The 72,089-nt window shown below is 34.5% G+C and overlaps 4 protein-coding genes across 7 annotated transcripts; 3 read left to right on the top strand and 1 right to left on the bottom strand.

Moving 5' to 3' along the window:
* Positions 1-11,383: 11,383 nt before the first annotated feature.
* LOC142522862 (homeobox-leucine zipper protein HOX13-like) lies at positions 11,384-13,497 on the top strand. Its single transcript, XM_075626437.1, has 3 exons — positions 11,384-11,762; positions 12,341-12,702; positions 12,899-13,497. Exons 1-3 carry the CDS (start codon positions 11,636-11,638, stop codon positions 13,304-13,306), a joined length of 897 nt encoding a protein of 298 aa, XP_075482552.1. The 5' UTR covers positions 11,384-11,635; the 3' UTR covers positions 13,307-13,497.
* A 37,915-nt stretch (positions 13,498-51,412) lies between these two features.
* On the top strand, positions 51,413-60,189 carry LOC142522232 (putative AMP deaminase). 4 transcript variants are annotated; one of them, XM_075625450.1, is made up of 19 exons: positions 51,413-51,912; positions 52,225-52,394; positions 52,732-52,933; positions 53,028-53,203; positions 53,307-53,358; positions 53,463-53,590; positions 53,675-53,854; positions 53,961-54,028; positions 54,118-54,260; positions 55,135-55,196; positions 56,072-56,185; positions 56,995-57,135; positions 57,879-58,031; positions 58,183-58,236; positions 58,322-58,432; positions 58,836-59,009; positions 59,079-59,159; positions 59,480-59,578; positions 59,752-60,189. In XM_075625450.1, exons 1-19 carry the CDS (start codon positions 51,441-51,443, stop codon positions 59,818-59,820), a joined length of 2,649 nt encoding a protein of 882 aa, XP_075481565.1. In that variant the 5' UTR covers positions 51,413-51,440; the 3' UTR covers positions 59,821-60,189. The 4 variants fall into 4 exon arrangements, with proteins under 4 accessions (XP_075481565.1, XP_075481564.1, XP_075481566.1 ...); XM_075625449.1 differs by having other exon boundaries at positions 52,225-52,400; XM_075625451.1 differs by lacking the exon at positions 56,995-57,135 and having other exon boundaries at positions 52,225-52,400.
* A 2,121-nt stretch (positions 60,190-62,310) lies between these two features.
* Positions 62,311-66,076, top strand: LOC142522267 (uncharacterized). The gene is made up of 4 exons (XM_075625510.1): positions 62,311-63,154; positions 64,318-64,514; positions 65,306-65,380; positions 65,522-66,076. The coding sequence occupies exons 1-4, from the start codon at positions 62,476-62,478 to the stop codon at positions 65,963-65,965; spliced, it is 1,395 nt and encodes a 464-aa protein (XP_075481625.1). The 5' UTR covers positions 62,311-62,475; the 3' UTR covers positions 65,966-66,076.
* A 1,291-nt stretch (positions 66,077-67,367) lies between these two features.
* Positions 67,368-71,686, bottom strand: LOC142523084 (uncharacterized). Its single transcript, XM_075626730.1, has 2 exons — positions 70,930-71,686; positions 67,368-67,836 (listed from the first exon to the last, which is right to left on the bottom strand). Exons 1-2 carry the CDS (start codon positions 71,442-71,444, stop codon positions 67,389-67,391), a joined length of 963 nt encoding a protein of 320 aa, XP_075482845.1. The 5' UTR covers positions 71,445-71,686; the 3' UTR covers positions 67,368-67,388.
* Positions 71,687-72,089: the final 403 nt, after the last annotated feature.

Here is a 72,089-nt window from a genome sequence, read left to right as displayed (position 1 = left end):
ATTTGATTAGACAAACGATAATTGTGGTTAAAAACGACTGAATACGTAGCTTTCAATTTATTATTCACATTATTATTAAAAAAAATTGAAACTTTATTAAGTTATATTGAAAGAGTAGGTCTCTTGTGAGACGGTCTCAAGAATTTTATCTGTGATACGGGTCAACCCTATCGATATTCACAATAAAAAGTAATATTTTTAAAGTAAAAAGTAATATTTTTCATGAACGACCCAAATAGAAAATCGGTCTCATAAAATACGACCCATTAGACCGTCTCACAAGTTTTTGTCATATTGAAATTATGTTTAACATATGAGAGAATAAATAATATATAATATAACATGGACAAATATCATTTAGCCGCTCTGTTAAATTTTTTTTAAAAAAAAAACCCACACATTACTCCTTGTATTATTAAATAAATAATCTCTTAAAATTATGTGTTACAAATAATATAAATGTAATTTATTTTTGGGTAAATTGCTCATAAATCCCCAAACACAAACTCAACTTTACCCAAACTCCCTACACCTCAAAATCTTTCTTTAAACTCCCTAATACTTTAAAATGAACAAAAATACCCTTATTCCTATTTTAAGTTTAATTGATCATCGTGCTTCGAAATGGTATCAGAGCTTAAGGTTAATTTATTTCAAACACAAATTTTATTTTTAATAGTAACTAATTGTAAGAAAATGAGAATTTCGAAAAAATTATGAATCCGAACTTAGGTTCGAGAAAAATAATTTACCAGATTTATTCCAATATTCTGGAATATACACAAGTTAATCTAACTATTGTTAGATATCAGAAGCAGAAAGGGAAGCAACAACACCTTCAGGTAAACTCTCAGGTAAACTTATGATTCAATCAAATAAGTTTCTGGAGATAGTACCAGACTCCTCTAAGCTCTCTTTAGATCTTAGAGAAATCCAGAAAACAGTACAAAATTATGGCAACATGCTATACTTTGTACCCCAACGAGTTGAAGAAATCCTTAAAACCTAGGAATAAATTCTTGGAATATTAAAGGATATTCAAACAAGAATTCAGAAACTAGAACAACAACCAAGTTCTAGTAGAAGAACTTCAGGAGGTTGGTTACCACCATCATTTGGCACCGAACCTTTGTTACATCAACAAGGGAAGGCCAGAGTGGTGTTAAAATCATTAACTGAAGAAGAAAAGATGATCAATCTAATTAAATATGTCTCAGAAAAGAAATTTATCTGATGACAACTTTAGAAAGGATTGGTCTAGAGGATCTACAAGAGCTTGCGGAATCTTTCGCAAATCTCAAAGTGGTAGATCTAAAGATGAATACAGCAGGAGGATAAATACCTGCTATAACCTGGTCATCTTCTCAGGAACCACCGAGGGAAAGTGTGGGATCTCAGAATGTAAACATGAGAGAATCTCAATCTGATTTCCATACTGGTGGAGGTTCACACCCTGCGGGAACTAAGACAAGGAGAAATCAAATTCCCTTGCACCAAACACCCTACGGGAAGACTGTTTTAGATCTGATACATCTTTACAGGGTTATGCTTAATCTTGATGTATTAGATTTCAAAAACAGGGGAGATCTCATAGATGACTGGACATCTGCTATGAGTATCGCAGCAGGAACACTTGATCTCAACAAAAAAGGATTCATTAAACTTTTAGAAATGAGTCTAATGGGATCAGTAAAAATTGCTTGGGACATGACTTCATTAGAGATGAAAGAGTCAGTCCTGGCCGGAGAATCTCTAAGCGAGATAGCCGGAAAAATGGCTACCCTATTTAAAGCACAATTTATAGGTGTAGATTATTTTAACAGTCAAGATACAGAGAAGAGAAAGAAATATACTCAAGCCCTGTATAGTCTTGAATTACACGATATATGTTTGGTAGATGAATACATTATGTTATTCACTAAATATCGATGGAATTCAGGAGTCGAGGAAGATATAGCTATGCAGCTTTTCTTCGCAAAGATGCAAAGTCCCTGGAGAGAAATGCTCATAAGGGAATACGTACCTGGAAATCTAGATACGTTGGCAAGAAGAGCCTCTTTCCTTAAAGGAAAATTGGCAGAATGGTGTCACATGGCAGCATTACAAAAGAATTACAAACGCTTAAGGGGTATAAACCAAAGAACTCCTTTGTGTTGTAAGGAAAATGATCTTCCAAAAATTATTGGAAGTAAACCACAGAAGCATAAGAGGAAAAGTTTTAAGACTCATTCTTATGCTAGAAGCGGAAGAAGTTCTTGGAAGCCAAGAACTGTATGGTCTAGACAGATCTTATAAATTTGGACAAAGAAGCGGACCATCAAGGAGTAGGATATTATCCCAAGCATCGAGTACATCTCGAAGTACAGGAAGAACACCTACGAAGAAAACTTTCAGAAGAGCTCATACTCGAGCTAATGAAATTTTCAAGGATTGCAATTGCTGGACATGTGGAGCAAGAGGTCATATTTCGACCAACTGTCCAGAAAATGAAAAAAGAGGTATTAAATGCTTCGATCCTACCCCGGATATTGAAGAAGCAATTTATTATCAAGATCTAATTCATGTATACAGATTCGAGGACATTGCCTCGGATGAAAGTATATATGAAGAAGAAGAAGTCTTAAGTCAGGAAGAATCTGATGGAACATAATCGGAATCTGACTGAAGACGAGGTGTTTCGACACGAAACACATGAAGATTTGTCTGGGTTTTTCAGTCAGACAACAATCTCTCATAATATGGTCCAAAGGATCATGAGAGAAAATCCTAGCCTACAGAGATATCAAGGATTCTCTGCAGGACAGGTAGAAAAGTTGTTAGGAAGTCTTGGCCTAAGGAACAGAAAGCATCATCTAATCTATAAAGTTTCTAGAAGGGAAATGGCAATCCCGATCGAACTTACAGGAAATAGAATGGAGATGCAGTTAATTTCTTCCGAAGAAATTAAGGAGGAATTACAAAAACTCAAGATAGAAGTAGCAAGGACTATGTCCTAGATTCATATTGGAGCAATCCAAATTATGATAAAGGCTACTTTCAAAGAAGTGATAGATTCACCTATTGATATTGCTATATGCGATAAAAGAATGGGGAATCTACAAGATTCAGTACTGGGAACAATCTCAGGAAATCTCTGTGCAGGAAAGATTGTAGGAGTAATCTATCCAAGGATAGCCTACAACCTGGCAGATCGAGATTTCAGCCGAGCCTTGACATTGCATCAGAACTTCAAGGAAAAAAGGTTGATGAAAGAAGGTAATAGGCCATATTCTATTACCTATCAAATTTCATATGCTCTATCTAATACACATCATTCTGAATTGTTTATTAGAAATAAGTTTATTGAAATCCCTGAGATATTCAGAAAAGTTGCTCAGGCAATTTATCCAGAAAGTGTCGAGTTTCCTTTAATACAGGAAACAGATATCCAAATACAAGACAAACCGATTCTACAAAGGAATCAAAGTCTTAGATTGGAATCTAGAAGACTATCTTTTCAAGGAGATAGAATTACAGGTTACAGATGGGGAAAAACGCCTGTCATAGAAACCCAACAGGAGCCGAAAAATTTTTCTACAATGGGAAAACTTAGATGCCCAAAAGGGTGAAAGGAAGTCGAAATAGTATTTGATATTATTAAGCAAAGAAATCAATTTCCTTGTAATTTAATATACTATTTGGAACAACCTATGATAGGAACTTACCAAGGACTAATTAATATCGGAGAATTGGAAGTTCATATTCAAGGAATTCCAGGGAAAGAATCAAATCGACTGATTCTTGGACTAGAGTTTCTCGAGGAACATAAACCTTGGAAACGTCTAGAGTATGGAATGGAGTTTATGGCAGAGGATAAGATGTGGAAAATCCAATGACCACAAGTCCATTTTCCATATACATTCCAATAGGAATGTTGTATGAACAATATAAGGCAGAATACTTTGCTGCTTATATTGATTCAGGTGCTGGAATCTGTACAGTAAAAAGAGGTATTTTTCCAAATAATTGGGAAGAAGAATTACCAAAGATTGCTGGAAGAGATTTTTCCAGAAGAATCTTAATCTTAAATAAAGGGATTAAGATGACAGAAATCATGATTGGCGGTGCTGGACAAACACCTTGGTACAAGGTAAAGACACCACCAATTTATTTTCATGATACAGGAGCTGACATATTGTCCGAAAATAATTTCCTACAGATGTTCAAGTCCTATACTCAAGAAAATGAGACTAGAAGATTAGTGTTCACAACATCATGTGATCACAAAATCATAGTCCAGAGACTAAGAGAGGCATTTTACAGAAAATTGCCAATCCAGTTTCGCAGCAAGCGTGGTGATTCAGGACAACTTCTGAACCCAAAAATGAAGGATTCTAGACGGTTTGGAGAAACAATGCTCCAGTTAAGAGCAGATCAAGTACTCCAACCAGAAGATATAGAATGTCTTAAGATAACTCTACAAACAAATGAAGTAGAGTTTGAATCTAAGGTATCATTAGAAGATGTCGAGAAAATGATCAAAGAAAATTAAAACGAAGATCCCTTGGCATGGTGGGACAGAAATCAACTCAAAGCTTGCCTTAAGATTAAGGAAGGCAAAGAGTATGAATTTGTCCGTTGCAAGCCTATCTCAATGAATATCATTTATCAAAAGGATATGCAGATTATAATCAGGGAACATTTGAACTTTGGTTTAATCAAAGCAGGTATGTCACCATGTAGCAGTCCAGGTTTCCTGGTAAGAAATCATGGTGAGATAAAACGAGGAAAACCCAGATTGGTTATTAATTATCAAGAAATTAATAAAATTCTGGAGTTTGATGGATATTTTATACCAAGCAGAGAACATCTAATTAGTTGCATACGCAATGCAAAGATATTCTCTAACTTTGATTGTAAGTCCGGATTTTATCAGATTCGGATGGAGGAAGCAAGCAAGAAATTCACAGCTTTCTCCACACCTGAAGGACATTATATTTGGGAAGTGTTACCAATGGGATTGGCTAATTCACCCCAGATATTTCAAAGGAAAATGGATAATTTTTTTAAAGATTATTTTAAGTTTATGTTTGTTTACATTGATGATGTTTTAATAGCATCTAAAGATATGAATGAACATGTTAAGAATTTGGAGATTTTCTCTAATGTTTGCAAGAAAGAAGGACTGGTTTTATCTGAAAAGAAAGCAGTCATTGCTACAAGAAATATTGAATTCCTCGGAATTGAAATCGATGAGTCAGGAATAATTCTGCAAGATCACATAGTTGAAAAGGTGCAGAATTTTTCAGAAAGTCTCAAAGACAAGAAACAACTTCAAAGTTTTTTAGGAGTTAATTTTGCTGGGATGTTTATCAAAAACCTAGCAAAACACAGGAAGGTGTTCAGTCCATTATTGAAAAAAGATGCAAGATTTATATGTACAAAAGAACACACAGAAGGACTTATACATTTAAAGAAGGTTTGTAAAAATCTTCCAAAATGGTTATTCCTCAAGACGAAGATGATCTGGTATTGTATACCGATGCCAGTGATCATTGGTGGGCATCAGTTCTTACTAAGCTCACACCAGATGGAGAACAATCATGCAGATATTGCAGTGGGTTATTCTCAGATGCAGAAGCCATTAGATGGCATATCAACGAGAAGGAATTTTATGCAGTAAAAAGGGCTTTTGAAAAATGGCCATTATTTTTACTTGCTAAGAAATTTACTTTGAAAGCTGATAATACACAGGTGAAAGCTTTCTTAAGGAATAGAATTGAGTCTAAACCGGAGAAGGACTAGATTATTAAGATGGCAAGCACTATGTCAGAATTATATTTTTGATATTGTGATAATAAAGTCTCATGAAAATATTCTTGCAGATTTTTTAACAAGAGATGGACAACATTGAACTTGGGCGAATAATGATTATTTATCCAGATGAGATGTTTTGGAGCTATACTTTTTCAGTGCAGCACCAGAACCAGCAAGGAAAGGTTCTCACGAAGCCTTTCATTTCATTAATTTAAGGAGGCCGGATATAAATGTTCAAAAATTTATCAAGGACCCTCCGACAGAAGAAACACCCCTGGTTGCTTCAATTTCTGAAGACGATATGTCTACCAGAAGAGCTTGGGGTCTATGGGTCTGTCTCACTGAGATGGACAAAGTCAAGTTCTCGTTCAAATTTTATAATCATTCGGTGAACGGATCATTCCTGTTAAACACTATGACAGGAAAAACCACAAGTTTTACATAAGATTTATTCGAGAAAAAGAGAAATCTTTTGTGGAACAGCAAGCTGCCGGCTAGTAAAGAGACTCGCCGAAAATTCTGTAACATGGCACATATAGGAAGATGGTCAGAAAACATCTGCCTTAAATGCCAAAACCAGAAGGAACCTGAATTCGGTAAAGGATTCAAACCGAGATCTGATCAGAAACACTTTAACGACACAAGTACAAGTGGGGATGGACCACCTTCACGTTTTCCTCGAGGACAACGAAAACCAAAGATTCCTCGACAAAATTAAAGGTGTACATGTGATCAGCCCACTAGCAAAAATAAAACCCACTATGTGAGTGGAAGGACAAGGACCACCAATAATAGGTGGTAGATGACATGAAAACCACTAATAATGAGTGGTAAAAGACAAAAGAACATTGGATACTATATCTTTAAAAAGAGGAATCCAATGAATAAAAGCTAAACAACTGGTCCCGAAATTTTCATCTATAAATAAAGACAGATGGGAACCAGTAAACCACACCAGACTTAAACAATAACTGGAAACAAAAGGAAATGTATTTTTCATATCTCAAAGTTTCCAGAAGAAGGATTAAGGCAACAAGAAAAGAGCTGAAAAATTCCAAAGATTATTATAAACGGCTCAAAGAAACAAGAAGGGAGATACAAGCTGATCTGATCCAGATGCATATAAAATATTTATGCAGGCAGATAAACTTCAAGAAATGACTATTTCTAGATTAATGATCTATAAGAAGACAAATCAAGAAAGGTGGAGGGACCATCCCAATGGACCACTCAACCATCATCTCAATGGACCACTCAACCACTACATGGTCCATGTGCAAGCTGTAAAGGCTTATGAAGATTTGAAGTCCGAGTTTCAAATTCGAAGGAGCCTTCTATAAATAAAGAAGCAGAAGGAAGATGAAGGCATCGATCAACCTCTTCAGTTTTCTTCAAAACATTTGTAATAATTTTCTTTCAAGTATATGTGTGTAGTGAGTTCAGCTACTATTAGTAGCTAAACAAGTTTCTCCTCCTCTACAGGAGTTTACTATGTATTAATAAAATGTTGGTGTTTGAATAAAGAGATCTTTGCTCTTAGCCCCTCTCATGTATTATTTTCAAAATTTTATCTTCTACTGTACACTCTAAGGTAGGAAACGAATTAGAGTTGTGCCAAGTACTGTTGAAGGAATCTACGTCGGTAACCATCGGTTGCGATCGCGTGGTTGGGCTGTGAGGAGCAGTCTGTAAAATACGGTGGATATAACCCGGTGGTACTCCGGTCAAAGAGGTAAAAGATTTAATTTATTTTACGGAAGCATGATGGGCTATTATTTAAAAATGAAAAATCAATTATTCAAAAATAAAGATATAAAGGTAAATTTGGAAATTTGAAAGATATTGGGAGTTGAAACAAAATTTTAGTAGGTAAGGAGTAAAGAGAAAGTTGAGAATGAGAATAGGGATTTTTTGACAAGTTCTCCATTTTTGTTTTTTAAAATAAATGATTTAAAAACAATTTTATTTTATTTTATCTTGTATTTTTGGGAAAGGCATTTCAATTACCTAGGAGACATGCGTGCTGTGATTTTTTTTACCTAAAAAATCTGCAAACATCAGAGAATCAATTTTGCAGTAAGTTTCACATATATATCGAAAAGCAAAACAAAATTAATATTAGCCAATGAAATCACATCTTCACTGAAAATAAGACAGTTGGCATTGGGAAACATGTGTACCCAATTTTAGAAAGCACGACTTTGATTTTGTCAAAAATGTTGGGAGCTTCAACAATTAAAAATATCCGTCTGTTTTTTTTTCTTTCTATTATTGATTGACTCACGTCCCCTTATATGCATAGTGTAAATTCTCGAATTAATTTAATAGTTTTCGAATCACGTCACTTAAGTAAATTTTATTAACGAATTCCAAGAAATATCAGAGAGAAATCGAACTCATAATAATAGGTAAATCGTTCACCCACACCCCAAGTCGAACACCCGCTATTGAACTATATGATAAAAAATATATTTGTAAAAATACAACAATCATGAAATCGAATTTTTGAAAAATAGCAGGTATTTGATGTTATAGTAACTTTTTCCTATATAAACAGAGATACTCTTTACTTTTTAAACAAAAAGTAAGTTAAAAAAAGTACATAATGATAAATTAAAAGTAAAAAATTATATGTTTAACGTGTGTTAAATAATTAATTTAAAAATAATGAAAGTTGTCTGCAGCAGGATGCAAAAACTATAATTTAAAGAAAACAAATCATGCTACTGTTTATTTTTTTAATAGACTACAATATTTCCTTTTTGTATCTATTAATAAAGTGGTGGGACGTGGGTCCATAAATTGAGTATAGAAATATAAATTTTAAGTAAATAACACAAATTTCATGTAAATTTTGGTTACACGTTATTACGAATCAATTCGATGATACGCTCTTACGAGTCAATTTTATGAGACGGATCAATTCGATGATACGCTCTTACGAGTCAATTTTATGAGACGGATCTTCTATTTGATTCACTCATTAAAAAAATATTATTTTTTATGTCAAAAATATTATTTATTATTGTAAATATAGATATGATTAATCTATCTCATAGATAAAGATTCGTGATACTGTGTCGTAACAAGGGAAAAAAAATATTAAAAAAATATTGATATATTTATTTTTCGTGTAAGGTCGATGGCCCTATAATATATATCTATACATCCATTGAATTTTGATGCAATTTAAAATTGGAGAGACACCTAAGGATAGTGATTGATTGGAACGTTGTGTTTGTAGTTTTCGCACATCATCCTTCTCGTTTTTAATTCCTCCTACCTGTGAAGTTACTTAATGCTCCCTCAATTCATTATTTCTAGTTAGAATTAAGTTATCAATTAATAATTGTACGAAAATTTTTGATAGGTGAAAAAAGTAAAGGAGAGACCTAGAGTTGTCCCAAATTGTGTAGGTTTGCAAAATCGATTCGAAAAATATTTGATTTTTATTTGATTTTAAAAAAAAATTATTAAAAATTATCGAGCTCGATTCGAACTTGAAAATGTTTGAAATTTTTTAAGCTGAATTTGAGGTTGAATTATTTTGTATAGCAATGGACATGATATGGTCTAAGCTAGAAAAGCAAACATTCAAACTATAAAAAATCAAAGAGAAAGTTTCTTGTGAGACGGTCTCACGAATTTTTATCTGTGAGACGGGTCAACTATATCGATATTCACAATAAAAAGTAATATTTTTAGCATAAAAAGTAATATTTTTTCGTGGATGACCCAAATAAGAGATCTGTCTCACAAAATACGATCCGTGAGACCGTCTCACACAAGTTTTTGCCGAAATAAAAAATCAAAATGAACCATAATATGAAGTTCTTATTTTGGTTTTATAATCTAAAACCAAAATTATTATGGTTTGATTATGAGTTTTTATAACTTAAAATCGATCGAACTATTTAAATGATATTTTTAAAAATATATATATTTATATTTCGAATATTAGTAAGTTAATATAATTTTAATAATTCAAATATAAATTATTGTATTTATATTTATATTTTTTTCATTAAATTTATATAACTAATTATAATTTTACAAAAAATGGTTCAAAAATATTTATATATATTCAAAAATAGTTTAATTTATAACTTGCAGATTTAGCAAGTCCATGATAAAAAAGTTTAAATAATTTAACTTTACTAACAAAAAATTAAAATGAACAATATAATTTAATTGTTCGAAAATTATTGAAACTGAATCTAAATGATTATCTTACACGTTACATGATGAATTAATTGAATTTGTTTCTAAAATCATAAAATCAAATTGTAATTCTGTACAATTGAATCAGACCGTAATAAAAATTTTTGGTTAAGATTAGATATTTCAAAAATTGTTAACCAAAAAATCTAACCATAATTACATAAATATAAAAAATATAAATATTTTATTGACGCCTATCCTTTTTTTCACTCGTATTATTTTTATGTTGAGTTGAAAGAGTGATTTGTTACAATCATAACACGGGTCTGATATCTCTTTCCAAATTTTAGATATTAATGTCGTATTAGCTATAAAGGTAAAAACTTGTGTGAAACGATCTCATGGGTCGTATTTTGTAAGACGAATCTTTTATTTAGTTCATCTATAAAAAATATTACTTTTTTATACTAAGAGTATTACTTTTTATTGTGAATATCGGTAGGGTTAATCTGTCTCAAAGATAAAGATTCGTGAAACCGTCTCATAAAGGACTTACTCAGCTATAAATCGACAAAGTCTCTGTTATTTCCAACTCTAGGAAGGAATATAAGTGGAATTTCCAAACTAAAATTTGTTATGTATTCCATTTATCATCGATGCATAAAGTTGATATGATGTAATAATCCAAGGCCTGAAAACACGTGTTTTAATTTATGTAAGAGTAAATATCTTGTGAGACAGTCTAGCATATCTATATTCATGATACCGGTCGACCCAGTCCATATTTGCAGTTAAAAAAAATAATTTTGATATAAAAAATGATACATTTTTATAAGTTGAATTTGGTAGAAGATCTATATCACAAAATTGATATATAAAATGCTCTCGTGAATATTTTGTGTTAATGTAAATATTGGGAGATAATTAAAATCCAATGCCAAGTCAACTTCTTGATATATTTTTTTCTTTTGCTTAAAAATTCAATGTTTGGGGGTAAGTATAGAAAAATATGTGCTCCCATTGAAATTGTTGATTATATACTATTGATTTAGCTATCTCGTCCAAACTATTTTTCGATGGTATTGTTAAAAATATTCGATTTCAGATCACGTCAACAATTTTCTGCATCATCTCAGTAATATCTATCATCATATCAGTTATCCAATGAAGCGATGACCAAACTTATAAAATAAACACTATTAAAACTAAGAACAAAAATGGACTAAATAAAAACTCTAGACCAACTGCAGAATCAATTTTGTAATTTTCGTTTTAGTTTCAAGGTTAAAAAGGGATGGATCCTATGGCAATAGTAAACGAAAATCTCCCATAAGCATTTTCAAAAGAAAGGGTAAATGAGTAACTTCACCTGCATGATTGGAGAGAATCGACTTGTTATATTCTCCCTTGAAGCTCGTTCTTCTTCCCATACACCTCTCTCTCTCTCTCTCTCTCTGTGCATAGTTTTCTGTAAAATCAGCTCTGATTCTGGACGGTAATGGGTTCGAGCCCTCGTTACTCTTACTCTTCCTCTTCCCACGTCACCATTATCCTCAACAGCACTTTCTTTCGTCACGAGTCTTAAAAAAAAATTCGGAATTGGTACCTCCTTCTCCGAGCAAGAAATTCAGTGCTTGAAATTTTTTACAGCTGAAAAATTCCGTATTTTAAGAAAGATATGGAGAGTGGCAGGGTTTATGATGATTCCCGCGTGGCTAGTGTTTTGCTAAGGAATGAAATGATCCCTTGCACTTCTGATGTTCTTGATTCTCTCTGGGTTCAAAATTCTTCCCACCCTTTTCATGGTAATTTCATTTTTAGAAAAAAAAACTTGGATTTTTTTGTTCGTTTTTTAGTTGTTTTTCTGGGTTTCTCGCTTTGATTTTTTTTATGTCGTACAGATTTTTATTTTATTTTTTTGTTTCTGATGTTATGCTATGTGGTTTGCTCGCGTTTGCCACTATCAGCTAGTTGAATTACCTGGATCCAATGCTCGTCTAAAATGGAGTGAAAATGTTTGTTATTTGTGATATAAATTCAATTATTTAGACCTGATTTTCTTTGTGTATGAAGCTAATGTTTGATTTTCTTTTTTAACTCCATTTTTTAATCTTGTTTTTCTTGATGTTGAGTGCCACAAATATCAAATATCTTGGATGCTTTTGTGGTTTTCACTGCAGAAGAAAAAGGGGACCTTTTGAAAACCAGTCAGTCTCTTGCTTTATTTGATGCCTTTAATCCTTTGATTTTCTTGCGTTCGTGTTGTGGTAAAGTAGCTTTTGATTTGAAAATTTCCCCACAACGCTGCCTACTTAGAATCCAATGAAAAAATGTGTATTCTAAGAAAAATTATTGCAACAAGATTTTGGTTTGCCTGTTTTAGGATCTACAATGATGAACTTCGAAGAAATGAGAGCAGAAAACAGTATTGTCGATGATGGGAATCAAGATTTCGACGAATGCTTCCGCCAACCAGAGAAAAAGAGGCGGCTTTCGCCGGAACAAGTCCGGCTTCTCGAGCAAAGTTTCGAGGTTGAAAACAAGCTTGAGCCAGAGAGGAAGGTTCAGCTGGCTAAAGATCTTGGTCTGCAGCCAAGACAGGTCGCTATATGGTTCCAAAATCGACGAGCCCGGTGCAAAACTAAGCATCTCGAGAAGGAATACGACGTTTTGAAAGCAAGCTACGACAGATTGAAGGCAGACTGTGACACCCTTTACCAAGAAAACGAGAAATTAAGAAATGAGGTACTGGTACAACATTTAGGCACCATTTGGTACGAACGTCTTTTGATTATTTTATCGTCATATCATAGACTCTGTGTCATTACATCTAACGAACAAAGAGGTGCTTAATTGTAGTGACTAGGGGAATTTTATTTCGATCAGCCTAATGACAAGTTTTGCATCAATGGTTTCTCACAAGTATACCTTTTGACCACAGGTTCGTTTGCTAAGTGAGAAGCCTCGGAAGAAGCCCAAGAAAGAACCATATGATCCCATTGTTCCATCGGATGTCGAACCAGAGAAGCCAACTCTCACTCCAAATGCTGCTGCATTAAACGTAACCCCACCAGATGCCGCGAGCTCGGCGAAAAGCGACGTTTTCGATTCGGACAGCTCGGATGGAAACCATTCGGCAATGTTGGAGCCAGCTGATTCTTTGCCCGTCTTCTTCGAGTCAGAGCATTCTGATTTTTCTCAAGATGAAGATGACAGCCTAGGCAGAGGAATCCTGTCTTCTTCATGCTTCCCAAAACTTGAAACTGAATGGTGTGATGATTTGCAGCCAAATTCTTGCAATTTGGGGTTCCCTATTCAAGATCAAGGGACTTGGTTCTGGTCTTATTGAGCTCAAATTTGGTGCAATTTGAATGGAATTTAGGCAAAATGTGTTTAAGTTTGTGCTATGGAAGTTTTTGTAAAATATGTTAGAATCAATAATAAATATTTTAGGAACTCTCCAACACCATATGAATGGGTATTTGGAGCCTATAGAGCTTATGTTTTTTGCCCACTTTAATGGTTGAAATCATTGCCTTATTTAGTAGTGTTGGTAAAGATTTCTTCGGAACACCTTGTGCAACTTAAGGGTGACAACTTGAAGATAACAAGACTCTTAAAATTATGATGATAAATTTGAAGTCGAGTCAACATAGACTTATTTTTTAAAGACCGAAGTCGAGTCAACATAGACTTATTTTTTAAAGACCAATTTGTTTCTCACATGATGTTCACGTGATATGACAATCGTCTTTCAATATGTAACGATTTTCAACTTTTGATAACAGCATTATAAATCACAGTTTTCATAATAAAAAAAGGTATAAACTCCAGGCATCGTATTGGCGCTGGGCGGCCGGACCATCATGGCGGTGACCATTCCTTCACTGTCTGGAAAAACTCCAAGTAGTGTTCTGGCGCTGGGCGGCTGGACCGTCATGGCAGGACCCCCACGCACCGAGGGTTCGGGTTTGTCCCTCGGTGCTATTGTTTTTTCTAATTTTCCTTTCAATTCGTCGCTTAATAATTTAAGTTCATTAAGCATATAAATTTCAACAAATAGAACATGATGCATCGCAAATATCTTTTTTCCATTCAATTCGCATTTTTATATCGATGGATACGATTTTTGTGTAATTTTTTTTATATATAAGAAAATAATAAACATAAAACTAAATGGTAAAAACCGTATTTTTAATGTAGTTTGGTGTTTGTATGGTGCATTGTCTAAATATCGAACTTTTTTTTCCTAATTATCGAACATTGTCTAAATAACAAACTTTTTTTTTCTAGATATCGAACAAATCTACAGAGAAACATGGTGAAATCATACGATTATAGATTCTCTGGGGGACCCGGACGCTAATTCAATTCTTAATCATCATTAGGATCAATTTATTAATTCAAGTAATTTGGGTCATAAAAAAAATTTCTTTAATTGTGAAACGTAATGGAATCTAACTAATATACAGATTTGTATAAATAAAGTACAAGTCCTGTACAATTTACATTCAATAAAAACTAAGGTTTAACGACTAATTATCAAGTGTTCAACCCTATCTTTAATCCAAGTCCGTAGTCTGCACTCTAATCATGATCTCTCTCTCTTCTTGTCTTGACCCTGATCATGTCCCACCTGTTGTCATGCACACATACAAACAAGACAACAGCCGGATAACTCCGGTGAGAATTATATTCCCAGTATAAACCATGTATACATGCATTTCATATAAACAATATAAAAATATGAATTAAACATTCATAACATATATCAAAATCAGAACATGAATCAAATATTCATCACATGTATTATAATTCTAAACATGAATCAATATCAAGAATAAATTGTATTCTAAACATATACCATCATCAGGAACATAATTCCATATCAAGCAATGAATCACTCTCCGTGATTCTCAGACTCAGACTCGACTCAGTCCTAATCTAGGGATCCCGATCGGAATAAGAACATACACCCACCTACACTCCCGATCGGGGTGGTGGTATGTTCTTATTCACGGACTTTGGCTCTTTCCATATCGAACACCAGTAATAGAAGAAACTCCAATTCTATCCACTCTGATATAGCCAAACGTCCGGTGTCTTGACCTAACCGTCACAGACTTTGGCATTTTCACCAATATCTTATCCTGTGACAATATGCAATGTGCCGGTGACGATTCCATCACTATCCGGCACTATTGTCACAAGATTACTCATTCGAGTTGTGCAATCCCACATCAACATAAATTTAATACCTTTGTCTTCGCGGTCTGACGAAGTCGAAGTCAAATCTGTCCATATCAATCTGAAATACAATATCTCATAGGCATAATCTCAATATGCAACTCAATTCAAAATCTATTCTGATCAATACTCAAATCAAACATAATCTGATAAATATCGAATCAAGATACAATCTAATACATATCGACGATATCACGATATAATCGAAATCACTACTGAATCTGATCAATATCAATTTACTGATGTTTCGACGGTATAACAATGCAGTCTCGATAACCCCATCATTCTCAACATCACATAAATAATACCAGAATTCATAATCAATATCGGTACAACTTATAATCATTAACAATACCAGATCATAATCTCAATTCTGTACAATCTCAGTCATATCATTTCCGAAAATTATAACAATTACATAAATAGTCCGTTCTTCGATCTTACTTCAATTATATACTGAGCAGTATATCTAGAACACATAATATCAGTCAAATCACAATTTCCCCAATATCATAATTTCAAACGATATCAGAATTCAATAACACTTACGTTCTGTTGTAGCTGTCTTCGATAGGAACACAGTACTGTACTCGGATTACAATTCGGACGGACGGATTTTGCACGATCAAAATTTTCAGTACAAATAAGCTAAACTTTCCCCTGAAGCTCTCGTCTCTCTCCCTAATCCATCTGAAGGAACATAGGCTGGTATATATATATACACACGTTGCATGATTAAGGGGCAAGTGGCGATTTTTCATTCTGCATGACTCGCGCATATGCGCGCCCAAGCCCCGCGCATATGCGCCGAGAGTTCTGTCCGAATATTTATCAGCTCGCGCATATGCGCGTCCTCTACTCGCGCATATGCGCGAGACCTACTGTCTCGGCATTCTACCACTCGCGCATATGCGCAACTTCACCCCGCGCATGTGCGCCCAACTCTCTGCCTACCTCGCGCATGTGCGCGGCTCACGTCGCATGTGCGCGCAATGTTCTGTTATAGCTCCTTGACTACTGGACACCTCTTGCATATGCGCGCCCTCACGCCGCGCATATGCGCGGGGTCTTCTGCCAAACCCGCGCATGTGTGCGCACCAGATCGCGCATGGTGCGCGGATGGCATCTCCCTCGCACATATTTCGCGTCTTTTCTCGTATTTCCCGGTCTGATTCATTCCGTCTATAATCACATCAATTAATCACTAAATCATTTCAGATTAACAGGATAAATTTCTCGGGCCTTACATTCTCTCTCGATCTCATGTTACAATGTTGAACACTCAAAAATGTTCGTCTGGCAGCACTATTTATTTTCATTCACGTTGTTCTCCCGAAAATACATGAAGTTGTATTTGGAACGATAGATTTCAATTTTTATGGATTTCAAATATATTAGCGTAGTTTTAGATAAGCAAGAACATAAACTTCGAATACACTCCTTGGATGTTTGTATATGTTTAATTTAATTTGGAAGAATTCAAGTTTACCTAATAATGAAGGCATCTGTAATTCATTATAGTTTTTGTAACTTATAATGTGTAAATAAGTAACTTATTTATTTAAGATTTCATCTATTGTTTCATTATTAACAATAAAAATTATAATTGAATTAAATGGATTTCAAATCAATATCCCCAAAGGCCAAATGCACCCTAATTTTGCATTTGGATTGATGAATTTCAAATTCGTATATTTCAAATATATTTTTGTTGTTTAGATAAGTAAGATCATAAATTTCAAATTCACGCTTCACGTGTTTATATAATATTTCATGTTAATTAAGATATAGTTCAAGTTCATCCAATAATAGAGTCGTTTAAAATACATTCTATTTGTCCTACTAATGTTTAAATAAGTAATGTGTGAATTTAAAATTTGATCAATTGTTTCATTATAAACAATAAAACTATGATATAATTTCATGAATTTCAAATCTATCTCCCTAAGAACGACATAAATGAATTCGATAAAATGGGCATCTATGTACTTAAGAATATGATATCTATCTCAAAATCACGTTTTGTTCACCTTTGAACCAAATAAGTAAATCTAATATGTAACCAACATAATTTTTAGAAAAATATATATCGGATGAGGGTACATCTTAGTATTCATGAACACCAAAAATATTTTTATTATTCACAAAATTTTAAAATTATTATACGAAACTATGATTTGTTCTTGCAAATTCAATTCTATAAGAAATTGTAATTAAAACTATTCATATCATTTTTAAGACAACAAAAATATTCATGTTTTTATGTATTTGATAAGTGCATGTCTTGAATATAGATAATAATGTTGAACAAAATCGAATTGATTTATACACAATAGGATCAAAATCTAAGTGCGAATTATCATAAATAATAATAATAAAAAAATCTAAATATGAGTGGTGAGAGTTGAATTGAAGACATAATATATTTTTTAGAATGAAAATAAAATATAATTACACTCTATGATTGTTCCAATTTCAGATATCCTTGGAGAATTTGAACAAAAAAGTTATAACCTCATGACGTTATTATCAAATAATAATTATCTGATATTTATTTTTCGTTTTTCCAATAAATATTTATATTTATATTTATATTTAAGAATAATTTTTATTTTTTACTAGTATATATATCTCTATTATAATTTATATTATTTATTTTCAACAATTTTTTCTATACCATCAAGATATCCATCAAATAAAAATTTAAAAAAATTTATTTGTTATTGAAGAATATTTTGTTCTTTATTTAATTTTCGATTTTATATATATGAAAATATTATATATAGAGTTTTGCATTTCTGCACAAACAATAATTGTTTTTAATTTGATATTTATCCTTAGATATTTTATCATTAATTAAAATAAATTATTCATAATAAAACTCTTGTTTTCCATATATTGTAGAACTTTTTCATGGAATAAACCCAATGTCATATAGAACAACAAAGCGTAGCTGCTGTGTGGTTTTTAGTAGAAAAGAAAAATAACGAAGTGCTGAGCATTTTCGATCAAGAAGATTTTTTGTGATTAAAATTTTGCTTTGATGTGTTGCTGATTCGTGTTGAAGACACTAGAAGAACAACACCCGTGTGGAGTGTTGGTTGAAGAGATGTTGACGGTTTCTGTTTTAAGCAACACAATATTTGCATTTGTGATATTATTTGGTTTATTTTAGATGAAAATTATTTCCTTGGGTTTTCAAGGAATATAGTTTTTATATGTGTCATTAGTATTGGGTTTTGTAAACGATTTACAAGTTTTCTGTTGATTATTTTGTCATGGGACATTGTACAAGTATAAATACTTGTACATATTTTTAATCCGTTATATTCTTGTTATTAAAATTTACTGTGTGTGATAAATAATCCATTATGCCGCATGTTTTGAACGGTATTGACAACACCGACACATGACTCCAAAATCTGATACACACAAATTTACTGTTTTTGTATTTTTATGTTAAACAACTCTTACATCTATGATTGTTTTCTAATGATTACGTGATTAGTGTAAAAAAATTGAAGTTGAGTTATATATTTGAGACGGAATAATGTCAAATATCAACGATTATAATTAGGGTAAATTGGAGATAAATCTATAAACTCAAACTCAACTTTCTCCTAACTCTCTATACCTACAAAACTTTGTTTTCACTCCCTAAAACATTAAAAAAGACAAAATACCTTTATAATGTTAATGATTGATTTTCCTGGGATAAATGGTATCAAAGCTTATAAAAAAAACCCGATCCTCTGTCGTGTAATCTGACACGAAGCGCGACTCTCCGTAGGGTACAACCTAGGCTCTATTAAAGAGTTTGAGGTTATCATATGTAAAATTATTTCAAACATAAAATTTTATTATTATACAAGTAATTAAATTTTTGAGGAGGAGAATTTCTTAAATAATATGAATCTGAACTCATATTCGAGATTTATTATTTGCAGGATTTATTCAAAAAATTTGGAATATTTGAAACAGGAAGATCTAACCAAGGTTAGATATCAAGAAACGGGAAAACTTATCAAAATCTTAAGGTAAACTTATGATTCAAAATAACAGATTTTTAGAAATAGTCCCGAATTCTTATAAACTCTATGGAGATTTTAGAGAAATTCAAAAGATAGTACAAAATTATGAAAAATATATTGTATTATGCATATAAGACTCATTTCTAATAGTTTAATGAATCCTTCTTTGTTGATATCAAGTGTTCATGCTGCAATTTTAATAGTAGATATTCAATCATCTATGAGATCTTTTCTATTTTTGAAGTCTAATACATCAAGATTAAAAGATGACCAAGTTATGGTAGGTTGTTCACCCCCCCCCCCCCCCCCCCCCCCCCCCGCGGTTGTGTTCATCTTTAGATCTACTACCTTGAGATTTGCAAAAGATTCTGCAAGGTCTTGGAGATCCTCGAGATCAATCTTTTCTAATGTTGCCATCAGATTAATTACTTTTCTGATACTCTTTTAATTATATTGATCATTTTTTCTTTCTTCTTCGGTTAAAGGTTTTGGCATCACTTTGGTCTTCCCTTTTTGGTGTAATAAAAGTTTAGTACCAAAGGATTGTGGTAACCTTCCTTCTGAAGTTCTTTTACTAGAACTTGGTTGTTGTTCTAGGTTTTGAATTCTTGTTCGAATATCCTTTAAGATTCCAAGAATCTCTTCCTGGTTTTCAAGGATTTTCTCCCCATTTTTGTGATACCATAACTTGGTCATCTTTTAATCTTGATGTATTAGACTTCAAAAATAGAAAAGATCTCATAGATGATTGAATATCTACTATTAAAATTGCAGCATGAACACTTGATATCAACAAAGAAGGATTCATTAAACTATTAGAAATGAGTCTTATATGATCGGTAAAGATTGCTTGGGACATGACTTTGGTAGAAACCAAAGATTCAGTATTAGCCGGTAATCTCTAAGTGAGATAACCGGAAGAATGTCTACCCTATCTAAAGCACAATTTATAGAGATAGACTATTTTAATAATCAAGATACATAGAAGAAAAAAAAATATACTCAAGCTCTGTATAATCTTGAATTACACGATATATATATTTAGTAGATGAATATATTATGTTATTCGCTTAATATAGATGAAATTCAAGGGTCGAAAAAGATTTAGAAATACAAGTTTTCTTTACCAAGATGTCAAGTCCCTGGAGAGAAATGCTAATAAGGTAATATGTCCTTGGTAATCCAGATACATTGGCACGAAAAGCCTCTTTTCTCAAAGAAAAATTGACAGAATGATGTCATCTGGCAGCATTATAAAAGAATTACAAATGTTTAAGGGGTATTAACAAACATACTCCTTTGTGTTGTAAAGAAAATGATCTTTCACAATTATTGGAATAAACCACAAAGGCAAAAGAGGAAAATTTTTAGAACTCATCCTTATGCCATAAAAGTTCTTGGAAACCAAAAAGACTATCTTTCCAGGGAGATAGAATTACGAGCTACAGGTGGAGAAAAACACATGTTCAAGAAACCCAATAGGCACTAAAAAGATTTTCGACAATAGGAATGCTTGGATGTCCAGAAGGGTGGAAGGAAGTAGAAATAGTATTTGATATTACAAAACAAATGAATCAATTTCCTTGTAATACCATATACTATTTAGAACAACCTATGATAAGACTTATCAAGGAATGATCACATCGGCAAATTGGAAGTTCATATCAAAGGAACTCCTGGAAAAGAACCAGAACGATTGGTTGTTGGGCTTGAGTTTCTCGAGGAACATAAACCTTGGAAACGTCTAGAACACGGAATGCAGTTTATGGCTGAAGATAGGATGTGGAAAATCCAATGACCACAAGCTCATTCTCTATGTACATTCTAGTAGGGATGTTGTACGAACAATATAAAGCAAAATACTTCGCCGCTTATAGTGATTCATGCGCTGGAATCTGTACAGAAAAAAGGAATTTTTACAAATAATTTGGAAGAAAAATTACCAAAGATTGCTGGAAGATATTTCTGTAAGAGAATCTTAATCTTATGTAAAAAGATTAAGATGACAGAAATATTGATCAGAGACGCTAGACAAACACCATGTATAAGGTCAAAACACCATCGATTTATTTTCATGATATAAGAGCTGATATTTTGCTAGGAAACAATTTTCTACAAATTTCAAATCCTACAAGCAATAAAATGAGACTAGACGATTAGTGTTCACAACACCATATAATCACAAAATCAAAGTCCAGCGACTAAGAGATGCATTTTACAGAAAATTGTCAATTCAGTTTCGCAGCAAGCGTGGTGATGAAGGAAAACTTTTGAACCTAAAAATGAAGGATTCTAGACGGTTTTGATAAACAATGTTTCAATTAAGAATAGATAAACGGCTCCAACCTAAAGAAATATAATTAGTCAAGATAGCTCTACAACATAATGAGGTAGAGTTTGAATTAAAGGTTTCATTAGAAGATGTCAAGAAGAGGATCAAAGAAAAATTACAATGAAGATCCCTTGACATGGTGGGATAAAATCAACTCAAAGCTTGTCTTAAATGGATATGCATATTATAAGGAAGAAAAATAGTATGAATTTGTCCGATGCAAGTCTATCCTGATGAACATAGTTGATCAAAGGGATATGCATATTATAATCAAGGAACATCTGGACCTTAATTTAATCAAAGAACGAATTTCACCATACAGCAGTCCAGGATTTCTTGTAAGAAATCATGGTGAGATAAAAAGAACAAACTCAGACTAGTTATTAATTACCAAGAAATTAATAAGATTCTGGAGTTTGACGGGTATTTTATACCAAGAAGAGAACATCTAATTAGTTGCTACTAAATGCAAAGATATTCTCTAAATTTGATTGTAAGTCTGTATTTTATCAGATTCAGATACAAGAAAAAAGCAAGAAATTCACAGCTTTCTCCACACCACAAGGATACTATATTTGGGAAGTATTACCAATGAGATTGACTAATTTACCTCAGATATTTCAAAGAAAATGGAGGAACATATCAAGCATTTAGATTATCTATTTAAAGATTATTTTAAATTTATTTAAAGATTATTTCAAGAGATAATCTATTTAAAGATTATTTTAAATTTATGTTTGTCTATATTGACGATGTTTTAATCGCGTCTAAAAATATGGAGGAACATATCAAGCATTTAGAAATTTTCTCTAAGATTCGCAAAAAATAAGAACTAGTTTTATCTGAAAAGAAAGTAATCATTGGCACAAAAAATATTGAATTCGTCGGAATAGAGATCGATGAGTTTGGAATAATTTTGCAGGAACATATAGTAGAAAAAGTGCAAAATTTTCCAAACGAGCTAAAAGAAAAGAAACAACTTCAAAGTTTTATAGGAGTTGTTAATTTTGCTGGGATGTTTATTAAAAACATAGCAAAACACAGGAAAGTGTTCAGTCCATTATTAAAAAAGATGCAAAATTCATATGGACGGAAGAACACACACAGGGACTTAGTCAACTCAATGAGATTTGTAAAAATCTTTCGGAAATGACTATTCCTCGGGATGAAGATGATCTGGTATTATTTACATATGACAGTGATCATTGGTGGGTGGCAGTTTTAACTAAGCTCACACCAGAAAAAGAACAACCATGCAGATATTGTAGTGAACTTTTCTCAGATGCAGAAGCAATAAAATGATATATCAACGAAAATGAATTTTATGCAGTAAAAAGAGCTTTTGAAAAATGACAATTATTTTTACTGGCAAAGAAATTTACTTTGAAAGTTGATAACATACAAGTAAGAGCTTTCTTAAGAAATAGAATATAATCTAAACCTAAAAATGCTAGATTACTAAGATGACAAGCTCTATGTCAAAATTATATTTTTAATATTATAATTATTAAATCTCATGAAAGCATTCTTGCATATTTTTTAACAAAAGATGGACAACGTTGATATCGATGCAATCATAAAAATGAAGATGCATTTGAGGGAACACCTTGAAATTTTTCAAAACGAGTTCAACAAGCTTGCCCTAAATACAGAAGTTGTTGGTAGGCTACAACAAGCCGATAAGATAATTGTCTCTGATCGAATTATAGGATGTTTACAAGCTTATACTCAGCTATTGTATGTAAATGCAAAGGCCTATCCTCCAAGGCATTGAGAAGTGACTGGTTTTCCATATGGAGAGTTTTCAAGTACATGAATCTATACCTGGAGCAGGGGATTCAAATACCCCTAGCACAAGTGTTAAGTCGGGATCATCTCCAGATGAGTCGACTAAAATAAAAATTGAAACTCCAGATCCCTATCTCGAGTCTTCAAGTCAACCCTTCACCTCGAGGATTGAAGAATGAAAGATCAACCTTAGACTTAATACAGACAATGGTAAATATAAGGTTGATACTAATGAAGCTACAATTTCTTCATTTCAGGTTTATCAACAAATTTGGGAGAAATTAAAAACAAAAGTATGCATTAACCCCGCCACAATCAGGGTTGATATTTCAGAAAAATAACTTAGGGTATGGATGAAACCAAATTCATATCCAAAGGAAGTAAAAGCCTGGTATGAATTCATGGCTTTTGCCTCAGTTTATACTACATCACCCAACTTCACAAAAATTTCAGAACTACCTAAATGGATTCAGGAAGCGGTTCACGAAACATGGTTAAATAACACTTATATGTCCAGAGGAGACATTCTGGAGCTATACTTTTTCAGTACAGCCCCAGAACCAGCAGAAAAAGAGTCTCATGAAGCCTTTCATTTTATCAAGTTAAGGAAGCCAGATATAAATGTTCAGAAAATTATCAAGAATCCTCCGACAGAAGAAACACCCCTTATTGCTTCAATAACTGAAGATGACCTTTCAACCAGAAGAGCATGTGATCTATAGGTCTGTCTAACCGAGACGGACAAAGTCAAGTTTCCGTTTAAGTTTTATCAATAATTCGGTAAACGGATCATTCCTGTTAAATACTATGACAGAAAAATCAAGTTTTGCAGTAGATTTATTTGAAAAAAAAAGAAATCTTTTGTGGACTAGCAAGCTGTCGGAGAGTAGAAACTTGTCGGAAATTCTGCAACATAGCTCATGTGGGAAGATGATCATAACAGATCTGCCCAAAATGCCCAAATCAAAAGGAGCCAGAATTTGGCAAGGGCTTCTGACCTCGGTCAGACAAGAAGCATCTTGCATAAACATGACCAAGTGGTGAGGGACCACAATCACGTTTTCCTCGGGGACACAAAAAGTTTAAGACTCCCCGACAAAAATAAGTGAACATGTGACCACAATCACTTTTCCTTGAGGATAACAAAATATAAAGATTCTCCGACAAAAGCAAGTAGACATGTAATTTGCACACTAACAAAAAGACTTGGACCCAAATACAAATCTTGAGTAAATGGGAACAAGAAAATCACACAAGAATTAAAACGAAGTTTGAACCAAAGAAAATGTATTCTATATATTTTAATATTTTCAAAAGACGGATTAAGGCAATAAGAAAGCAGCTGGTGATTTTCAAAGATCTATATAAACAGTTAAAAGAAGCAGTGAATGAGATCTTAGCTGATATGATCCAAACACATATCTATTGGTTATGATAGGAGATAAAGATGAAAGAACAAGTTATTTCTAGATTAATGATCTAGAAAAAGACAATTCAAGAAAAAGTGGAGGGATCATTCAACCACCCACTCAACCCACTCAAGAGATAGTGACAAATACAGCTGGAAGGCATTAAAAAAAACTAAGACAAATTTTTGAAGTCCGGAATTCAAATCCATAAAGGATTTCTATAAATACCAAGACAGAAGGAAGATGAAGACATCATTCAACATCTTCATTTTTTTTCAAAAACATTGTCATATTTTCTAGTTCATGTGTGTTTTAACTTCGGCTATTATTAGTAGTTAAACAAGTTTCTCCTCCTCTACAGGAAGTTACTTTGTAATAATAATTTGTTATGTTTGAATAAAAATACCAAGGCTTTTGCCCCTATCATATATTAGTTTGAAATTGAGTTTTTTACTATACACCCTGCGATAGAAAACGAAACAGGGTCGTGCTAGGTGTTGTTGAAGGAATCTGTGTGAGGAACCATCTGTTGCGACTGCGTGGTTAGGCTGTGAGGAACAGTCTGTAAAACTCAGTGAATATAACTCGACGGCACTCCGGTCAAAGAGGTAAAATGTTCAATTTATTATACGGAAGCATGATGAGCCATTTATATATATAAAAAAATCGATCATATGAACATGGTATAAGGCTGAAAACATTGCGTAGCTGTATGTCTTGAGGCCATATACCTTTAAGAACATGCTTGATAGATATAACAATGTCACGTACCATAAGGATATTTTTGAAAATTTTTAAAAAATTGGAGAGTTAAAACAAAGATTTGAGGGGATGGATAGTAAAGAAAAAATTAAGAATGGAGATAGGGAATGATTGCCAAGTTGCCCCAAAGAATTTACTCATTAGATCGGTATGCAAAACTTGCTACTTCGATGCTTCTAGAAGGATTAAAAAAACGTGGTGGATAATATACAATAACTATAATAAATAAATAATAAAAATACAATGACGTGGCACAATTCAGAATCTTGAAAAAATTAATTTAATAAATATAGGGGGAGGGTGGAGATTACTTGCCAAATTAATTTTTTTTAATTGATTATGACTTCTCCTCCTCCGTCATTAATATATTTTGTCTTAGGAAACACGATATTCTTTTTTGATATATCAAAATAATATTTTTTTAATCTACATTTAAGTTGGGCAAATAGCTGTTAGTAGTACTCTCGTGTGATCATCCAATTTGTGTTTTTTTAAATCAACCGTAAAACCCATGTAAATGTGGGAAATATACCTGATTTTTTTAATACAATTTTGATATGTTTATCACATCTGATAAGTGAGTGTTATCTCAGCGATCGACATGGTGAGTTAACAACATATCAAAATTTGAAGTAATAACCTAGAACGAAAGTATTACGTCGACGAAATTAGAAGTACCTGGACTATATCATGAGTTGAAGTAGAGCAGCAGGAGGCAGAGACAAGAAGAGAAATAAAAGTAATATGCGAGTGTTAAAGAGGTTTGAAGGACTCGGGACTACCACTATATATAGACACTTGGGTTCCATATAGACAGTCATAGGCTGGCCATCCTAAAGACCAAAGGTTGTTCAGCTAGAGCACCAACAGTCAGACAGGTAGAAGGTCACATCCAGAAGGACCTGAAATGAATTTTCGAAAAAACAATTCATGAAAATAGCGAAATCTAGGTGAACCCCTTTGTGGATAGTTTTGCCTTGATCGGTTCAGCATTTGATACACCCATGTCATGCTCATAGACTTGCACAAAAGTAAAGTTTTTTTTAGTGCAAATCAGGCCCTTGATTTGCATCCGTGCCATACGCAAGCGCGTGCTAGAGAGCTTTTTAACCAATCATTTCTTATACTTTCACAAATTGTAATTCAATAGAAGCTCACTCATGTTAAGATTATTATTTTATGGGTGACACTTTTCATTCAATATTTAATCATTCATTTAACAAGTTCTAAAACCTTGTTTTCTTGCTCAGTCGCAGAAAATACATCAGTTTGTTCTATGTAAATTTCATCTTCTAAATCTCTATTTAAAAAAAAAATTACATTCATTTGGTGTACTTCAAGATTTTGCAACGAGGCAATCGCAAGTATCTCACGAATAGAGGTTATTCTCGTTACATGAGAATAAATGTCAAAATAATCAAACCTTTCACGTTGATGGTAATCTTTAGTTACTAATATGTCTTTATACTTATCTATGGCTCCATCTGATTTCATTTTTCGTTTGAAATCCATTTGCACCCTAGTTGTTTACTTTCCCGAGGAAGATCCACTAATTCTCATGTATGATTTTGTAAAATTGATCACATTTCAGAATTGATAACATTTTTCATTGAGGCCCCTTAGATGAATTTATTGCTTCTTTGAAATTTTGAGGTTCACTTCTCATCATGAAAATGAAAAAACCGGACCAAATAATCTTTGTCTTAGACTACATCTAGGTTCAACCTTATGGTAACCACTTGTTTTTTTCCAGTTGTCTCAAGTGATCTTTTGGATGGACTTGGTTATTAAGTAGATTTGCAAGAAACACATCTTCAAAGAACTAACCATTTCTTGATTCCATTATCATATTCTTGTGAATATCAGGTATTTGAGATTCATGTACAAAGAAACGATTAGCGCTATTGTTTTGTGCATATCCAATTAAATGCAATCAATAGTTTTTGGTCTTATCTTTACTTTCTTTGAAGTATGTACTACTACCTTGGCAATACACTCTCACACTCTCAAGTATTGGTAAGAAAGAGTTCTTTTTTTTTATCTATTACTCGTATGGAATTTTATATTAATTCTTTCAGAGCACCTTATTTAAAATGAAATTTGCTATGTGGTAAACCAGAACCTAATAATAGTGCATTCATCGTTTTTTCAAGGAGAAATTTTTTCTCCATGCAATGTCATTTTGTTGAGGAGAATAATGTATTGTTTTTTCGTGTCTGATACCATGTTGAGCACAAAATCAGCAAATAGTGATTCATATTCACCTCCATGATTAGCACCTTAATTTTCTTGTTAAGTTGATTTTCAACTTCATTTTTGTAGTGAACAAAATTTTCAATTATTTCATATTTACTTTTAAAAAGATATACATAACAAAATTTTGTGTTATTGTCAACAAAAATAATGGAATATTTATTTCCACAACATATTTATATTCCTGTTAAATCACATATATCACTATGAATTAGATCAAGAGATTCACTATTTATCTCAATTATTCAAAAATATAATATTTTTAGTTTTGTCTCGATACAAGTTTTGCATTTTTGTTGTTTATCAATTTGGAATGTAGGAATGTTTTTAATGTTAACTAGTCTACGAATTGTATCTTAATTAACGTGTTCAAGTCTACCATGCCACAAACAAGAAAGCTCAAGCAAATAAACAAAAGTATTAGCTTTATTAATCACATACTTAATAGTCATCACATTGAGTTTGAATATATCATTACTTACATAGTATTTGCCAACAAACATTCCACTTTTAGACAAAACAATCTTATTTGACTCAAAGACAATGTGGAAACCATGCTTGTCAAGAGGAGACCCGGACACCAAATTATTATGGATGTCTGGAACATACAACACATTATTCAGAGTCAGTTCTTTTCCAGATATCATATTTAATGCAACTTTTCATTGACATTTGATTTCAGAAGTGTCTGAATTTCTCATGATAGTTTTTTTCTCTATTATCAGATTCCTCAAGTTTTGCAAACATTTCATTGACCAATAATTCTTACACCATCACAAAGTGTAACTCAATATAAGCTCACTCATGTTAAAATTATTTTCCTATAAATCATCTACTTAACAAGCTCATATTTTCCAATTTCTATTCAAAAATAGAAAAAACCCAATAGTCCATAAAGTCCAACAAAAATATATGAATGAATACATTGTACATATTTTTTTTTGAAATCCTAATCTATGAGATAAGAAACTCGAACTCGAGTCATACATGAGAAAGTAGGGTGATACCATGAGAACTAATACACCGTCTCACGTGGTACATCATCTTGGAATCTGACATTCAACAAAATAATTAGCATACATGTTTCAACGTTAAAATTTTTCAATTGGAAGTATGAGAAGCTAGGAAGCTTTGTCATATAAAATTTTAAAATGACCAAATAATATATCTATATTTGCTTACTATATTAATAATGGCATCAGGCATGATATAATATTTGGAGTACCAAAAATTGCTCTCTCAAATCATCAAATAAATTCATTTTTATTTAATTAGATTACCATAAATATATATATTTGAGTAAATTTGTAAATAATCTAAAGTTACCCTATTTGATCAACTTTACAAAAAAATTAAAACTATTAAAATATTTATTTATCTTTATAATAACTTTTGAATTTTTAAATAATTATATGACTTCTACATAAAAAAAATTACTATAAAAATTCATAAATTTGAAAATAACAAAAAATTAATTAAGAAAATAAATTTTTACACAAAACTCATATAAAATTGTCTCACAAATCAATTTTGTGATACAGATCTCATATTCGACCCGACACATGAAAAATATTATTTTTATGTCAGCAGTATTAATTTTCACTCCATGTACATACTAAGTCGACCTATCTCACGAAAATAAATCCGTGAGCTCGTCTCACAAAAAATCTGGTCAAACTTTCAGTGTACATAATTAAGCTGAAAAGTGATTTATAAAAATACCGAACAATTGTTATATGACACTTGGCAAATTTGAAAAAGAAAGAAATGGTTTCCTTATTTTTCAAATACATTACCCTACATTTGAACTTCTTTGCTCTTATTAAAGACAGTGACATGAATAAAAAGAAATATCGAAATAACAATATAAGAAAATATTATATATATATATATATATATATATATATATCTGTGTGTGTGTGTGGTTACTCTAAAAGAGTTAAGATCACAATTCATAGGCATACTAACAATTCATCCGTGCAAAGTTCGCAAATCAGTAACGAATAATGAGAAGTATAGCAATTTTTTGATGTCAGTCACTTGATATGGGACTGAGAAGTTCTGCTCGACTCGATTCGAGTGCGAAATACATACATGTCCATCCGTTTTTATTTATGAAATGAATAAAAAATTATTATTTATATAAAAACACTATTATATATATATATATATGTATATATATATATATATCACTACAAATTATAATATAATATGGTATATAGGCACGTGAAAAAATAAAGGAAAGAGCAATGGAATAGCTTTCCGTCCATCATCAAATGAGTCAGTGACACCAAATAAATTTCCTTTAAAACGTTGAACGACATAAAAAGTTCAAATATGTGAAGAAGTTCGATCTCCGCCACGTGTCACACATGAAACATGGCACAGCATCCACCGTACACGTGTCGGTTAGGCCAAATATCGCACGCAACTCGGCAGAAGCTTACACCTCTTCTCTTGGGCCCACGTTGGGCCCGTGGACACTGACTGGGCCTTCAACGTGTCTGGTATCCTAAGGATTCTAGAATACAATGGGCCGGACCCACCAGTCGCTGTCCGTGTCAGAGATAAGAACATTTTGAACTCTATTTTCGTCAGGGCCCAAATGTAATTGGGCCTATTTTGGAAGCGACCCCACTCTATTTGTCGCACTGCTTAGTTTTATTATCCACCATCAAACGCGGATAACGAAACAGTGAAACTTGAATTTAATACAATTTTTTAGAATTTTAATTTTTGGGTGAAAATTGTTTTTCTATAAGAACGATCGATTTATAACTTTATTATACAATTTAAAATATTCGACTTGCACAGTAATCAGTAGTTATATATATCGTGTTTTCGATTTCTATGTATTGGAAATGACGCAATTAATAGAAAAAAAGACTGACGTAGTACCATAATTGATCATCTTATGAAAACGATGAACACATTATATTTGATACGTTGTATTGTTTAAATATTTGAGTGATATTATTATTACTAATTGTAACTTTGGGTAAAACGAAAAGTATCCGATCATACAAAAATTTGTATTTAATATAACATTCAGGCATGAATAGATTTATGTGTATTATCTTGATTTCAAATTGTATAAATTTGCACGTGGTAATGACATAATATTCCATAAAAATAACTTTTGAATTTGAAATAATACTAGGTTATAAAATACGTAGTTTTTAAAAACAATATGGACATGGAACTGGTCAAAGCCATGAGTCATTGGGTCAATGGTTCAATTCTTCTATAAAATTAGATACTCTTTTGTATAAGAAAATAGTCATGATAATTAATACATATGGGGATTTTAAAAAAAAAAACGTAAACCATATATTCTAAATAGTATATCATTTGAGTATCATTGATATTATATTTATAGTAAAAATTTGTGTGAGACGATCTCACGGGTCGTATTTTGTAAGACAGATCTCTTATTTGAGTCATCCATGAAAAAATATTGCTTCTTATTGTGAATATCAGTAGGGTTGACCCGTCTCACATATAAAAATTTGTGAGACCGTCTCACAAGAGACCTACTCTATATTTATTATTTATTAAAGACAAAAACTTGTGTGAAACGTTCTCACGGGTTGTATTTTGTGATACAAATATCTTATTTGGGTTATCCATGAAAAAATATTATTTTTTATGCTAAGAGTATTACTTTTTATTGTGAATATCGATAGGATTGACCCATCTCACAGATAAAGATTTGTGAGACTATCTCACAAGAGACATCCTCTTTATTAAATATGCATTCAAAGAATAAAATAAAACATTGTTATTTTAATTTATCTAAGTATAATAACAATGATGGTGTAGGGATGAATGTATGATCAAGTTTGTCTATCTACAAAAATATATATCTAGTTTCAACGGTGTAACTCAAATATTTTAAATGATACAACTGCGTAATAACTAGGAATCGAATATTTTCTCCTCTCAGTTACAATTATTGCGTCCAAAAATTAATTCTCGTAATCAGATATCATCATAAATAAGAGTGGGTGACACGAACAAACATTATTTTTTGTGGATACGAAGTTTTTACATGTGTGCAATGGCCATCAAGCCCACGTGGTATGATTGAACATATTGGGGCACCGACCAATGGTGGATAAAAGCCAGCAATTTCGTATATTTCAAAGGAAACTATGGTGTTTACGTGTTAGTTGTTACGATCACAAATTGTATCGGGTTTTATTACTATCGTTTGGATAAAATGACATAAATATATTTTGTTTAAGATTAAAACATGAGTTCGAACCTAATCAAATCCCGATCAAACGGAAAAAAATCTGTTCAAAAGCGCACAAACTAGTCGAGAATTTATGAAACCAAGGTATATCAACTCAGTGTATTAAAAAAATAATTTTTTCACAAATTGTATCGGGTTTTATTACTACCGTTTGGATGAAATGACATAAACATATTTTGTTTAAGAGAAAAACATGAGTTCGAACCTAATCAAATCCCGATCAAACGGGAAAAATCCGTCCAAAAGCACACAAACTAGTCGAGAAGTTATTAAACCACAGTATATCAACTCAGCGTATTAAAAAATAATTTTTAACGAAATTTGAATTTCTAGAATTCAAATATAATACAATTAATGTTATGTTTACTTCATTTATAAAATTTATAATAAAACTTTATGTATGCTAGTACATCGAAGCATGTTCATTATTTTTTAAATAATTCATATGTTCTTCAACTTCAAATCTTTTGATAACTCTAATATGGCCCATCGAAGTGGTCTTTGTGTTTGGGTTACAGGATTAGCCCAATTCATTTTGTATAATTAAAAGTAGCATAAGTAATTAGAGCTGTCAAAATAAATCAAATTCGTCGAGCTATCTCATAAAATTATGAAAATGATTTATGTAAGATTAATAACTTTTCAAAGATTTTTTTTATTTATACTGGTTTATCATATTTGGTGAAATTTGAAATATTTATATTACTCATAATGGTTGATGAATTTTTGACAAAATACGTTATTTATAATGATTTATGTATGATTATGGGTTGATGAATTAAAAGATTTATATTATTTATAATAATTTATATTTTTTTAATAAATTTGGTCGGTTGACGGTTTAGGTTGGAATTTTCCCAACCCATCGAGATGACGAGCCAACCCGTCCGATCCCATTTTCAGGCAAGGTGGGCCGACCTATTTGACAACACTATAAATAATCAAAAAATAGCAATAAAAATACAAACGTTGTACATGCAAAAACTAATGATAATTCAAAGTATAGAGATTTGAGCAATAATTATTTTTTATTTGAGTGTGAAATTGAAAAGATGTGTAATAATTTTATTTTGATGAAAATTGAATAAGAAGTGGGAGAATATGTAAAGATCGATATTAGAAATTTAGAGGAGGTGAATAAATTTTCTTTAAAATGTTTCGATGGTGTTAACAATGACGAAGCTTTCTTTTTGTCATTAGAGTTTTTCAGCAAGTCAATCAGTATGAACTATGTGGAAGTAGGTTTACTGAAACTAGTTTGAACAAATGACTATTCAGTTGGGTGGTTAAAAGAAATAAACTAAATGATAAATGAAAGCAAGAATATTTTTGGATGTTCGAAAACCTCAATACTTCCATATCACCCCTTCTTCCTCGATGAAGGTTTGTACTAAAAGACTTTGATAATTATAAGTGATTTGAAATTACCCAGTTCAATAGGACTTAACACTGGCTAACTGAAACTTTTAGTGAAGCTGAAACTGAAAAACTTGGAGCCGTAGAGTTCTTTGCTCACAGTTTATGTGAACTAAACAAAAGAATTTTGTGCACGAATATGATCATATAAATAACGATCCATGTATGCATCTTCTTTAATCTGACTTCTTGTAATATTTTTGCAAAGAGATTTGGCTTTGTTTTCATCGAGGATTTTTCTACCTGCTTGGTTCAACCGATCCTATATATAGTCTCAATCTTCAACGGTAACTTGTACAAAAAAAATATGTTCATGATTGCAAATGTACTTCGTGCCAATTCATCATATTTTCTGGTATCAGTTGACTTTTGACACAGACTGTCACTCTGATCCATAACACTGATCGATAAGAACAAAAAAACTGTATTACTTTAGGTTCTAATATTTAATCACCGATCGGTAAAGTCTTTGTAATGATCTTGTTTAAAGTGATAGATTGTCGTTTTGAATTAAATCAGAAGTCCCTTAATCAGTTTGGAATGTTGATTTTTACGTTGGATATTAGTTTGGGTTTGCGATCAGTTAGATTACTGATTTCAGTTTCTTCCTCGAATTTAGTTGGGATCTGGGATTTTTTTACCAAACACCAAAACTAAATGTTCCAACAAATTTCCTCTTTTTGGTGGTTGACAAAATTATGTCACAAACAAATAGATGAAATATTGAATTCTATTAGCATGAACTTGAAAACTGACTACCAAACTGTCTCGAAAAAAAACTGACTAAAGTGAACAATCACAAATCATCTTCTAAACTGATTGGAGCTAGTTGACTTCTTCTCTTTCTCTTCCATTTTTTGTCAATAGCCGAAGACATGAGATGAGTGAGAACAGAGTCTGTTGAGAGCTAATTACGTAAAGCTTAGAGTTGAAATTTGCTTAAACTTCCTCTATCTTGGTGCAAAGTTGAAAGTTGTTGGCTTGAAATTTCCCATCAAGATGAGTAGCAGTTTCTGCTTGTGTGTATTTTTTTTAATCTAATCCAGCTGACTGAACATATCAATTAAGCTTTTGGAGAGATTTGACACATCTTTAAGTGTATTATCTTTAAAGGGCTCCAGATCTTCTTTAGTGTTGAGATTGCAGCATTTAAGAGCTCTAATAGAATAGGAAATAACAGTCAAGCTAGAGTTGATGTGATCTAATGTTGTTTCATCAGTAAGGTCAAGATTAGGAAATGATGGATTGATCAGAGACAGTTCTTTTGAAGACGGACCAGCTAATTCAAGAGCCTTGCTAGTAGAGGGTCTTGCCTGATCAACCATGGCAACTGTCAGATCAGCCGATTCTGACTTCATGTGCTCAGCCATTACTATCTCAACTATGTCTCGAGTGATCTCTCTGATAAAGGCAATTTCAGCAGACTCTAGCAACAAAATATCCTTTGTGATGTGATGTCCTCAACATAAACAATTATATCAAGCTGCTTTGAGGTAGAAACAGAAAGAAGTGAGCTGAGATGAATGACATCGTCTGTATTGTCAATTTGTTTTTGTGCAATCGGTTGCACAACTACTTCTACATTGGATAGAGAGATGGTCCTTATGGATGGAGATGAGAGATTAACTGATGGTTCGATCGGAGGAAGCTATTTGAAATATGATTCAGTTGGATTTCAGGAGCTGACTGACCTTAGGAGCTGCCTGATTTCTGACTCTTAGAAGTCACTGGTTCAAACAACTTATTATCATTCTCCCATAATTTGACTTTCATTTGTAAGAAGATCATATCCATGTTAGAGAGATGGTCCTTATGGATGGAGATGAGAGATTAACTGATGGTTCGATCGGAGGAAGCTATTTGAAATATGATTCAGTTGGATTTCAGGAGCTGACTGACCTTAGGAGCTGCCTGATTTCTGACTCTTAGAAGTCACTGGTTCAAACAACTTATTATCATTCTCCCATAATTTGACTTTCATCTGTAAGAAGATCATATCCATGTCCAGTTGATTGATTACTGATATATTTTCAAATGCAGTTGGGCAGTGAAGATTATAGTTGGATATATGTTCAACAATAACTTAGGAAAGCTTTTGAATTTTCAGCAAATCAAGAAGATACCCGCTTCGTTGAAGTGCTTCTGTGACAATAATCATCTTGACCTGATTGAGAACATCATTTTCAAGATCTATGAATCGTTTCAACACATCTTTCTTTTTCAATTTGGATGCAAATGTGACTGTTCGAAAGTACACACATTCATAAAAGAATTAATTTTTTCCACATCAAATTCATCGACATCATCTATTAGTAGGTCTATTTGTGTCTGAACAGCCAAATGAGGTATTGAGACAATAAATTCAGTTTTCTTGGCTTTTCCTTTATCAGTAGCTGAGTAGTAGGAGGAAAGTAACCCAGATCGAGTTGACTGAATTGTATCTCAGATGACTATCTCTTTAGCTGGTCTAGGCTAAGGGAGAGCTGTTGGCATGTTTATGTTCCTGGGGGAAGCCGCCACAACTACGAGCTTCAACTTTTCAGCTGACTGGTTTGCAGTAGTCGTTTCAGTAGATGGAGTCATTGGCAGCTGAGAAATTGGCTTCGCCTGAATTGGTGTAGGTGCTGGTCTAGCATTGGTAGTCCTGGCTTTCTTGTGTAGAGCGGAAGGAGTAGTTGCTTCAGAATCACTGTATTGCAGAATCAGTTTCCTCTTGAGAGTAGGCCCAATAATCTTGCTACCTTCTTTTCAGTGAGCTTCTTTCCAATAGGCAGCTCTTTAGCTTTCTCCTTCTTGGTGACTGTAACTCCAGTTGAAAAAACATTCGGTGCTTGACCCTTAGGTCTGAGAGAGAGAATGTTGGATGATGATAGAGCTTTGTATGTGTGCAATGTGGCTGAGTTACTCAGTAGGGCTCCTTATTCTTCGGACATAATACGGAGTGGGATTGCGAAGCCAATTGAATGTTTATCAGTTTGAATTATAACTTTCAAAATTTGGAACATGATAATTGACCTGTTAATTTTCATCCTGAGGTGATTACTGTCATCACCCAAAATTTCTCAGTAGTGTACGCATCAAATGGTCCTACCTTCACCAGGATTGGCTTAGATACGACATCAATCAGGAGTTGATATTCCAATTTTAGCTTTTTCTTCTTCCCAGAAGTTTTGATGGTTTCACCAGTCACGGAGAATTGAAGTTTCATGTTGTCAACCACTTCTTGAGGGACCAGGGAAAAGTCAGTTAACCTCTTAGTAGGTAGTTGAAAGAACGCTAAAAAATAATTATGTCCAATAAGCAGGTTGTCATTACCTAGTGGCAAGAGAATTTTCCCATTATTGGAGATGATTCCTCGACCATAGAAATTCTTGAGCTCTTCGACATAGATATCAAGTGACGAGCTGTGAAAAGTCTTGAGTCCAGATAACTCAACAGCCTTGAAGATCTTTGTTATGTCCACATCTTCCATAGAATAAATGGAATCAAAATCGACTACAAGAGTGTTCATGATGAATGAAGGAGTTGCAGGAGCAACCATTTCTGAGATAAGAACTTTAGAAGAGATTAGATATTTGTGAAATGAGAATTTGAAAGCAAGAAATACTTTGAGCAAGAGAAAGCAAAGATAAAACCGATGAATTTGGGGATTTTGAAATATATCATGTGAGATTTGATCTAATAACCATCAGAACACGTGTCACGATATTAATGAAATTTGAAAATTTGAATAAATATTAAGTGCAAGACAAAATCATTAGGTCATTTAATGGCGCAATAAAAAAATCAAATAATTTGTAAAGACGCTATTAAATGAGGAAGTTAGTTATGCTAAATGAATTTTAAGAATAAGTTAACAAGCCCAACTGATTTCGACATTCAGAGAGTAATTGATTGACAACTATCAGTAAGGTACTATGAATCAATGACGTACTATGAATCGGTATTTCCTCTGAATACATGCATTATGATAAATCAATAAGTCCTAAGATATTTATGGAAAAAAGAAAACTTATTCTCGGAGAATGGTTTGGTGAAGATGTTCGCTGATTGTTCTTCAATCGAGATGTATTCCAATCTGATATCCTTCTTCATTACATGATCTTGAATAAATGATGATGAATGCCAATATGATTAGTCCGAGAGTGAATAAATGAATTATATGCGATGACTATTGCACTTGAATTATCACAGAAAATGAGCGACTCCTTGGTCTCAATTCCATACTCTTTCAGTTGTTGTTGAATCCACATCATTTGGACACAACAACTTCCCGCAGCTAGATATTCAGCTTCTGCAGTTGAGGTGGCAATAGAATTTTGTATGAGATTAGTCTATCTCCGAGAAACTGATAAGATCCACTTGTGCTTTTCCTGTCAAGCTTACATCCTGCATAATCTGCATCAGAATATCCAACTAGATTGAAGGATGAGTCATTTGCATACCATAATCTCACTGTCACGCCCCGGGACGAGGGATGGTTGAGACCGGCGTTGCTCTCTTAACTCGAATTGTGGGGCCCTTAGCTCCTAATCGTTATTACAATGCAATCTGATTAGGGTTAACTAATTACAGCGGAAAACGAGTTTAAATTTTCTTTACAATGAGCCCAAATCATTTTATTTGAATACTAAAAATAGTATTTAATCTCACGTCATAAACATGCCCACACAAAATCAAAATCAATCATATACAAACAACTCATATTCTCGGGACATGCCCCGGTATATAGATACATATACATATATACTGGGAACAAGACAAAAACATAAAACCTCAGCCCAAGCTGTGGCTCCCTCCAGAAGTACCATCTCCGGTCTCCTGATATCCTGGAGTACCTGCCATTGTCCACACACAAAGACAACAACAACCCCCCTTGGGAGTGAGCAAAGCTCCGTATGGAACAACCAATCATATATACCACAGATATCTAAACAATGATATATGGTATGCAATGCATGTATGTCGTGGAGGTATCAGGTCAAATGCCCATCCACTGAGCACATGTCAGAATCAATCGAATCGCTATCAAATCAATGCTCGAGCTGGCACACCGGCCAATATGGGATACTCGTATGATAGCGTCGGCAAAGCGCCATCAAATCCCAAATCTCATATCCAATCATATGAGGCCACAATTGTCTATGCTTTACGGGTCATATAATACCGGCATAGCGATTGTGTTCACAAACCCCGGAATCCAATCCAATCATATCAAGGTATCCAAGGATCATAGTTCAACGTGCATGTCATGTATCGATGTATGCATAAAATGATGTGTGTTAACAAAACATTTATTTTATACATCGATATCTCAATCTCAATGTCATGTATGCCACATCAATCAACAAATAAGGCATATAGACACATAATCTCATTCCAATCAATCAAATCAATCCAACATATATCATATAATAAAGATACCTGTCGTATGTTACCCGGTCGCAACATACCTCAATTCTTCGTTTCCAGTTGATGTAGCCTGAAGATATTGATATTATACTCTATCTACATCAATAACATACTCATTCCAATCAATAACATACTCCAAAATCATTAATATGAGTTTCAAATATCATTTGAAACTTCAAAAATTCATATCAAATCAAATTCATATCATAATTCAATTCCGACTTCGAATACAAGTTTCTTGTCGGTTATTCTACTACATATCACAAATTCAACTTCAAATACATGCTATTCCAGCACTTTGATATTTTGAGCTGCTGGAACTAGAAGAAAATTACCTCAGTCAGAAGCCCTCGACGCGAAGATCACAAATATATAATTTGTTTCGCGTTTAGACAGCGTTTCGAAGTCGATTTGGAAGAAAGAATTTCGAAATCTCTCGAATTCCCTCGAAGTTATCGTATAAGAAATGAAGAAAAAAAGAACAAAATTCTCATTCTTATCCTCATCTCTCTCGCGCTCGGGCGGTAGAATTCTTGCGCCCGAGCGCGAGACATTCTGCCCCCGGCTTTCACTAGTACCGCGCTCGGGCGGTCACAAACTACCGCTCGGGCGCGGCATGTTCTGCCCGCATACTCATTTAACATACCCTGGCGCTCGGGCGGTCATTTTCTACCGCCCGGGCGCCACACATTCTGTACAAATATTTATTTTTGTACTATATTGGCGTCCGGCCTCTCCACTCGAGCTCTTACAACGTCAATTATATTCAATATTCATTTTCTCAATTTCATTGTCATAATATACATCAAATGTATAATCACATATCAAATTCCTGAATTATCGATAATCACATAAGATGTACGATAATACAATACACGGTCCTTACACGAATTTTTTAAGTGATACTCAATATTTGTGTAACACCAATTCAGAGATTTGAGGGTGTTATTTATAGGCAAATTTCTGACTGTTAGCCTCCCAAATAAATGGTCATAATCTGTCATTATGTGCCATTACAACCTTTAATCCATGATAAATGCTTTAGTTACAAGTCATAAGCAAAATCAGTAGTTATCTGCTGGAATTTCGCTACTGAACTCTTCTGCTGCTGGATTCTGTCTACTGAAAAATGCATGTCTGCTGGAAAAATACCAGCTTCTGAAGTATTAATATCTGCTGGAATTTTGTTAGCTTCTGCTAAAATTCTTGCATTGCTGTTGAATATTGCTAGCTGCTGCAAAATGCTAATTGCTGGAATTTCGGTTATGTCACCCCCCGAGCCCGGGCCCGCGGTTGCGTGACTGCACAATGGGCCTCTATAGCAACTACTTCGTATTCGTCCTCGCTTTACGAAAATGATTAATCCAAGTTGCTATAGAAGTCCATTGTAATCCATTATAAACTCATTTTAAATCTTTCATTTTTAAGATGTGGGACAAGGGTATCACAAACATCCCTCCCTCCTTATGAGAAGTTTCGTCCTCGAAACTTGGCTATACCTGATCCTCAAAAAGGTAAGGGTATTGATCTCGCATCTTTTCTTCCAACTCCCTAGTAGCTTCTCTTTCGGTGTGGTTGGACTATTGTACTTTGACATATGGAATAGTTCGTCGCCTTAGTACTTGGTCTTTATTATCCACAATTCAAATCGGAATTTCTTCATACTTCAGTTCTTCATTTAGATTTTCCTCAACCAGAAGTGGTCCAGCTTCCAGAATATGACTTGGATCGGAAATATATATTCTTAGCTGGGAAACGTGGAATACATTGTGAATTCTTGACATTTCGAGTGGAAGTGCTAATCTATAAGCAAGTGTTCCCACTTTCTCAAGAATTTCAAAGGGTCCAACGTATCTAGGATTTAATTTCCCAGCCTTCTTGAATCGAATTACACCTTTCATGGGTGACACTTTCACATACGCTTTTTCTCCAATTTCGAATTCCACAGGTCTTCTTTTCAGGTCAGCCCAGCTTTTCTGTCGATCTTGTGCAGCTTTTAATCTCTCCTTGATCAAAACGACTTTATCCACTGTTTCTTGGATCATTTCGGGTCCAACAATGGCTTTTTCCCCCACCTCATCCCAATACAGTGGTGATCGACACTTTCGTCCATACAGAGCATCGTATGGTGCCATTTCAATACTGCTGTGATAACTATTATTGTACGCGAACTCAATTAAAGACAGATGTTCGCTCCAATTACCATTGAAGTCTAGAGCACATGCTCTCAGCATATCTTCTAGAGTTTGTATTGTCCTATCAGTTTGACCATCAGTTTGAGGGTGATACGCCGTACTAAGAGTAACTTTTATCCCCATAGCTTGTTGAAAGCTCTTCCAAAATCGGGATGTAAACCTTGGATCTCTGTCTGATAGTATGCTATCTGGAACTCCATGTAGTCGTACGATCTCATTCATGTACAATTTGGCTAGCTTGTCCAAATTATAGTTCATGCGGACAGGTAAGAACTGCGCAGATTTCGTGAGTCTATCTACGATTACCCAGATGCCATCATGACCTTGTCTCGACTTGGGTAAACCAATTACAAAATCCATAGAAATATGTTCCCATTTCCATTCTGAGATTTCTAATGGTTGAAGAAGTCCACCAGGTCTCTGGTGTTCTGCTTTGACTTGTTGGCACACGTGACACTTAGAAACAAACATTGCCACGTCCTTCTTCATTCCACTCCACCAGAAATTTTTTTTCAAATCTCTGTACATCTTGGTACTGCCAGGATGAACTGAAAATTTCGACTTATGTGCCTCAGAACATTACTTCTTGTCGAAGGTTATCGATGTCTGGTACGCACAATCGTCCTTCCATCCACAAGATTCCTTTGTTTTCCATCTCGAAATCTAGTGATTTTCCTTCTTTAGCTTGCTCTTTTAGTTTCACCAAAGCGGAATCTCTATCCTGACCTATCTTGATTGTCTCTCGAAGACATGATTGTGCTGAAAGTGATGTCAGGATCACCTTACTCATATTCTTTCGACTTAAAGCATCTGCTACCTTGTTGGCTTTGCCTGGGTGGTAGCTTATCGTCAAGTCGTAATCCTTCATGAGTTCGATCCATCGTCTTTGTCTCATATTTAGTTCCTTTTGAGTGAAAAAATATTTGAGACTTTGGTGATCAGTGAAAATCTAACACTTGGCTCCATAAAGATAATGCATCCAAATTTTTAGTGCGAACACCACTGCTGCTAGTTCGAGATCATGTATTGGGTAATTCTGTTCATACGGCTTCACCTGTCTCAACGCGTATGCAATCACCCTTCCCTCTTGCATGAGTACACATCCTAAACCTTCTTTAGATGCATCACTATAGATAGTGAAGTCTTTGCCTTCAGTTGGCAATACCAACACTGGCGTGGAGGTAAGCTTCTTCTTCAAAGTCTCGAAGCTCTTCTCACAATTTTCATTCCATTGAAATTTAGAGTTCTTCTGTGTGAGTTTGGTGAGAGGTATTGCCATTGAAGAGAATCCTTCAACAAACTTTCGGTAATAGCCTGCTAATCCCAAGAAGCTTCGAATTTCTGTCACAGTCTTTGGTCTAGGCCAATCGGAGATTGCTTCAACTTTCTTAGGGTCCACAGATACTCCTGCTGCTGATATTATGTGTCCCAAGAATGCTACGCTCTCTAGCCAGAATTTGCATTTCTTGAACTTGACGTACAGTTACTTTTCTCTCAGCTTCTGGAGGGTGAGACGAAGATGTTCTTTGTGGTCTTCCTCACTTAAAGAATATATCAGAATATCGTCGATGAATACCACAACAAACTTGTCAAGAAATGGTTTGAACACCCTGTTCATGAGATCCATGAATACTGCTGGAGCGTTGGTTAACCCGAATGGCATTACCATGAACTCATAATGTCCATATCTTGTTCTGAAGGCTGTCTTCGGAATATCGTCTGTCTTGACCTTGAGTTGGTGGTAGCCTGACCTTAAGTAGAGCTTGGAAAAGACTGAAGCTCCTTTGAGTTGGTCAAACAGGTCATCTATCCTTGGAAGCGGATACTTGTTTTTGATTGTGATCTTATTCAGTTCTATGTAATCAATACACATTCTCATGCTTCCGTCCTTCTTCTTTACAAATAGGACATGAGCTCCAGATGCGCTTGGTCGGATTTGCTTCTTATCCAACAATTCTTGAAGTTGCTCTTTGAATTCTTTCAACTCTGCCGGAGCCATTCGGTATGGTGCTTTTGAGATTGGTGTAGAATTTGGTACTAAATTAATCTCAAATTCCACTTTACAGTCGGGAAGTTCGCCAGGGAGTTCTTCAGGAAATACATTCCCGAAAACTCTTGTACCACCAGAATCTCTTCTAGCGTAAGTGTGGTTTCTTTCTTTACCTCGCTTAACATAGCTAGGTAAACTTCTTCTCCACTTTTCATGGCTTTCCAAGTTTGAGAAGCGGAAAGAAGAGTCTTTCGTTCTTTTGTCTTACCATGAAATAAAAGTTTCTCTTGGTGTGGAGCTTGGATGGTTACCGTCTTTCCATGACAGTCTACTAAAGCATGATTCTTGGCTAACCAATCCATTCCAGGAATTACATCGAATTCCACCATATTCAGTTGGATTAGGTTTGCTTTGAAGCTCTGATTTTCTATGAATACATTAATATCCCGATATAGAGTGCGAGTTTCTAAAATTCGATTTGCAGGAGTTGCTACTCTATATGGTTCTTCTAAGTTATCAGTCTTAGCTCCTAAGACATGAATGAATGCGTAGCACCACAATCAAATAACACATAAGCAGGTATATTATTGATTAGAGTGGTACCAGCTACGACATCATTTGAGTTGTCAGCCTCTTTTTGAGTGATAGTATAGACTCGAACATTTGGCTTGTTCTCCTTAGGCTTGTTTGGAGTTGTTCCTCCTGCTGGACCATCCCTTGGATCCGGAAAAGGGCATTGAGGAATGCGGTCGCCCATCTTTCCACAACGGAAACAAGCTCCAAAATTCTTACGGAATTCACCAGTGCGAGTGAATCCACAATTTTGGCATTTGACTCCTTCTTTGCTTGATGGAGAAGAAGTGGTTCCTTTGGATGGAGCACTGGTAAATTGGTTGCTTGAAAACCTAGGCTTCTTGAATTATTGGCCCGATTGTTCTCACCTTTACGCCTCTTGATGTCATTCTCAGCTCTGATGGCGGCTCCCATCAATTCATCAAAACTATTGGGCTCGATAACAGTAAGGGCAGATTGAATATGGCTGTTCAATCCCTTCTTGAAGCGATGCATCTTTAAGGCCTCGTCTCTCATGATGGTTGGGGAGTAAGTTCCCAATGAGTGGAACTTGGACGAATATTCCACCACTGTCATGTTTGGTTCTTGAACCAAGATTTCAAATTCTGACAGCTTCTGCACTCGAACTGCTGTCAGGGAAGTACTGCTTCAGAAATGCCTCTCGGAACCTTTGCCAAGTGATAGGTCTCGTCCTTACCATAGCTGGTGAGACTCATTCCCACAATTTGGCTGCTTTATCCACAAGAAAATGTGTAATCACATCTACCTTGATCCCTTGTGGAACCTCAAGTAGTCGAAGATGGTTCTCCACCTCCTTCATCCAATTCTGTCCGACCTCAGATCGGAGCTTCCATCGAAGTTTGGGACTCTTGCTCTTCGGAGAGCCTCATAGTGCTGTTTTGTCCCATTCTGAGCTGGAGTTGGTGGCGGTGGCTGATTAGCATTAGGGTTCACTAATCCTTGTAGCGTGGTTGCCACAATCGTGGCTATAGCCATCAAGTCCACCTGACTGAGGCCAACTGCTGGTGGTGGTTGTGGTGGTTATTGTGCATCTTCATCATTGCGGTTATTGTAACGAGGATTGCGATTGTTTCTAACTGGTCTTCCGTTCATTTCCTACAATTATGAAAGTTCTAAGGTTGATGGCAAAATAGAGACTAAACAAAGGAAGCAAAATGATTGAGTAATTGCTCAAAATTAAATATGAAACCAATGGATAGAAATAAATTTTTATTGATTTCCCAAGAAAGTGCAATTACAAATAACCTTTGAAAATGCTAACGAAATGCCAATAGAACAAGTGTTATTACAAAAAGCTACTACTGAAATGTCTAATATATCACTTCTCCTAGTCCCAAGTCCATAGGATCCTCTTCGACTTCTTCATCTTCTTCGGGATCCTCCTCAGGTTCGTCTTCATGGTTGGCTATCACTGTTTCCAGATCTTCAATATGACCATGCAGAACTGCATTCTGGTCGCTAAGAACTTCAACAGTGTCTTGCAGCTCTTGAATCTGAGCATCAGTCTATTCACTATACTGATTATGCTGGTGCACGAGTTGGTGATTTTGATCCTTAAGTATTTGGATTTTCTCAACTAATGTATCACGTAACTCGATGAACTCTGCAACAGTCTCTTGGGAGGTTTCGAACTCTTCTTGTGTGGGGACCCGGACGCTAATTCATGTCTTAATCATTATTAATGTCAAATATAACAATTAAGAAAAGTGGGACTAATTTCTTTCTAAATATAAATGCGGAAACGAAATAATAATCTATCTGATATACATGTCAAAATCAAAGTACAATCATGTACTACATGTCTCTATCTCAACTAGGTTCAATGACTATATATCCAAGTGCTGAATCCTATTCTGCTTCTGGGCCCGGATCTCCACGCTAACTAAAATCTCTCATCCTTTTCCTGATCCTGATCCCGTCCCACCTGTTGTCATGCACACATACAAACAAGACAACAGCCGGATAACTCCGGTGAGAATTACATTCCCAGTATAAATCATGTATACATGCATTTAATATAAACAAATATAACAGCATAAAACAGATATTCATAACATGTATCAAAATCAGAAACATGAATCAATATAAACTCTGAATCACACTCAGTGATTCACAGACTCTGACTCGACTCATCCTAATCTAGGGATCCCGATTTGAATAAGAACGCAACGTTCTCCCATCTACTTTACCCCAGAAAGATGATGGTACGTTCTTAGTCCCAGACTTTGGCTGTCAATATTGAAGATCTGCAATAGGAGTCGGTCTTCTCATCAGTCTATCGATATATATCCAAAAGTCCAGTGACTTGGCGGTTCTGCCATGGCGGTTCTGCCATGGCGGTTCAGCCAAAGACTCGGCGGATCTGTCCGACTCTAACTCATGCTTTGCTATAGACCAATAGACTAAGCATAATCAATATTAAGCATTGCAAATATCAAATGCAATAATCATTCAGTATGTGATTTTGGGAAACTCAAGTCAAATCTAACTCGAGTTGTGCAATCCCGCATCAACATTAACTTATACCTTTCGTTTCGTTCTATCGCTCTGACTCTATCGAAGTTTCGAACTCATTGTCTGTCAAATCAATCTGGCAATAACAATATCGAATACACTGTATCAATGTATAACTCAATTCAAGACATGTTATGATCAATACTCAAATCAACATAATATGATCCATATCAATGATATCATGATACAATCTTAATCAATACTGAATCTGATCAATATCAATCTACTGATGTTTCGACGGCATAACAATACAATCTCAATAACCCCGTCAATCTCAACATCACAGATATAATAACATGGATCATAATCAATATCAGTACAACTCATAATCTCAACAATAAATAACAGATCATAATCTCAAATCTGTACAAGCTCGTAATACCGGCAATACAATATCAGTATATACAATTCAGCAACTCATCTGATCCAAATCTGAATAATATCACTATACCCAGCGATACAGTATAAATCAGATATCAATTCCAACACTTCATAATCGATAACAACATAATTCTGATATCACATCGGTCTAATCACAATCAAATTAACTCTGAAAATTCATAACAATTTCATACGGTATCTGTTCTTCGATCCGATTTCGATTATACGATGTCTAACATATCAGAAACACCATATATGAATCATATCTGATTCCTTCAACATCATATTTTCAAATCCTATCAGAACATAAGAAAACTTACGTCCAATTGAAGCCTACGTCGATAGGAACTCAGTACTGAAGTCGGATTCAAAATCAGACGGGCGGATCGAAATCTAAAGGCGTAAGGATTTTCACAAGCCTTCCTCGTTCCTTTTCTTTGTTTTCCCGTATTTCTGAATGCAAGAACTCATATATATATCCTACTTTGCATGTCAAAGCAACGTGTCTACTTTTCCATATTTTGCAAGCGGCGCTCGGGCGGTTGCAAATTACCGCTCGGGCGCGGCATGTTCTGCCCGAGATACTCAGCTGATCATCTCCTGGCACTCGGGCGGTAATATTCTACCGCTCGGGCGCCAAAAATTCTGTCCAAGAAGTAAACTCATGGTACATTGGACGCTCGGGCGGTTCTTTTCTACCGCTCGGGCGCCAGATGTTCGGTCCAACATCTTGGCTTATAATGTAACGATGCCCTGCTTCTTCATTTGAGTTCTATAACCTCAATTCTGTCAATTAATCAACATCTGATTACAGTAATTAAATCTCGGGCATTACATCTTGAGTTATCCTATTCTTCTCTTCTACCTCATGCAGATAATGAGCATAACGTTGAACATCACTTCTTAGGTGTTCTGTTCTACGCTGTAGCTCATCTTTGTCTAATTCCAAGCAGTAGTTATGTTACTTGAGTTTCTCTAGCTTCCTCTCTAAGCTCTTAATGTAATTACTCTGGTCAGTCATATCCTACATCCAAAACATGGAAGAGAATGTTCAGAAATGATCTCAAAAATACAGGTCAAGTTATAGACGAATACTGGAATGAACAAAATCAGTACTGTCTATGCATTTAATAGAAGAAATAGCTCAAAATTTTTCGGTCTTAGGATTGCGTGAAAAATTTACTAAAAATCCTTCACATCAAGAACATGAAGTGTACCAAGTTTGGTGCAAAAATGCTAAGCCGTTTGGAGATGAAAATTTCTCAAAGTTTCGAAAAATTGGAAAATTTTACGGAAATGATGATATCCCTATCTAAACGAAGGATTTTAGGGTTCGTCGGCGGTGCTAGACCGAAAGTTTGGTTCTAGGTTAGGTTATCCTCGTCGAAAGATTTTCAACGCATACTTTTAATAGTAAAAATTCCTCCTGGATCAAAAGTTATGGCCGTTTGAAAGTTTGCGCGAAAAACACCTCAACTTCCATGCCATTTGCAAGGTCTACTGCATGCGCCTACTGGAATTTACTTCATACTGAAATTTTGATGCTACTGTAGTCAAGTCTGTTGCTTTCCAGCATTGTTAAAACCAGTCTTCTGCATTTAGATCTACTGATTTCTATCTGCTGGTTCGGGTTCCAGACTACTGGTTTTGATGCTACTGTTTTTCTGTTATCTGCTGGTTCCGGTCTACTGGTTCCGGTCTACTGATTTTGGCCTACTGAATTTTTTTTTCTACTTATTTCAGTAGTCTATTACAGTAGTTTATTTTCAGTAGTCTATTACAGTAGTTTATTTCAGTAGTCTATATCAGTAACTTTCAGGACTTATTTTCAGAAGTCTATCAGAACTTATTATTTCTAGTTCCTACTCCCCAGATTATGAAACCTGGTTTGCTCTGATATCACTTCAATGTCACGCCCCGGGACGGGGGTTGGTTGACACCGGCGTTGCTCTCTTAACTCGAATTTTTTAAGTGATACTCAAGATTTGTGTAACATCAATTCAGAGATTTGAGGGTGTTATTTATAGGCAAATTTCTGACTGTTAGCCTCCCAAATAAATGGCCATAATCTGTCATTATGTGCCATTACAGCCTTTAATCCATGATAAATGCTTCAGTTACAAGTCATAAGCAAAATCAGTAGTTATCTGCTGGAATCTCGCTACTGAACTCTTCTGCTGCTGGATTCTGTCTGCTGAAAAATGCATGTCTGCTGGAAAAATACCAGCATTCTTAAGTATTAATAGCTGCTGGAATTTTGTTAGCTTCTGCTGAAATTCTTGCATTGTTGCGGAATATTGCTAGCTGCTGCAAAATGCTAACTGCTGAAATTTCGGGTTCTCACACTCACAGTTTGCATCCCTCTAAGATATTTAAGAATTCTTTTGGCAATAGAGTAATGAGATTGTTTTGGATTAGTCAGAAAACATGCACACATACAAACTGCAAATAAAATATCTGGTCTACTGGCAGTTAAGTAGAATAATGAACCTATCAAACTTCGATACATTTGTACATCTATTGATATTCCCCCTTCATTTTTATCAAGCTTAACCGACGAACTCATGGGTGGTGTTGCAGTTGAATATGACTCTATTCCAAAATTTTGAGTAGTTCTTTGGTGTAATTTGCCTAATTGACAAAGATTCTAGTATCCAACTGCTTGACTTGAAGTCTTAAAAGAAGTTTAGTTAACCCATACGCTCATTTCGAATTTTTCCTGCATTAGTTTGGCAAACCTCTTGCACATATCGTGGCTAGTTGATCCAAAAATAATGTCATCAACATATATTTGTACTAATAGTGTATGATCTCCTTTGATAAATTTAAACAGATTTTTATAAATAGTGCTTGTAACGAAGTTATGATTAACTAGAAATTCAGTCAATGTTTCATACCAAGCTCTTGGAGCTTGTTTGAAACAATACAAAACCTTGTTTAGTCGATAGACATGATCAGGTAATAAATGATTGATAAAACATGGTGGTTGTTCAACATAGACTTCTTCTTGCAATAATCCATTCAAGAATAAACTCTTCACATCTATTTGATATACTTCGAAATTTTTGTAAGAGAAATAGGCAAGAATCATCCTGATTGCTTCCAGTCTTGCTATTGAAGCATACATTTCATCATAATCAATTCCTTCTTCTTGTCTAAATCCTTGAGTCACTAGTCTTTATTTCTTACTACGGTTACATCTTCATTCCGCTTGTTCCTGGAGACCCATCTTGTACTTATAACTGATTGATGAGAATGTCTTGGAACTAAGTTACAAACAAGATTTCTAGTAAACTGATTGAACTCTTCTTGCATAACATTAATCCAGCTACTGTCAGTTAAAACTTCATCAATCTTTTTGGGTTCGATATTATAAATAAAGACAACGCGTAGAAATTAATTAATCATCTGACATCTTGTTCTTATGGGAATAAATGAGTTGTTTATTACTGAGCCGGAGGGTGATTCTTGTTCCACCTATAGTATGGTTCATTCGAAGTGTCTTGTGGAACTGAATCAATTGAGTTGACATTAGTTTGGTAGACATCAGTATGGATTTCATCGTCTCTTTGTGTGTCAACTAATCGGCAGGGTCAGTTAATTTTTTGACACCCATACTTTAATCAATGATGGTTTTCAGAATTTTGAAAAAAAATAAAAAACTTTACTAATACATCATAAGTTAGTTATTCTATTAAATTTAACTTTGATTAATAGGATAGATAATATTTCTTTTCTTAAAAAAAAACGAAAAAGAAAAATCTACTAAATATTTAACACCCCATTTTCTACGAAAATAAATGACTATTTTTTATGGTCCAATTTTTATCATCCACACTTCACTTTTACTCTAATAATGATAATGATTTTTCATAAAATCTGTTGTATACAATATAAAACGAAGTAGAATTTAAATAAATAATTCAATTGTTGCCCACTTCATATGCTCAATGGATCAACGATTCAATTAACACCAGTGATTAAACATCTCTTACGATCAATTAATCATTTTATTATCAATATTGAACAATTGATTACTTAAAAATTTATTTAACCAGTTATAAAAATTACTACGGTAAGGAAAAAAATTAATAGAAATTTATATTTTGGATCATCAATGCTATTATCATGTCAAAAGTTATTGTGGCTTATGATGCAACTTTTGACTCTTATATTACGACCGGTGGACATGAGAGGAACTTGGATCCGATAGATAAGATTGTTAGGACACATGAGTTCGAAGATGAGTGTACATTGCTACTGATACTGTCTCAAATTATACCGTCCAATTTTAACTTTAATTGCTGTTGATTATGTCTCCACAGTAGATATCAATATTATTCATTAAGATTTTATGTCTCTATACAACTTCTTTTGCAGCTCGCACAACCAACCATATCTTACGAAAACATCGGCAGTTTGACACAACTTACTACGGTCATTTGATACTTTTCTTCGTGAAATCAACTAATCTGACAATTATCTTAATAAAAAATCTAATTAATAAATCCAAGACAACTTTATAAAATAAAACTATAATTGAAGCAATTATTTAACCACTAAGGTAATTATAATCACATGAATATATATCCTACATTTATATTATTGCATTTTATTTTATTTATTAAATACGAGATCCTAAGGGTAGAATTTTTTTGGTCTTTAATGCATACTATATTTTTTTAGAATCTCTCTCTTTATAATTATTTTATATTTACGAAGATAGAAAAAATATAATAAAAAGGCAAATATTTATAAATAACATTTGATTGGGAAAAAAATATTTTAATATAATATATTTTATATTTCGATTTTTTTAAAACCGAAATGACTAAACTCTCCCTGAACTGCCGGCCATTAACCCCGAGCTAAACCCATACCCGCCACACTTCGAATAAAATATGTACTCGCAAGCACCTCCACTTTCCTCCGCCTCGCCGTCGGTTTCGCCGCTTCATCTGGCGGTGGCGGCCTTGTTCGGCGCCTCCGTCATGGCTATCTCAGCGTTCTACATCCACAAGCGCAGCGTTGATCAAGTCCTCGATCGACTCATCAACCTCCGCCGCTGCCACCCCAACTCCCAACCCCTCTCTGATGAAGAAGAATTCGAATCTCCCGATTTCAATGACAATGGTAACAGCTTAAATGATTGTCAACACGACGAGAACGTGTCGAGTTCATTTCATCACGATGAGGATAATCATAGTCGAGAGTGTAAAGTTTCATCTTCGGTGCCAAATGTGAGTGTTTCGAAGGACGAGTGGATTAATGAGGTATCTGGTGCGTATACGCGACCTGCGGTTTCAAAATCATTGGATAAGATTGGTTCGATTCTTTCCGATTTCCCGCCACCACGGACAGAGCAAAGAGATAGTATGTTACTTTTTCTTTAATACTCAACTTTCAACACCATTTTGCGTCCGTTCTGGATATTATATCTCACAATGAAGTAAATATTGAAATTAGTTGATTTATCCTTTAAACATGTATCCTTCATCCAGTCAGGTTATGGAAATGCTATTGGTTTCAAGATTAAATTTTTTGATGTATTTCGTTATAGTTGAGTAGTCTTTATTTTTCGGTTACTTACTGTTATTGCTTAAGATTTCTGCTCCTTGTAGTCTTGATGTGTTCTTGTGCTTTGTAGGACGAATCATATGTTTTAACTGATCTTCCTCTGTGTAGGAGAGGCGCTATATGTCAGTCATTGTGGTCCAATTTTGCGGGTTGGATCGGTTGGTAGGCTGGTGACCCCAAGATCAACCGGTGGCTATGCATTTGAAAGTACTGGAGATTCTGATGATGAAAGAACTGAGCTTTCAGAAACAGAGGATCCTGATCTATCTTATGAAAATGTAAAAGTTGGTCCCAGGTTATATTAAGTTTTGACGATTAATTTAATGTGTTTCCATTTTTTGTTTTTTCTATTACTTTTCTACGGACTTTTTGAAGTATTACAAGATAACACAATACATAATGAAATTGTTGTGTGATAGTGGAGTTAAACCTGGTGTTTATTTCTTACTTAGCGAAACTTAGGTGGCATTCCACTCCCACATGGAGTAATGCAATAAAAAATTTCAAATTTCTGGATTGAAGAACGGATTGGTATTCTTTTCTGTGTTTCCCTTCTTTAGCACTAAAACATTATCAATAATCAAGTTGCTTATGAAAATTATCTGTGATTGTCAGGATGTTAATGCAATTGCTGAAGATCCAACCGTCGTTACAGCAGTAGCAGAAAATCTGAGTCACATTAATGTTCTAGAAACTGATTTATTAGTGACTGAAACAATGGCTGATATGGATCATGGTGCCATAAAGGCTGATACAGCTCCAGCAAATATTTTGGGGAATGATACTGTTTCAAGCAGCAACATTCTTCCTTTGCATGGTATTTCACCTTCTTGTTATTAGGGAATGTTTTTCTGGACTCTTTGTCAGTAGTAGGTTTCATTTCTAATGCTCATCAAAATGTTCAAAACTAGAATCAGTGAGTGTTGAAGAACTAGAAGTACTGAAGCTGATTTCCGAATGCATAGAATTACGAAAGAAGTATGTATTTAGAGAAACACTTGCTCCATGGTCAAAAAATGTGGAGGAATCTGTTCCATTTAAAGTCCGAGGGAAACCTTTTCACTTCACCCCTGTTGAAGCAACTTCTGTGAGTTGTCCTAGCTCTCTCAGCTGCAGTAATTAGCATAAAATATATAACTTAGGTTGTGTAGTACTTATTTACGTGACTAAGTTCTGGTACTTGCATACAGCATCACTTCAAAATGGAAGATGGAGTAGTCCACATTTATGCAACCAACAGGGGTAAACTCTTAGGATGCTACTAGCGAATATTGAATAGATTTGCACGACTCCATTCGTAATGGTTTTAATAATTCCCTAACTGTATCTTCTTCGAAACATTTCAGATACTGAAGAACTTTTTCCTGTTCCCAGTTCAACAACTTTCTTCACGGATATGCATTATCTCCTAAAAGTAATGTCCATTGGAAATGTTCGTTCTGCATGCCACCATCGCTTACGATTTCTGGAAGAAGTAATTTTTCTGAATTCCACGCTTTTTTTATCATCTGAGGGTCATCATCAATTTGGCCAATTTATGAGTTGTATCTATTTACAGAAATTCCGCCTCCACTTGCTGGTGACTGCAGATAGGGAGTTTGTAGCTCAGAAGAGCGCACCTCATCGCGATTTCTACAATATCAGGAAAGTAGATACTCACGTGCACCACTCTGCTTGCATGAACCAAAAGCACCTTCTCCGGTTCATCAAATCAAAGTTAAGAAAAGAACCTGATGAGGTATAAAACTTGTGATATTATCGCTCACATTATGCTGCACATTTTAGTTGTTTTGTACATTCCTCCCTTTGATGCTCCACTGAATGGTAACTTTATCATGAAGCAGGTAGTTATCTATCGCGATGGACAGTATCTTACCCTGAAGGAAGTCTTTGACAGTTTGGACTTGACTGGGTTTGAATTACATATTTGTCTACATATTTTTTTTTACTGTGTAGCTTTTTATTATTTTATTAATTGATATAATGTTGACTCGGTTTCAGGTATGATCTTAATGTCGATTTGTTAGATGTGCATGCTGATAAGAGTACCTTTCACCGATTTGATAAATTCAATCTCAAGTACAACCCTTGTGGACAGAGTCGGCTTAGGGAGATCTTTCTGAAGCAGGATAACCTCATCCAAGGTCTGTTCTGTAGGCAAAGAATATACGCGTATTTTTCAAGCAGTGGTTGATGATATCCAATGTGACTAATTTGTGGGAGATAATAGTAGGGCGGAAATACTAGTTTTGATGCATTACTTTTTTGAAGCAACTGTTGATATTACGTGGGCTGAAAATTTTGTCTCTTTCTATCAAAAATCTCTTAAAACTTGGCACCTGTTCAACTTAGATATCTTTTGAAGACTAATTGTGTATACCAACTAAACTTTGACCATTGGATGTAGAAAAACAGTCACTTATTTCTAAGATAATGGACTTAGGTCTAACTCCAACCCAAAAGATAGCTCAAGTGAGAATGAATGTTCAAGTCTATATATACAACTCTCAAGAACTTAATTTCTCCGATGTGTGAGATCTAACACAGCCCCTCACGTTCAAGAATGAAAATTTGGAGCGTGAAGTTTACAAGATATTTAGCATGTGGTCCATAAGGGCAGTCAAACTCATAACGGTGAGCTTGAACTCTGATATCATGTTAAGATCATGGAATCGGGATTGAGTCTAACTCCACCCCAAAAGTTATCTTGAAGGAAGAGGAATGTCCAAGTCCGTATATACAATTCCCAAGAACTTAATCTATCAGATGTGAGACTTCAATCATCAGCCACAACTATGTGTTTCCTATCACTATAATGACAATGAAATGGCATTGCGAAATCTGTTAACTTGATGCTATATTTTTTATATTTCACTGCTTTAGGATGAGACAAAATTTTCAGGCTAATCAGTGGTGGGATAACTAGAATAATCTTCAAAGCTTTTCCTTTTGAGAAACTTGATTGGGAATGCTTAAAACGTAAGGATAAAATGTCTTCAAATTGTCTTCTCTTTCCAGGACGCTTCCTGGCTGAAGTGACAAAACAGGTTCTGTCAGATCTGGAAGCTAGCAAGTACCAGGTGAGGCTTCATTTGCGGTCGGCTTTCTTCTTTTCTTTTCTTTTTTTTCCCTGCTTTTAGATGATGCTCCATCAACTAGTGCTCACTTCCAATGCCCTTAAAATTTAAATATAATGGTGTCTACTGATGGAATCATATTCATTTACAATATTCTGGATGTTGAAAAATCTAAAAGACAAAACCAATCGAGACGGCTATTAAATCCATAAAGCTTCACCATCATACTACTATTTCTTGCTTTTGGCACATAATGCTATTTAAATCCCTCGATGCACATCCTAAGTCCGTGTCAAGGGAGGATGCTTATGTTCTCTATTTGATCGCTTACTAGTCATTACCTCCATCATTATGAATAAGATGAAAGAATTCTCGTTCACTTCCGTCCTGAAAGGTCACTGCATAGGCGAACTAAAATGGTGCTCTGGTGACCAATGTAATCACTCACATTTACTTTAGATTTGTGGTGTGAGTGTGACTGATGTCTGGAAAATCGATAATTTTGAAGCTTTTCAACCAGTTGTGTTTGTGAGATAATGCTACATTTCTGGGTCTAATGTGACTGACTTGGTGTTTGTCTTTACTGATAATCTCTTGGTCAATGAAGGCAACAAACAAAGTCTTTTGTCCAGATGAGATAGGCACGATGTCATCCTTTAAAGCTGGACTCTTCTTGCCATATATTATCACTCTTAGCTAAGTAAATGCTAGTACTTTTTGAGATCCATATAGGAGGTACCAGAAAACGTTTTATATAATATTGTCCATTCTTGGAAAAGAGCAAACTTACAAAAGTGGTAGTTGATGAAATTATATTGTTAAATTTCACTGACTGTACTCAGTTTCCATGAATTCTGATTTCATCATATTCCTTTTAGTTGGCTGAGTATCGGATTTCAATTTATGGGAGGAAGCAGAGTGAATGGGATCAGCTTGCGAGTTGGTTCGTGAACAATTGCATTTATAGTGAAAATGCAGTTTGGTTGATTCAGGTAACTTGAAATAGTGTTTTTGGTCAATAATTGTTTATAATGCCCGACTAGATAAACTAAGGGTGCTTTTGAATCGATATATTCGAAAATGATGATTTCAAATTCATAATAATAGATTTATTGGTTTGTTTGGATAAATTCATTTTACAATAGTTTTTTAATCTGAACTAGTTATTTTTTGAATATTTTAGTGGATTTAAATCCTTTCATTTCAAATACTTCCTTCAAATATTCTCAACAATCCGAATGCAACCTTAAACGATTGTCTATATATTAGAATACTTGATTTTTGCCTTTTCTTTTTAACGGTTTCACATTTAACCTTTACATGACTGTAATGCTAGTTTATCAACTTTTGAACCAAGGAGTTATAATTAACATGCATATCCATACTAACCATTTTATGCTAGTTGGTTTGAACTTTTAGTTACTTGAATTTTAGGATCTTGCCTCTTGGCAGAGTACCGATACTAGTCCCTGTCTTTTGAGCTTTTAAACTGACCGTTAAAGCCTCACCATTACGGTAGAAGTAGCCAAGTGGACTAACAACGGAAAATGTTGGCTGATTTGGTTGCTTGATCCTGTCCTGTTCATTATTTTATCCTATCTCTGTTGAAAATTTTGAGCTGTTGAGTTATTTGCTCCCTCCGTTCCTCATGTAGTCGTGGGCCTTTTTAGTGGTTAGCCTCCTTTCATCACTTGTGGGCTGCGCCTCCCAATGTCACGTTTACAAGTTTGTATCTTACGAAACAAATTTTTTAGAGTTATCTTTGTTTGATATTTATTTGTTTATTGTTTCAATTGTGCAGCTACCAAGGTTATACAATGTCTATAGGAGTATGGGAACTGTCACATCCTTTCAGAATATATTAGACAATATCTTTGTTCCTCTTTTTGAGGTCACAGTGGACCCAAATTCACACCCCCACCTGCATCTTTTCTTATTGCAGGTTTGCATTAGAATTCTCTCTTTAACCGTTATACTTTATGATCTGAGTAATCATCAAAATCTTCTTGTGCAAGCCCTATGCTTTATCAACCAGAGTCTGGATCCAGACACTTTATATCATTTACTTTTACTCGAAGAGATTTATTTGATTAAGCACAGGTTTGGAAGCCCATTACAATGATTTTATTGATTTATGATTTACTCGAGCATTAAGTGTTTTTGCTTAGTTTCCTCTTTGTGACCATGACTCACGACATACATGAGGATATTAATTTGACTAAGTTCTTTTTTCATCTCATGCTTACTATTTGCATGGTAGTTTGAAAAATTTCTTGATGTTTTAGCCTGGATGTCTGGTATTTTTTTTGTTGTTTTTTCATCTTATGCGAGGAATCTACTTGGCATAAATCTCGTTTGGTACGAAGTTTAAAATCAACATGGTGATATCAGTTGTATGAAACTTTTCTTCGCTTGTTTTGTTAAAGGAATTATAAACCCTTGTGCAACTAGCATGAAATAAGCTTGAAAAATATGTGAGTTTTTTCAATTTAATATGCCAACATGCTGTCAAAGTTGCTTTCACGGTTCACCAAATCCAAATAATCAATTTACTCTTATTTACATATTTGTTTTGTTTGACACAACACTGCATGATTTTCTCCTCCTTTTTCTTTGTGCACAGTGAATTTTTTTTATTCATTCTTATGAGATAGATAACTTTGTGCCTAATGTTTCTCTATGAAGGTTGTAGGATTCGACATTGTAGATGATGAAAGTAAACCGGAGAGACGTCCTACGAAACACATGCCACATCCTTCAGAGTGGACGAATGATTTCAATCCTGCCTTTTCTTATTATGCTTACTACTGCTATGCAAACTTGTATACACTTAATAAGGTCATTTTTATTTAAATTACGTCAACTGCAGCAGATGTAAGCTTCGATAAACATCTAATTTTTGTAAATCTTTGCTAGAAGATTGCTTGTTGACTTTGGATTTCAAGTTCTCATCCATTTATTAATTCATTTTTTGATAAATTTCCTTCAGCTCCGTGAAGTAAAAGGATTGCCAACAATAAGATTTAGGCCTCACTGTGGGGAGGTTGTGTTCTGACTCACCTTTTTCTAACATGAAGATGTCTAATAGTTTTTTTTTTTAATTCTAAAATTTGTTTATCGTCAAGCAGGCTGGTGATGTTGACCATTTAGCCGCTGGGTTTCTTCTATGCCATAATATATCACATGGTATTAATTTGCGGAAGTCCCCAGTCTTGCAATATCTTTACTATCTTGCTCAGGTTTGTTACTTAATTATTGCCTAATTACTTAGCTGAGACCAAGTATAACTCTTCTATAAATCAGAACATATGAAATGGAATTCCTGTGCACAATTTAGAATTTTTAATTCTGAAAAATCCTATATTACTTGACGTCACAAAAAGCAAGTTATTTAAAATAAAAACTCTTCAATCTAGATGCCACATCTTTTTGTAACATCTCAGCGCATGCTTTTCTGGAAATAAAAGAGAATGCAAGATGGACTGTTAAGATTTAGCATTTCATGGTGGCTGCTAATTTGTTGTAAAACATTTCAGTGCTATTCTATATTCGAGTTTGTCCTCTAATTACTCCTTTTTCTTTCTTCCTGTATATTTTGCATTAAGATATCACAAGTCTCAGTAATCTGATTTGCGTTTCCAGATTGGTTTAGCTATGTCTCCGCTAAGCAACAACTCCCTCTTCTTGGATTACCATCGCAATCCATTTCCTATATTCTTCCAACGTGGCTTAAATGTCTCCCTCTCCACTGATGATCCTCTACAAATTCACTTGACAAAAGAGCCTCTTGTGGAAGAATATAGTGTAGCTGCAAAGGTTTCTTTCCTTGTATCTTTCCCATTTTTCATTCCCAACACATGCGTATATCTTAAAAACAATTATCAGGTGTGGAAGCTTAGTTCATGCGATCTCTGTGAAATAGCTCGGAATTCTGTCTACCAGTCTGGTTTTACTCATGCAGCCAAGGTTAGAGTTTTAAGATATGATGATTTTGTTAGCATTATAAATTGACGCGACTGTCGAACTTTGTTTGAACATAAACACGTATTGGGAATTCAGAGAAGGTTTAATGATTTCTATTTAACTTCAGATTAAATAAAAATAATTTTTTTATCCTGAAAGTCTTTACATTGAGATATATTAGAGTTGCCCATAATAATGACCGATATTACCTTAGCTTGTTAAAATTTCATGGTGATTTCTTCAGGTATATCAAAGAAACTAGCTGTTTGGACATTCTTCAACGTGTTGATTGTTAACAAGTATGATTTTGATTGTGCTTTTAGTTACACTGGCTTGGAGATGAATATTTCAAAAGAGGACTTTTAGGAAATGAAATACACAAGACTAATGTACCCAACATACGCATTTCCTTCAGACACGAGGTTAGCTTTGAATCGTGTTTCTTCTTTGCATCACCAATTGTGTTAAATATACTTAATTTTCCGAAAGATGGAGTGTTCTTGGGCTGATTTTTCATTTTCGTTGAGAAAAGTGCATCCAAGTTCATTGTTACATGCTGGTCACTTTCAATTTCGACCTTCGGGGCATTTTGCAGACATGGGTGGCGGAGATGCAGTATGTTTATGGAGGAAAAGCCAGGCTTCCTTTGGAAGTTGAACACTAAGGGAAATTTTCATGGTAACAGCATTCACTAGTCTTTCTATAACACAGGTTACAATTTGAACCACCATTCATCGTTCCAAAGCAGCCAAACTATTGAATTCATCATACCGGCTAAATGTTTTTAGCTTTTACGTGCCTATTGCATCGTTCTCTTGAAAAACAGAAAGCTCTACCATCACGTTTGTTGGTCAACCATTTATCAGATCCATTGATGCTCGAATTCTGAAGAAGATGTCGTCTCGGCTTGGTTTTGTCTGTTCATTTGGGGAAGAGGATGTAACATGGAAATTCTTCCAATTTACAGTTATATTTATATGTTTTAGTTCTCTCATCATAAAGTCTTTTAGCAATAAAATATAAAATTCTGTAATTTGATTTGATATTATGAACTTATGATCAACAATAAGAATTTATCGTAATTTAGCCATCCGTATTGTTGTCTCCTTTTTTTCACTATAGAGTTTTTTAGCTATCATCTGAAATCGATTTACGTCTCTTTTTTATAAGAGAGATCTACAGTTATTTTTTGATAATTCCACAAAATTTAAATTCTTTTATGTATTACTCAAAAATAGGATTAATTGAATATGGATTTCGAGGAAATATTTTTTTTCTGAATTATGACTTTTTAAACTTTTATTTTCATGATTCTTAACTTTCTTCGACAAAAAACATCTATTTCTATATGTAGAAAAATATTTATTATAAAATAAAAGAGATCATGTAAACATTCAATCCTACAGTAGGATAATATTTGAAAAATTAGAATCATATTTTGAACGGGAAAATCGTAGATAGTCGTCATTCATCCAACAATATTTTTCCTTGAAAAACACTTATTATTATGTGTTAGTATATATATATATATATATATATAATATACAGTTTTGATATGCTGCACACCTACCGTGCACACCCATGTGAGCACCGATGAGGTGTCACTCACCCATTGGATGCGCAATTTTTCTATATTTCATCACATCCAATGGGTGAGTGACACCTCATCGGTGCTCACATATGTGTGCACGGTAGGTGTGCAGCATATCAAAACTGTATATATATATATATATATATATATTGACAAAAACTTGTGTCAGACGGTCTCACATGTCGTATTTTGTGAGACATATATCTTATTTGAGTCATTTATGAAAAAATATTAATTTTTATGCTAAGAGTATTACTTTTTATTGTGAATATTAGTAGGGTTGACTCATCTCACAGATAAATATTCGTGAGACCGTCTCACAAGGGACCTACTATATATATAATATATATATATATATATATATATATATATGTTGTGTGATTTTAATTTTTTTATGTAACTTGAATTAAACATTGGATAGACAAAGAAGTGTAGGTTAATAATATGAAAATCATGTACTATTTTCTAAACGTAATAAAATTCTAAACATATGATAATTTTCAAAATTCAGAAAATTATATATGAAAAAATGGGTCAAATAAAAGTTAATTTCTCTCTTATAACAATTACCTAAAAAATTTATGTTTTTATCAAGTGAGTTTGTCAAAATAATCATTTCTTCTTCTTTCGTCTGAACATTAAGTAATTGTTTCTGAAAATGTTTTAGCTTATTCTAGTCTTAATTAACAATTGAATTAATAGTACTAGGCCCCCGCTTCTTCGATTTTATTATTTTATAGCTAGAGATTATCTAATTTTACAAAATCAAATTTTAATTTAATGGACCGACGCCTCTTTTTTTTTTCAAAATTAATATTCACTTTTTTAAAAATATTGGATGTTGATATTATAAAAATAATAATTCAAAATATATATATACTGAATTATAATGTAAGCCATAAATTTAAAAATAACAAAAAATATTTAATACATACCAACTTTTATATAATATATATATATATATATATATATATATATTAATTTTTATGTTAAAATTATTACTTTTTATTGTGAATATCAGTGGGATTGACCAGTCTCACAGGTGAAACCGTCTTACAAGAAACCTACTTCGTGTTTTATTAAATATTAATCATTTGATGCATCATTGGAGTAGTACATCAATCAACTTTAGTTTCATAGTCTAATTTTTAAAATACCTATCTCACCAATTTTATTTGACAAAAATCATCATAAAATAAATTTTATAAAATTACGTCTCATCAATTTTTTCAAAATTTTAAAAATATTATTTTTTTTGAAATTTTTATTTTTTTAAAAAATACCTTAAATTAGTTTTTTATTATAAAAAATCACTTGACAAAAAAAGAGGTTCCCCAACGCGATCGAGAGGGCCAGTGTTTGTGCTCTATTTGCTAATGAGTTGATTATTAGAATGAAAATTAAATCATTTAAAAAAAAAGAATGAAAATTAATATTTATGTAACAAAATCAAAATAAAAATCTTGTGCTCTAATTACAATTAATATGTCTTTATTTTATTTTTTATAAAAATTAAATATTTATTTACAAAAATTATTGGCCGCCCTCCAATTATCAACTGATAAATCCCAATAAACCGCTCTCACCGCTTACTCTCTCTCTCTTCAGTCTAAACCCCTCAGCCGCCGCTTCTGCCTCCCCAAACCCCCGCTCCAGCCTCCTGATTCAGCCGTTCCGGCGGAAGGAACCCTAGATTATCTCCTATTTCCTCCTCAATTTGAACTCGAAATGGCGGCAGTGACGGCATCCTCCTTGGCCGACTCAACCAACGATGGTCCGGTTCTTAATGTTATCAACAAACGCCTCCGCGCCATGCGAAAGAAGTTGAACCGAATAGCGCAGATGGAGGAATCTGTGTCTCAGGGAAAAATCCTAAACAAGGAGCAAGACGAGACCCTGAGGTCCAAACCCTCCGTTCTGGCGGGGATTGACGAGCTTGAGAAGCTTCGTCAACCTCTTTTGGAAGCGCTTGGTCAAGAAATTTCAATGGCCTTGGAGAAGGAGCGAAGTCTGGGGACTGAAGATGGTCGCGAGGAAGAAGTTCGGGAGCCTGATGTGAAGGGAGGGAACGGGAGCGTTTCGGATGTTTCGGATCTACTCAGTTTGCTCTATTTTGGGAGTGTTTTCGATGTTCAGACGCTGATGAGGGCGCACGACAACATGATTACAAGGTCTCATGAGAGGAGCTCCTGCTTGACGTATGATTATGTGACAGATGATGATGCCTCCGGGGCACCCCTCAAAGAGTGGGATTTGGATTTGATTTCGATGCTTGGAAGTTCGCTGATTTCACGGCCGTTTAACTCAAATTTGCCGCACAAGAACGCACTGGAAAAATGTGTCGAGCATGCTAAGCTCTGGCTTGCAAATTCGGAACAGCGCATTGAACCCAATGTGGATATCACTTGTATGGACACTACACTAATTTTCTTTTACCATATTTGTTTCCTTCCATCTGCAATCCGTATCTATGTCATTGTACGTGTATGTAGCTTTCTTTCTCTTCTTTTGATACTTGTGTGGTTGAAAATTTTAAGGTTCATATGTGGTGGATATGCTTGTTCTCAAAAGTAGAAGAGCTCTGGCTTGCAGGCTGCTTGGAGTCTGCTGAATCCCCCTCGTTTTTTATGAAGTATTTCCTGCATAGAGAAGAGATGCAGTCTTTGTTAATGGTTATACTGCATGGAACGTGGATGCATGATTCTGTTATTTGTTTAGTATGACTCTGGTCAAGGGTTGTGGTAGAATATTGTGAGAGATAGCTGGAATCCCCTCAATTCCGAGACTCAATGATTTTTTCCCATAAATTTTAGAATATTTGGAAATTATAGGCAAATTCTTTGTTGTTGATCCCCTGAAAATGTTCACGGGAGTCCCCATAAAGCTAGGCTTCTATGCCTTTTGTGCAATTGATAAGAAGTATGTCTTATCATTCAATTGTACATTCTACATTTGTTAATTTACTTCATTTCTTATATGTATAGATAAATGTGTCCTAGGAATAATGTTTATTATGCTTGCAAGTCACTCATTTGTCTGGTCTGAGACATTTTAGGAACAGAACTCTCGTGTGTTTGGGTACAAATACTTTTATTGTGCTCCTTCATGGGTTTCTTTAACAATAATAACTTGCATGTTGTATTTGTTATTTTCCCATGATGCTTGAGGGTGTGTTTTCTGTAACTTTTGAAGTTTAAGATTTCTATTGGGAACTAGAATTCGTTTTTTTTGTGAAGCCTAGGAAGATCCAGCATTCTGAAAACTCGATAAGCATTAAGTATGCATGCCTCCCGTGAATCTACTTCCATATGATTGATTACTACTGTAGCATTTTGTACCCATATTGTGTCTTCCAAGGTGCTGTTTTGTGATTTTTTATGATGAAGAAAGGAGTTGGGTTTAACGTGTCCACAGTTGTCAGATGCCCCCCACCCGCACGCGTGTAATCTAAGTTTGTTGGTGATACTTGAAAGGTCTTACTTTTTTAGCATAGTAAACGTCATGGCATCGAGTATTGACTTCAGTTGTATCATTTTCCCTTGAATTTTCTCAATTATGGTTGTCGTTTAGATGCTGGCTTAAGGGAGAAGCTGGATAAAATTATGGCTTCGGAATACTTTACAACTACTCCAGCTATCAAGGCTACTGTTGACGTTGCTGCTGCTGCTGACAATTATATATCTTTTCAGATCCCAGTTCATGGGTCAGTGGTTCCTGTCAGTGTGACTTCCCCCGTGGATGGCTCGGCTTCAGAGTATCAGCTACAGGTAATTTATATTTAGTTGCATTTGGTTCCCGCGGTTTCGATTTGATTGGGTTTTGCATGAATTATGCTTGATAAACAATAGGTTTTAATGGATTGCCTTCGAAGTGTGTTGAAACGAAACGTGTTCTGTTATTATAATTGATGCACCACTTTCTAATGGCACTTCATTTTTTCGAACCATGATTCCTGATCTTCATGTAGCTTTGCAACATAATCAATTTTTCTAGCTGTTCATACCAGTTCTTGTAGTTCACACCTCCAAGGCCACAACTCTACTGCTTGACTTTGCTTCTGAAAGCTTAATTTTTTTGGATGTTATAATAATTGTCAGTTTTATCTGCATTCTGTATATCACGATTAAGTTTTAAGTTCCTTTCTCTACTGTCTTTTTTCCACATCAGTACTCTCCAATCAAATATTGATATTGTCATTATTGTGCATACATTATAAACTGATCAAAAGTGAAAGCGCGATGGAAATAGCATATTTTGTCTTCCAGCAGATCATGCTGACAAACCTATGCAAAACTGTGATGACTTCAAAACATTATAGGACCTAGAATAGAATCTTCAAAGTAAATTACTCTCAAGCAATCGGCTTTATATAGTCCTACAGTATACACTAGGATTTGTAATTTACTAAAACCCATGTTCAAAAGCACGAAATGGTCATATGATTTGCATTGCCAGTTGCTAGTTCTATGTGTACCTTAATGATTCTTTCTTATATTATTTGGACGTCACTTCACTTGTTCCTTTATTTGTTGTCCTTTTATATTCTTGTGTCTTCCAGGAAGAGGACTCGTCAAATTCCCATAGCCATGAAATCTACAATGATATAACTGAACCAGTTGAAGAATTTCATCAGGTAATTTGTTTTTCTATTGTTAGAAGATTGGAATCACGTGGAGGAAGTCAAAATCCTCTTCTCCCAATATTTTTTGTGAATTCCTTAATATTATTGGTAATAACGATAATAATTCAACCAGAATATTTATCTTGCTTTTAGGGAGGACCAGAGCTAGAGAATTCACCTGAAGTTCAGGTTCAAACAGAGGAGGTGATACCAGAAACAGAAGTGGATCAAGACCCTAGTGATCTGGATTTGAACGAGCAGCAGCATGTTACTCACAGGGCTTACAGGAACTATAGAGGTGGTCGTGGTGGTGGCGGCGGACGCAGAGGGTACACTAATGGTGGTCGTGGGGGACGAGGCAATGGGAGGGGAAGCTATCAGAATGGACGAGGCCAATTTTATGATCAATCAGGCAGTTATTACCCGAGGAACCACTACAACAATCATAGAGGTCGAGGGGGCAGGGGAATGGGCAACAATAACTACAATTACCATGCTTCTGCAGGTCATGCCGGGCACATCCCAGGCCGCGTCTTGAGCTTATGTCAAATGGTTAGTGATGTGGTTTCTTGGCCTTCTGGGCATTTTTCCTTCTGAGGTCATTTTCTTTGTGATTGGACGGTATGAAAGCGGTGTTCTTTGTAGAACTCTTGGCACTTTTTTCATGGCACAATGAATGGAAAGAATGAATATTTATCTCTGTGTTTAGCATTGTTTGGTGCAGTAGATGGAACGATGAGTGATTATTTATTGAGCTTTCATGGAGTAAAAAATTAAATTAAATTTTTAGCAAATCACACGCGTAATGCAATTTTCGTCCTGTTCACAAAGATATGAGACAAACCTTTCTCATCACATCGATTCGCCAACAAGATTGAGTTTATGCCATATCGTACCAAACAAAATGTAAATGCTTGTCTTTTTATGCAAAAGGTTTCTTTTAAAGTTGGTCCGATCCGGTTCTGCGCATCGGCTCCACACTTCGGATGGCTAAAATTTAGACTGACTTTGAACTTTTGGGCATCATCGAGCGTATGTTATATTTGGATTCATGACATAACACATCTCTAGTCTCTCATATTTTGATTTACCCGCATTTTAACATAGGTTTGACCACAAAAATATTGCCATTTTACCTTCTAGTTTCAAAATTACTATCACATACATTCTCTGTTAACGTTTGATGGTCTTTTTAGGAAACCACAGCATCACCAACCAAGTAAGGTCAGATATTTACATGTTACTCACAAAAGTTGCACTTTTAGATTAAAATGTTAAATGATTCTTTAGCTAAAGCTAGAAATGAATACTTTAAAGAAACTGTAGGTCAATGTCAACTATTATATTTATAAAGAAGCAGGTATCTTGTGAGACGATCTCACGGATCTTTATCTGTGAGACGGATCAATCCCTACCGATATTCACAATAAAAAGTAATACTTTTAGCATAAAAAGTAATAATTTTTCATGGATGACCCAAATAAGAGATCCGTCTCACAAAATACGACCCGTGAGACCGTCTCACACAAGTTTTTATTTTTATAAAGAGAGGAACTGAAGTTTTAAAAAAGCTTTATTTTATGGCCCGTGCCCAATTTGGTTCAGTGATACCGACCCGCTCCTCTCGTTTCCATTTCATCCCTCCTGAAAAAAGATGAAGCAACCCACACAAGCAATTTGGTTGTTCTCTTGAAATTCTTGGATCTTGAATACAAACGCCTTTTCGCAAATGTCGCGAATTCAAGTAAAGTTGGTATAAAGTAATAGTCTAAGATCCACCTTGATTAAGGAGAAGTTGCTGAATTTACATGTTTTCCCAGCAATCACAAAAAAGTTGTCACGCAGTTGAATTAGCAGCGAAGTTCAGGTTAAAACAATTTTAAATAGTGAAATAAACAACTCAATCTACTTCTACTATGAACAATAAAGAATCTAGTCTGAAAACGTTAAAAGTATATACACCTAGTTCGACTTCGTTGACTGGAGATTACGATAAGTTACCTTCGAACTGAATCGAGCATTATTCAGCAGTCCTGCCTAACACCCTCCTTAGATCTGATTTTTGGTCCGAACTAAGCCTTGATGGGAACTTGACATCAAATTTGATCCTTAAATTTCCATTCTTACCAGGTTCTTTAGATATGGGCATTCCTTCATTTTGGATCACAATTTCTTTGCCTGGTTTGATGATATCTGATACTGGAACAGCCAAATCTCGTCCATCTAAAGTTGTTAAGTTGAGAGTGTTGCCTGTTAGAGCATCGAGTAGGGAGATTTTCTTACTGACAAGTAGATCATTGCCATCCCTTTTAAAGATTGGATGCAGCTTTTCGTCTATTACAAAGATGAGGTCTCCAGGGGCGTGATCCGGTTCGTGGTTCCCTTTCTCGGGAAAAGTTATCTTTGTACCCTTCTTCCAACCAGGTTTAATATGAATAGTCAAGACTTCTTCAATTGCGCTAGGCTTTCTGCAATTATGACTCCACATTAGTGATAACCAAAGAAATTCAATAGCAGGATGAGGAAAAAGAGCTTTGATAATTTTGATCTAATCATCAAGCACTCAAAACTTAACATTTGTTAGGTTGTTGAATGCATTCTTTACATTTCATTTAAAATAGATCACTTTTTATCATGTTTAGAAACTCATGCGAAATGCGAAATCACAGAAAATGAAGTTCAGAACTAACAAAAAGAAATGAAATCTCTGCTAAAATAATGAAGTTAAAGGTGAATTTTCTTGTTCAAATAGTTACTTCACTTTGACCAACCAGAATAGATGACCAACTTCACGAAAGATAAAACCACACAATCTAAATAACGCACAGAGGGTCCGTGATAAGATAATGTAACAATCCACCTCGCATCTTGGTTACACGAGCGAGCACTGTGCCATAGCTTGTGTCACATCGCAAAGACTCAGCCTCGCTAATCATTGAGCCCGACAACTATGATTGGACATATGCATAATTAACTCTATGACAAAGAACAATGCTAAAACATACAGTAAAGATTTTACACAAAATTGCAGGCTAGAGGTCTCTTCTGTCTCACCGCAACAAAGCAGACACAATTAAACAATGATACATCTGCATTACCCTAAATACAACTGCGAATTCGATCACATCAATTAGTATCTGGACTGTTGAAGGAAAATATAATATTCCTTACAACTGTTATATTAGAGTAGGTGTCCAGCGAGCCAACTTGTGGTTTAAACTTTATTGACTATCATGTGAAAACAATCTTTATTTTAATAATATTTTATGAATTTTTCAATTATTACATTTAATTTATCTATATACTCATGCAAGATGCATTAATAAAGTACTTGAATATACGATAGATATTATGAGAATTGTCTTTCAACATAATATCATGAAACTTATTAGGAAGTGTATTGTATTTTCTAAACTGCTTCCTAGTCGATTCAGCCTCCTAAAATAAAGGATAAAAGTCGTTTGAGATTGAGACTAACATATGTGATATAAAAGTCATGTTTCATTGGTAAGGACATGAAGATGTCCATTCATACAGATGAGTGATAATTTGATGATATATTGAACAACTCTCTATCGAACTTTTTGAGTGGTTATCACTTATCGAATGAAAAAATTCACAGTTATGGTTGTACACTATTAGTATTTTGACCCGGGATAACGTGAAGGCTCTATTTACTAGCATGCACTTTGATCTGTATACCGACTCTATTAAGGGTCCTCAGGCGGTGAGGTTGAGTATAATTTTGAAATACGTAGAAGTCATTGTGTTGTAGTCAGGGATTCACCGCTCATCCACGAGTAAAGATATCATATATGAAATAGTGCAAAGAATCTATTGTCAGAGTAAGACATGTGCATTGTGGAAAGGGGTTTCCTCAATTGAGCATATCATGTCACTATTATTACTCAAAGATACATTACATCATTATCGAATTCATTTGCAACTCTCGATATACCAATGATTGCAGATTCGATCGAGATATGTGAGTTGAAGATACTATACTATACACTAACAATAACTTAAGGTTTTTTCAGACACTATCAGTGATACCTAGGGATCATGGGGTGATGCTACTAGACACTTTTACCATGATCCGATGAGTGCAATCAGATTTTAGTTCTGACGTTCTTGATCAAATGATTGATAAAAAGAATGAGGGTAGTTAGAGTAAGCTCGAATAAGAACAAATATTATTCTAAATCACATAAAGTTGTGAACATATAGCTAGTTGTATTCCCTAAACCATTGAGGTCACACAAGTATTGGATTTCGTGTTCCCGTTGAGATAGTCAAGTTCAAAGGTTGAATTTGACGGCTGAAATTTGATGGAAATCAAACAGATTGCTTATAAAAGAGTTTATAAGTTGATTCCATGTAATATAAGTTGTGAAATTTAGCTTAATTGCTAGTTGAGTGAGGAGAGTGAAACTGCATGTTTTGGTGAAGGAGATCACAAAACTGGTCACAAAACTGGCCGCTGACAAAAATGGATCAGTGGAAAACTTTGTCCTTCAAAATTTTCATTTTTCATTATGTGAACGAGATTTATCCCCTCGATACATCGGCACTGATTATCAATCGTGGTTATAATGAGTTCTCGATTATTTATTTAACAAATTTAGAATATACTAATTAAATAGCAAATTAGTAATAGACTAATAGTGACTACTACTAAGTGCAAAATTTCATTGAACATTCTAAAAGAGTCTTAAAATAGATTAATTAATTAATAATTAATTGAGTAATTAAATAAAAGTTATTTAATTTAACACATAAATAAATATATATGTATATATGTGTGTGTATGTATATATGCATATTGTATCATCAAAAGTTGATAATAATTTAATCATGAATGATATTTTCGAGAGAGGAAAAAATACATACACGAGAGTTTTTGAATAATGAAAAACAATATTTTGATTAAATGAGAGTCCTGATTAGATCGGTAATAGACTTTCAATATATGTGTAATCAATAATTGAATAACACACATAACTTTAACAGACAAGTATTGGTCCACAAAAATTTTCTCAATTTCTCTCCCTCATACAAGGAAATCGGCCATCCCTCTCTTGGAAGCACATGGCCGCTCCTCCACAGCGCCGCCGCCCCAACGCCGGAATTTCAAGCAATTTCAAGCGGGTTTTGAATTACGACAATCAACTCTCGACGTAAATTTCGTTTAGATCTCTATTACGATCTATTAGAGAAATTCAGTTTTGATTATGGACCTGATTCAGGTGGATCTTTCGTAGAGATTTATAAGAAGGTCATCTCCCCTAATTCTGGACTGCTTTGATGTTCAACATTCTTAAACGCAAAGCTAAATCAAATCTGCGCGTCCTATGAATCATATAAATAATATGACGCCCAAGAGAGATTTGATAGTCAAAACACAAATTTTTTTAACTTCCGCACTTCAACATTATATTCACATCCTCTCGACATCCTTAAAATCTTTTACCAATTATGATGAATACCAGTTTATGCTAGATTCTACATTTAAATTGAAGGAAAAATTAACCAAACAAAGCAAGAAACTCAAATGTACCAACCCATTATCATCAAGAACAATTCTTGAAATCTGCATCTTCCTCTTCGAACCCTTGTACAGCTCCTCCAAACTACACGGCAACTTGTTCTCCATCGCCTCCGCCTTCACCAACCTTCCTCCTCCTCCCCCACCACCAGCATCGCCGCCGCCGCCGACACCAGTACTCTTCCCTGTCCCACCATCCAACCCGCCAAAAAACTCCTCAAAAATATCCTCCGCGTCCCTAGGATTAAACATAAACCCCCTTCCTCCTCCCCCGCCGCAATCTTTACCCGGCGGATACAATCTAGATTTCAATCCCTCTTCTCCGTGCAAGTCATAGATCTGCCTTTTCTCTGGATCACTCAACACATCGTAAGCCTCAGATATCTGCTTGAACTTCGCCTCCGCTTCCTGGGTGTTCACGAAATTCTTGTCCGGATGCCATTTCATCGCCAATCTCTTGTAGGATTTCTTGATGTCCTCTTCACCAGCGTCTCTTGAAACTTTCAGGATGTTATAGTAATCAACGCCCATTTTCGCGAGTAAAGCTTCAAATTCTTGAATGTCAGTACATATAATGAATGGAAAAGGGTGGAAACTGAAATGGGTCGGCGGCAAGAGTCGGCGGGTCGTCAACCTCGCGGATGCGTAGCCTAGCTGAATGGCGGATGTTGTGCTAAGGTACACGTAATGCGCGATATTTTAAAGGAGAACAGGCTTTGGAGATACCCTCCTGAAGAAACTTCTGGATCCAGCAGTGAACTTTACCATCAAATTTTCAACTTTTAAAAACCAGTGAACAAAAGTATATAATTTTTATTCATTAAATATTTAATAATTCATGATTAAAAAAAAATCAATTGGGATTCATATTTTATTTTATTAAACGAGTATATACTTTACTTCCAGAAATTGATTGAATTAATTTCTTTTGTATCATGTTTTTTTTTAATTTAGTAGTAAAATTGAATACCACGAACTAAGAAATATTTTTTTTACATGGTCTGATCGTTCCAAATATGAAATTTTTATGTCAGATTACCAATAATGATATTTTTTTTTAAGTAGATGACGAGATTATTCCAAACATGAAATTTTGATGTTAGATTAATTTAAGTAGATTAGTAGAGTGATTTTTTTGGCACGATTTGATGCGACAAATAGGGACAATATGAGTTA

This window comes from Primulina tabacum, chromosome 13 (genome assembly GCF_025594145.1).
Source record: "Primulina tabacum isolate GXHZ01 chromosome 13, ASM2559414v2, whole genome shotgun sequence".
Lineage (NCBI taxonomy): Eukaryota > Viridiplantae > Streptophyta > Magnoliopsida > Lamiales > Gesneriaceae > Primulina > Primulina tabacum.
The sequence above is the reverse complement of the archived record's forward strand: the minus strand, read 5'-3'. Positions and strand labels throughout refer to the sequence as shown.

Coding starts and splice junctions, on each gene's coding strand:
- LOC142522862 (XM_075626437.1), top strand. CDS start 11,636: ATGGAGAGTGGCAGGGTTTATGATGATTCCCGCGTGGCTAGTGTTTTG. Junction 11,763..12,340: donor TTCTTCCCACCCTTTTCATG/GTAATTTCATTT, acceptor TGCCTGTTTTAG/GATCTACAATGATGAACTTC. Junction 12,703..12,898: donor ACGAGAAATTAAGAAATGAG/GTACTGGTACAA, acceptor TTTTGACCACAG/GTTCGTTTGCTAAGTGAGAA.
- LOC142522232 (XM_075625449.1), top strand. CDS start 51,441: ATGTACTCGCAAGCACCTCCACTTTCCTCCGCCTCGCCGTCGGTTTCG. Junction 53,591..53,674: donor GCTTACGATTTCTGGAAGAA/GTAATTTTTCTG, acceptor ATCTATTTACAG/AAATTCCGCCTCCACTTGCT. Junction 57,136..57,878: donor TGCATCTTTTCTTATTGCAG/GTTTGCATTAGA, acceptor TTCTCTATGAAG/GTTGTAGGATTCGACATTGT.
- LOC142522267 (XM_075625510.1), top strand. CDS start 62,476: ATGGCGGCAGTGACGGCATCCTCCTTGGCCGACTCAACCAACGATGGT. Junction 63,155..64,317: donor ACCCAATGTGGATATCACTT/GTATGGACACTA, acceptor GTTGTCGTTTAG/ATGCTGGCTTAAGGGAGAAG. Junction 65,381..65,521: donor CAGTTGAAGAATTTCATCAG/GTAATTTGTTTT, acceptor TCTTGCTTTTAG/GGAGGACCAGAGCTAGAGAA.
- LOC142523084 (XM_075626730.1), bottom strand. CDS start 71,444: ATGGGCGTTGATTACTATAACATCCTGAAAGTTTCAAGAGACGCTGGT. Junction 67,837..70,929: donor ATTGTTCTTGATGATAATGG/GTTGGTACATTT, acceptor TCATAATTGCAG/AAAGCCTAGCGCAATTGAAG.